Source organism: Dermochelys coriacea, chromosome 16, assembly GCF_009764565.3.
Source record: "Dermochelys coriacea isolate rDerCor1 chromosome 16, rDerCor1.pri.v4, whole genome shotgun sequence".
NCBI lineage: Eukaryota > Metazoa > Chordata > Testudines > Dermochelyidae > Dermochelys > Dermochelys coriacea.
Window position 1 is genome coordinate 20,047,857 of NC_050083.1, and position 72,089 is coordinate 20,119,945.

At 44.7% G+C, this 72,089-nt stretch overlaps 1 protein-coding gene across 2 annotated transcripts; it reads left to right on the top strand.

The window, feature by feature from the left end:
• Positions 1–10,223: 10,223 nt before the first annotated feature.
• On the top strand, positions 10,224–34,739 carry LHX3 (LIM homeobox 3). Of its 2 annotated transcripts, none has more exons than XM_038374859.2 (6): positions 10,224–10,293; positions 25,134–25,305; positions 27,485–27,687; positions 30,690–30,841; positions 31,779–31,950; positions 34,192–34,739. In XM_038374859.2, exons 1-6 carry the CDS (start codon positions 10,224–10,226, stop codon positions 34,608–34,610), a joined length of 1,188 nt encoding a protein of 395 aa, XP_038230787.1. In that variant the 3' UTR covers positions 34,611–34,739. The 2 variants fall into 2 exon arrangements, with proteins under 2 accessions (XP_038230787.1, XP_038230786.1); XM_038374858.2 differs by lacking the exon at positions 10,224–10,293 and adding an exon at positions 18,376–18,469.
• The last annotated feature ends 37,350 nt before the right edge of the window (positions 34,740–72,089 follow it).

The window sequence follows — 72,089 nt, forward strand, 5'->3', positions numbered from 1 at the left end:
CTGGTGATGTCAAGGAATTATGACGTGATTGGAATAACAGAGACTTGGTGGGATAACTCACATGACTGGAGTACAGTCATGGATGGTTATAAACTGTTCAGGAAGGACAGGCAGGGCAGAAAAGGTGGGGGAGTAGCACTGTATGTAAGGGAGCAGTATGACTGCTCAGAGCTCCGGTACGAAACTGTGGAAAAACCTGAGTGTCTCTGGATTAAGTTTAGAAGTGTGTGCAACAAGAGTGATGTCATGGTGGGAGTCTGCTATAGACCACCGGACCAGGGGGATGAGGTGGATGAGGCTTTCTTCCGGCAACTCACGGAAGCTACTAGATCGCATGCCCTGATTCTCATGGGTGACTTTAATTTTCCTGATATCTGCTGGGAGAGCAATACAGCGGTGCATAGACAATCCAGGAAGTTTTTGGAAAGCGTAGGGGACAATTTCCTGGTGCAAGTGCTAGGGGAGCCAACTAGGGGGAGCGCTTTTCTTGACCTGCTGCTCACAAACCGGGTAGAATTAGTGGGGGAAGCAAAAGTGGATGGGAATCTGGGAGGCAGTGACCATGAGTTGGTTGAGTTCAGGATCCTGACGCAGGGAAGAAAGGTAAGCAGCAGGATACGGACCCTGGACTTCAGGAAAGCAGACTTTGACTCCCTCAGGGAACAGATGGCCAGGATCCCCTGGGGGACTAACATGAAAGGGAAGGGAGTCCAGGAGAGCTGGCTGTATTTCAAGGAATCCCTGTTGAGGTTACAGGGACAAACCATCCCGATGAGTCGAAAGAATAGTAAATATGGCAGGCGACCAGCTTGGCTTAATGGTGAAATCCTAGCGGATCTTAAACATAAAAAAGAAGCTTACAAGAAGTGGAAGGTTGGACATATGACCAGGGAAGAGTATAAAAATATTGCTCGGGCATGTAGGAAAGATATCAGGAGGGCCAAATCGCACCTGGAGCTGCAGCTAGCAAGAGATGTCAAGAGTAACAAGAAGGGTTTCTTCAGGTATGTTGGCAACAAGAAGAAAGCCAAGGAAAGTGTGGGCCCCTTACTGAATGAGGGAGGCAAGCTAGTGACAGAGGATGTGGAAAAAGCTAATGTACTCAATGCTTTTTTTGCCTCTGTTTTCACTAACAAGGTCAGCTCCCAGACTGCTGTGCTGGGCAACACAAAATGGGGAAGAGATGGCCAGCCCTCTGTAGAGATAGAGGTGGTTAGGGACTATTTAGAAAAGCTGGACGTGCACAAGTCCATGGGGCCGGACGAATTGCATCCGAGAGTGCTGAGGGAATTGGCGGCTGTGATTGCAGAGCCCTTGGCCATTATCTTTGAAAACTCGTGGCGAACGGGGGAAGTCCCGGATGACTGGAAAAAGGCTAATGTAGTGCCCATCTTTAAAAAAGGGAAGAAGGAGGATCCTGGGAACTACAGGCCGGTCAGCCTCACCTCAGTCCCTGGAAAAATCATGGAGCAGGTCCTCAAAGAATCAATCCTGAAGCACTTAGAGGAGAGGAAAGTGATCAGGAACAGTCAGCATGGATTCACCAAGGGAAGGTCATGCCTGACTAATCTAATCGCCTTTTATGATGAGATTACTGGTTCTGTGGATGAAGGGAAAGCAGTGGATGTATTGTTTCTTGACTTTAGCAAAGCTTTTGACACTGTCTCCCACAGCATTCTTGTCAGCAAGTTAAGGAAGTATGGGCTGGATGAATGCACTATAAGGTGGGTAGAAAGCTGGCTAGATTGTCGGGCTCAACGGGTAGTGATCAATGGCTCCATGTCTAGTTGGCAGCCGGTGTCAAGTGGAGTGCCCCAGGGGTCGGTCCTGGGGCCCGTTTTGTTCAATATCTTCATAAATGATCTGGAGGATGGTGTGGATTGCACTCTCAGCAAATTTGCGGATGATACTAAACTGGGAGGAGTGGTAGATACGCTGGAGGGGAGGGATAGGATACAGAAGGACCTAGACAAATTGGAAGATTGGGCCAAAAGAAATCTAATGAGGTTCAATAAGGATAAATGCAGGGTCCTGCACTTAGGATGGAAGAATCCAATGCACCGCTACAGACTAGGGACCGAATGGCTCGGCAGCAGTTCTGCGGAAAAGGACCTAGGGGTGACAGTGGACGAGAAGCTGGATATGAGTCAGCAGTGTGCCCTTGTTGCCAAGAAGGCCAATGGCATTTTGGGTTGTATAAGTAGGGGCATAGCGAGCAGATCGAGGGACGTGATCGTTCCCCTCTATTCGACACTGGTGAGGCCTCATCTGGAGTACTGTGTCCAGTTTTGGGCCCCACACTACAGGAAGGATGTGGATAAATTGGAAAGAGTACAACGAAGGGCAACAAAAATGATTAGGGGTCTAGAGCACATGACTTATGAGGAGAGGCTGAGGGAGCTGGGATTGTTTAGTCTGCAGAAGAGAAGAATGAGGGGGGATTTGATAGCTGCTTTCAACTACCTGAAAGGGGGTTTCAAAGAGGATGGCTCTAGACTGTTCTCAATGGTAGCAGATGACAGAACGAGGAGTAATGGTCTCAAGTTGCAATGGGGGAGGTTTAGATTGGATATTAGGAAAAACTTTTTCACTAAGAGGGTGGTGAAACACTGGAATGCGTTACCTAGGGAGGTGGTAGAATCTCCTTCCTTAGAGGTTTTTAAGGTCAGGCTTGACAAAGCCCTGGCTGGGATGATTTAACTGGGACTTGGTCCTGCTTTGAGCAGGGGGTTGGACTAGATGACCTTCTGGGGTCCCTTCCAACCCTGATATTCTATGATTCTATGATTCTAAGAGATGGTGGCAGGGGTTTAATGGACAAATGTAGGCCACTGGTGATGATGCTGTCAGTGCATCATGCCCTGGTTTGGTTGCCTTCTCTAAGAGAAGTAAGAACCTAAAGGACTTCACTGGCAAACCGTTGCAAAGAAATTGGCACCCAGTTCCCCAAGCCTGGCGTACAGCATGAGCGAAGTGGGAGGGAGGGCACCGAACTAAGTAGTTCTTCCACATATGACTGTTCTCAAAGCTGCACATGTGCTTGGGGCATTTCCCCGTGGCCACTTGCAGGGGCTCTAGCCTGCGGGACAGCTGGGCACACCACACTGCTCTTGCAAAGCCCCCTCGCACCAATCCAAGCTGGACCCCCGCCACCAGTCCCTGAAGAGAAGCGGGTGCTTGTTACCTTTGGCATCTGCCCTTTGGGTCCTGCTACCTCCAGTCTCCTCCTCACCCCTGAGAAGAAGAGGAGAGCAGCGATCCACAGGATCCCCAAGAGAGACAAAGCCAGCTGGCGACTCGGCCATTTCATCGCTCAAAAGTCCCACCTGGCAGCAAGGCATGGGGCACAGGGGCTGGCACCCCTGTGGTGGGGGGAGCACTACCAGCAGGCTGCTTCCCCTGCGCGGGGCATGGCTGGAGCGGGGGCTGCTCCAAGCCTGGGCAGAGACAGAGAGCGGCGAGTCCCTGGCTGGGTGCTGCGCAGGGCGAGGGATGGGGAGGAACTGGAGGTGGCCAGGGCTGGGGATCAGGGAGGGAGAGGCTGGCTCAAAGCAGGAGCTGCAGCACCAGATGGTGTCATACTCTCCGGGAGGCAGGAAGGTGTCAGTGTGTGTCTGGCTCTGTCACGCTGGCTATTTCCTCTGCTGCTGCCAGCCACGGCACCCCCTTGCCGGGAGCAACAGTGTAAAAAAATTTGGGGGGGCACTGCTTTTTGGCTCCCCCAAATCTTGGCCCCCTAGGCAGTCGCCTAGTGGTTACACCAACCCTGGATTTTGGTGAGGAAATCTCAAAGTGCAAGATGGTAGCACTGCAACACAAACCCCTTGGGGCAAGGAGGGAACTAAGCTGAAATGAAACCAGATTAAAGTAGGGGAAGTTAAGGGGAAGTGCAGCAAAGAAGTTTGTGCAGTCAACACAGGATAAGTGCCTGAAAACAGATTTGGCACTGACTGAAGCGGAGTGCCACCACCTCAAAAGAATAGGGACTGTAGTGACAGAAGAGATTTGTGGATGATGCAGGTAGGAAAAAACAAGTGAAAGAGAGAAGTGGTGGAGCAGTGACAAAGTGCAAGAGTGATCCGAACCAAGAAAATGGCATGCAGAGAAAAAGAATCCAAGTGTAAATGAAAACGAATACGAAGAATCCAAGCGAGCTGCCAAGCAGGCAGTGAAGAAGGCCAAAGAGAGCCCGATATGCCGAGCTTGTAAATGACCCACTGCTGGCTGGCAGAAAGATTTATAGCCCTGCAAAAACAAGAGGCACTAGACATGAGGATGGAAATGTAACACCATTTGTAAATGATGGTTGGGGAGACCAAGACTTGAAAAGATAGAAAAGAAAACCACCAGTTATCAAACTTGAAGCCAAAATTACTGGTAAAAAAATAACCTCTGGGACTCACTGCCTCAGGATATTGCTGAGGGCAAGAAAGGATCAGACATTGATATGGGCAAGGAGAGAAGCCACAATTTCACTAAACAGCCATGCCTGTGGTGCCTCAGATGCGACTCCCCCTTCCCTTCGCCCCATCGCTATTTCTGCTCACACCTTGCGCCTTTTCTTACCCTGCACCTTGGAGAGTTAAAGAGCAGGTATGCTGGGCCCTTCACTCACAAACTCAGCTAAGAGCCCTGGATGGATGCACAGTTGGTAGAAATCCACTTTTACTTGAGCAGCCAGCCTCCTTTCATAAGTGCAGGAGGCCCAGTCTCCTTGTGTGTCTTTCAGGGTAAGCTGCTAAAGATGGGCAGGATTGAGGCCTTATCACCCAAAGGTATGTCAAGGGCCATCCTTAGAGCCCTCTGATTTCTGCCCTGGGCACAAGAGCAGCATAGAACATGTATCATTTCCATCTTGTGAAGCTATTTACCAGGCAGTAATTTAATCAGCAAACATTTCCACCCCCAAGAGTGACGGCTGGACTTGAAGCATCTTTTCTGCTCAGCTCCTCACCTGCCTCATTACTAATCATTAATTTACTTACTAGGCTTCTGACTTCCTAAACAGCTAATGTTCTTTAGCTGCCCAGGTTGTGTTCCTTAAATGGTGACATGCTGTACCACCGCTAAGGGCTGGGTTCCTTCCACCTGACAGCAGCAGAGCAGTTACCCACTCAGATGCCCTCTAAATCTTCTAGCCACCCTGAAAAGGCAGAGAGCCTTGCACTTGCCCGGCGGAGCGTGTTCTGCAATGACTGGCAGCCCAGTACTCAAAGCCACAATACACATTTAAGACTGGGTTAATGGAGGAGACAGCTGGAGTCAAAGTCAATGCAACCCTGACTTACTTTTGCAAGGGGATGGGGAGAGGAGGAAAATGAATCTTCCTTAAGGTTGGGGCCTTCCCGGATTTGATATTTATCTGTGATCGTCCCAGGCACAAAAGCAGGTTGTTACTTAAAAAAAAAATATCTGATGTTTTCTTGGGGAAAAAATCAACAAACAGATGCAATGGAGATGTCCAAATTAAATCCAACCGTCATGATTCCTGGCCTCAGGACAAAGGCATGCAAACATACAAGTCAATTAGCTTTATGTTTCTGTTAGCTGTAATTTACCAATGAATTATCACACTACCGTTGCCTTTACATAGGTGCTGGAACTAGGGGTGTTGCTGCATCCTCTGGCTTGAAGTGGTTTTCATCATACGCAGGGTTTACAGTTTTGTTCAGTGGCTCTCAGCCCCCCTGTGCCTTTACCTGACAAATTGTGTGCTAGCCTCCCCATTATCTGGAGAAACACCTTCTCTTTGCTAGTCCTAGGTATCACCCTCAGAGCTTGTCTCTCTTTTATTCCCCCCTCCCCTCCAACACCCAGGTTACCCACCGCATCTGTGCATGACTCATTCATGTGACTAGAGCACTACTTGAGCACAGCTGTTAGCTAGTGAATATTAACTCGGTATTGGCTGCTCGAAAAAAATTCTGACCTTGATTTTTTTCTCTCCCCTATTAGCCTCTTTTCACTGGAAATCTAAACTGACCTGCCTCGTCTATAATCTGTTTTCCGTGGGAATTATATTCACTATTTATTAATTTATGTAGCGGGATGGAAAAATGGAAGAAATTTGAGTCCTGCTCAGAGGAAGGCTGGATAGGCTGTTTAAAATGGAAAGTTGCCTACAGAAAAGCAGGCTGCAAACAAAGCAAGTGTCTGGTTTCATAATTAATAATGAATGCTAAAGGCCGGGAATGTCTTTTATCCACTGAAATATGCACAGGGAGGGAAGCACGTCACCGAAGGAGCTTTACCTGGTGAATTCCATCCAAGATGGAAGAGCCTCCGTGCAAAACTAGCCCTCTACTGTGTGAACCTGCAAAAAGACCCTTGCCTCAGCCACAGGGCTCGCTGGGGAGCGTTTTCCATCGGCGAATGCAGATTGGTCAAACCCCAAACCTCGCGGGAAAGGGTCAGGTTTGATTAATTTCCCATTTTTAAAAAAATGTGACTACTTGGAAGCGGTAAGAACACCCCTGGAGGAGAGACACTTCCTCAGCAGACAGACAGGGGCATTTCTTCAGTTCAGGGCGACACGGTAACGGGTTTTCACTATAAATTGGCAAATGCGGAAAAGCTGGAATAGAAACTAAACGGGTTTTCATTAGGGACCGTTCGAATGCAGCCTTTTGAGTGACCTGCTCTGCTTCGATTTCGTTTCCCGCACATGACAATGTTCAAGATTTCGGGTTTTTCTTCACGCTTTGGGAAACAGTAAAAGGCCAAAAAGTCTCCAGGACGGGAAACCTGTTTTTAACTAGCGGCCTGGCAGGTTCCTAGAGTTCGTGGGATTCCTGTCCTGGGGCATCATGAAAAATGCCGAGACGTCCCTAACTAGCCCCTTTCTCTTTAAAAAAATCTTGCTTTCCTGGGGGTTGGTTTGGTGAGGAAAAGCACCATTAGCAGGGAAATGACCCCTGCCCATCAGCCTTTTGGGGAACAAACTATTAATTTTAACTAGATTTGAGCACAACAGGGAGAGCTCTCGCTAGACTATCCCCTGCCACCTGGAACTTAAAACCCAGGGGCCGGCGCTGGGCCAGCAGCGGGTTCACATTCTTTGGGGCAGGTCTGAGGTTTGTCTACACAGCGCACAGAGCAGACCTGGCTGGGGTGGGGGGGCTTTTCCCAGGGCAGTGCCCCTCTCTCTCGCTCAGGGACTGGCGCCCCCCCCCCCCACGGCGGTTGATCCCTGATTCCCTGAGAACAAATGTATCCACCTTTTTGGCCTTCCTAACTGTGGGCAACTTCTGTGCCGTGAAACCCGGGCAGCCCCGCAGAGCCGCTCCCTTTGTCAAGGTGAATTCAGTTCGATCCCTGTCTGTTTCCTTCGCTCTCCCCCGCTAATTAAAGCAGAACCCCGGGGGGTGTTGATTTGCTGAGGCTCGCAGGGCTCGGTGGATGGGTTACAGCAACAGGGAAACTGGCGGCTTTGTCCCAGAAGATGAACTCGGGGGCTTTTTCGACTGGATTTTCGCCACCCGTTGGATGGTCGCGACCACAGAGCGAGACAGCGACAGTTCCTCCGCCTTTCGAGTAATGGTCATTGCGCAGCTGGGGAGCGGGCTGCGGGTCCTGCAAAGCTTCTTCCCTCCTTACAGCGGCCCAGCAGACCGCGAGCCCTCACCCAGCTCCGGACCTGGGGTTGTCATTTCCCCTCTGCCTGGGGGCACGTCGGAGAAAGGAGATTCCTCGCGCGGGGGGGGGGGCATGGCAGCGTGGTGCATCCTCGCCGACGTACTTCGTGGGGGGAAATCTCTGGTGTTGGCCCCGCTCTTGTCCCCGGGTGTGGCTTTGGAAAAGCAACGCGAACATTTGGGGAGGGATAGCTCAGTGGTTTGCGCATTGGCCTGCTAAACCCACGGTTGTGAATTCAATCCTTGAGGTGGTCATTTAGGGATTTGGTGCAAAAATGGGGGATTGTTCCTGCTTTGAGCAGTGGGTTAGACTAGATGACCTCCTGAGGTCCCTTCCAACCCTGATATTCTATATGTGCTTGCAGGCTGCCTGCCTTAAGCCGCGGTTATTAATTTGTAATCCTCTCAAAGCAGGAGGTAAAGGGATTCATTCAGATTAACTGGCTCACAGTAACAACCATAATTATCAGCCCCGATGCTAGGGAGGCAACACACACACACACAGCAGGTGTTTGTGCTGCTTGTATTTTGGTTGAACATGGACCGTGCAAGCGGAGAGGTGTGAAACACACCACGCCACGTGCCTGGGAAACCAGGGGAGATTCCCGAACAGAAGAGCACGGGGCAGGGGGGTCCCCATCGGTCCTGACCAGGCTCAGAGGAGCAGGAGAAATGCTTGTGACCTATATCCGCGGGGCGAGCAGAGTGACCCAGCTCCAGGCTGATGATGGAAAACGAAACAAAACACCCTCGAATGAGCAGCGAGAGTCTCCTCGACCAAACCAAGCAAAGGGCGAGTCCCCGGGGCTGCAGAATCGCCAGAAGAGCCATTTGCCCTGGGACCGATTTGCCTCGGACCCTTTGCAGCGTTTCCTTCCCGGATCTGTCCCCAGGGCCTACGCCTCTGCCGGCCATCCCTGCTCACTTTCCTTCCCCGGTCCCTTCGGCTTTTCCTTCCCCGGGCCTCCGCTGAAATGAAGCTAATTAAAGGGCCCCCAGCTCGAAAGCCCGGAGGGGGACTCAGGAGGGCCAGGCGCGAGTCTTCACACCAGCACTTGGCTAAATCAGCTTTTCAAAGCGCATTAGCTTCCCAAATTCATTAACTAATTAGAGAAACAAACCGTTCACATTTAACCAGCAAAGCTGCCGGGGACTGGGGGGCGGGGGGAGATGGATGGATTCCAGCTTCCGAGAGGGAAGGTTCTTCCAGGGAAATGGGAAAAGCAACTTTCCTTGGAGGAGGGGCAGATATTTTTAAATCAACCTTCGGAAAAGTAAGGAGTTTGGGGAGGCTGGGGGTAAATAGCAGCTGGTCTGCGCTACTTAACGCGCGAAGCTGGATTTTCTCTCGGTTTATAGATTCCTCCCGGCAAAGCCAGAGAAGGTCAGAAAGCGGGAAACTCCTGAAGAGTGGGAGAAAACAGTCTCTTTGATTTCTGCAGCCCAGTCAACCAAAAAAAAACGAGCATTTGCCCGCTCCTTACCCGCGCTACTTTTTGGCCTGGATTGTTACTGATGGCTCTTCCTTGAATGAATGTGGCTATTAACTTTGTCAAGGGATTATTTAGCCTCTTAATTTAAAAGCAACATTTGCTTTTAATCTGTTTGCCTTTAAAAATGCATCTTTGATGGCCAGCGCGGAGGCCTGGCCCTGTAGCTGTCTCCGGGTGTCGATGGGGAACAGAAGGAAATTGCACCCGAGCAAGTTTGAAGTTCCAAGGTGTGTTTTTAAAATGCAGCAAAGTGGGGTTTTGAAACCAACCAAATAACGTTTTGTATTTATGTGGCGTCGCGTTTCTGCTCGGGAAATGATTTATTTCGGGCGCACGTGGGTGACAATACAATAGATTCCCTCGGGTCGGGTTTCTTGGGTAGGAATCAATTCGGAGAACCAGCCCCCCCCCCACCCCTTTAAAACACGCTCGGATGCTGACATCTGACAACCAGCTCCCACCACAAACCCAGAGGAAGGAATCGCTCCTCCACCGTGCCCCTGTGATCCGAGCAGGGGCGGAAACACCCGCAACTCGACAAATTCATGGCATGACGGACCGAGGGGGAGGCTTTTGTGGCGGGACAAAGGCGATGCGCCTTAACGAAAAGGGAAATCTGCATAAAGACAATGAGCCGACGCTGGGGTCCGCCCAGCCCCTATTGTGTGGGCTGAAAGCTAGACACGTGTATGGGTATGTGGCGGGGGGGAGACCACACGCCTGGCTGGCTGGGCGTCCTGTGTCAGCACCACGGACAGCTCCCACTCCCTAGACAGTCACTCGCTGGGCTTTGTTATGCTAAGCAGCACACCGGTGGCAACGGAGGGTCAACTGACGCCAGCCACTGCGCGGTGGGAAGCCGGCGCTGAGCCGGGCCCCCTTTCCCGAAGCCACTAGATTAAAACGTTGCAGCATCTCCTAAGTGCGGGGAGGTGGCCGCCGGGCGCAGCGCTCCGGGGCAGGGCTCCCGCAGGGAGGGAAGGCAGCTCGGTGCCGGGGGGTGAGAGAGGGTTGGTCTGTTTCTACCCAGGCGATCCTAGCCCACCAAGTTCTGCTGAAGTTAGCCCGGGTCGCTCCTCCTTCGCCCAGCCCCGAGATGCTGCTGGAAAGAGTCCGAGCTAGTTCAGAGAAGGCAGCTGAGATCTGCCCCTTCAGCAGGAGCCCAGGTAAGAGTCTCTCTCTGTTTTTTTTTTTCTCTTCCCAATGCTGGACAGCAGCAACATCCCCCCCCCCTCCCCGGGGGGCTGTTCAGCTGTTCGTGGCGCTGGCGTGGTGGTCAGGAATTCCCACCCCACTCCGCATGAAATGGGGTCCCCTGGCCCAGAAAATGTCACCTTGTTCTCAGGAGGATCTAGTTAAGGTACATTGCAGAGGAGAGGTCTCAGCTTGAACTAACAGAGTGCTGGGGGAGGGGGTGAACCACCCCCTTTATATGTAACCGGGAAAACAGGTGTCTGTAACATGTGGCTCGTCGATCTCTGGGGTGGCTACACCCCACTGTCAGTGGCTTTCGGGGCTTGGGTCCCCGGCGCCTGGCTGCTTTAGGGTGGTAACATTTGGTGTGGCGTTTACATCATCTAGTTAGCAGATTTTTCCGTGCCTAGAGCTGTGTTCCCACGCGTTACTGTCCGAGCTGGGGAGGGGCTCGATCCCTGGCAGGAGGCCTCTCCTGCTGGCTTTCTGCAAACAACGTTTAAAAAGGAAACAAAACGAAAAGAAAAGGAAACGTGTGTTGGGGGGCCGCGGGGGGGGAGCCTCGCTCGCTGTGTGGGGCTTTGCCTGCCACAGACGTTAGGATCGGCTAATGAGCGGTATTGTTAGTGGCTGTTCTGGACAGCTGTAGAGAGCGTGTCTGACCTGGGCTGTCCCAGCTCCTCCATCACTCGCTGCTGTCATCCCGCTCCCCTCCCGCAGCCCCCCACGTCTCGCCTAAGCCTCAGGCCATTCTCCAGCCGGGCTCTTCCGGAGGGGTGCACAGGTGAGCTACCTGTGCCCGCTCCTCTGGGATGTCAGCGCACTCAGAACAGCATCGTGTGTGTTGTTCCCCAGTCCCTGCCCCAAGCTGCGGGCAATCCACCAGCCCTGCCGGGATGCTCCAGCACGAGGGGGCTATTTTCGGGTACACTCCCCATCCGGGATAGGCTGGATCCCACCTCATTGCAGTCCGCAGGAGAGCTCTGATATTGACTCACACGGGAGCCGGATCGGACCTTTCCACTCCAAGAGCAGCGCTGGCGAGAAAGAGCCGCGTGTTAAGAAAAACTCGATTTATTAACACATCTTGCTTTGATAATAGGGCTTCTCATCCGCTTGTTGTGACCCAGCTGATGCTGTTAGTCAGGTGGCAGCTCTGCCCTGGGATGACTCGAATATCTATTCACTGGGGGAGGGGGTGGGAAACCCTATTCTTCTGGAGTGAGAGAAATCAGACCACATTTGCCTTTAAATTAACTAGCCTGCCCGCTCTGAACAAGCAGCACACGGTTCGAGATACCGGATGCAGTGAATTATTATTCATTATTATTGACATTTTAGCTGCGGGAGAATTTAATATAATAAGTAAGCAGCTAAAATTATAAAACAAGCAGCGAAACTCTGTCTAGTTAGATCTCTCTTCTCCCCTCCTTACACGTATCCAGCACAACAGCAGCGGATATGGCCTTCAATCTATTTCACATGCTTCAATTATTTATCTATTCGATTAAAAACTGTCTCATCCTTTAATAAATACCCAGCCCAGCTCCGAGGCGTCCCGCTGCAGCCATCTCCCTTTTAATGGATTATCATCACCAGGGCACCGAGACAGAAGTCTCGCAGAGCCCCAACCGCTTAGCTCATTCAAAGGCACATTGGCTCTAAGTTTTAACGAAAGGGTTTGGATATTTGTTCTGGTCCGTTTCTGTTGGAAGAAGGGTTCCCCAATGGGAGAAGTGGAATTCGAAGGGAAATCTTGTCAGACCCAAGGACTGGGTTTTTTTCACTTCAATACATCCCTGTCCCTGGACATGTTTGGACAAGAAGAAATCCTGCCTGATTGAGGAGTAAATAATCCAGGGAAATCCAGTTGTTTTTTTGCCGATTCCTCATCTGTTCATTTGTGTGATTAACTCTTAGGCTCGGGGGGATCTATCTAGTTTTGTAACCTTCAAAACTCCTTCTTCCACTGAGTCTAACGGCTATTTGACTCCAAATAGCCTGATAGCTGCAATGTCCTTCCTGAAGAAGTGAATGTACGTTAGCTAGCCTGGATGGTTAGGGACTGAAAGGGAAGCTGGGGTGAAATCCAGCAGGAATGTACTTGTTTAAAGGAACAGACTAAGATCTCGATATTACTTTCGTTTCTGCTTTCAGGGAATATACTTGGCTGTCTCCCGCCACCCTGGACTCTTTAGTCTGTTTCAACAAGGAAAGAAAAATAATCTGGAATTTTAATCCTAAAAATGTACTTTACTTTATTATTTAGGGGTAGAAAAAAATCACAGCTGCACAGGAGAATGGAGATGTTAAGAAATCCATTGCTCAAACGTTCCTTGATGGTGCTTTATTAATAGCGAAGCCCTTTTAGACAAGAAATAAAATAGGGGATTCCTGTATAAACAGAGACAAATAATGTAGCGGTTCAGGAGAGCATCTAGAGCTAACGGATTAAAATAGCATTTGCAGTCCTTCCGAACAGCTGTCACCCTGCAAAACCACTCGACTGGGTTTGGTTATTTGGTGTAAATCAAGCTGATGCCGCGGATCGAAAGCGCGAAGCAGCATTCATGGATGCCGGGTGATTGTCTGGGCTGGAGCCCGGCTGCCCTCACCCGCGGAAGAGCAATGGAATTCCCGGGCTGGGCCTTTGTCGGATGCTAGAAAATCAGAGACCCTGGGCAAAAAAGAATCTGATCCTTCCCTTCCAGAGTAACCCATAAACCAGGAGCACAGGATGCCCTCCCTGCGACAATTCCAGACCCCTGCAGTGGTAGGAGATGTTAGTGCAACGTAAGATCCTAACAATAAAAAGTACAGCCCTCATCCTTCCCAGGTAACCCCCACGCCTGGGAGACAGAAAGCCCAACGAATACAGTTCCAGAGCCTGCAGTTAGCCGAAGGGGAAATGCTGCTCATGCAATACCAGATGTTCCAGACCTAAAGTCTGTCCCTTCCAGCACAGCTAAACCCACATGCCTTGGCTCCACGATGGTGAATATAATTCCACACCAGTGTCCCTAGTTTAGGCATGAAAAGAATCACAACGCACTGCTTTGTGTGGATGTGAATTGTGCTTTAGAAGCTGGGGGGTACAAAAGCAGATCACACCCACCCACACCTTATACTCCTGCTCTTTGATAAAAAGCCAAGCCTATCTATAGCTATAGAGCGTATCACATGCCCTTTCTATCACTCCTCGGTCATAAGTGTTTCTCATTTGATACCATTAGTGTCGCCTGGCTCCTTCAGAGAAGGCGATCAATAGGACATAAAATTATTATTAAAGCTTAAAAGTTGGAAATAACATTGAAGCATCGCACACCTTTCACCAAAATGCGTTTCATATCCTCAGAAAATGCAGGCAAATGGGGCATTGATTTTGACTTCATCTGCAGGGTACAGCAGGAGCACTACGCCTGATTTCCCCAGACACCTTTTGCCTCTAAAGATCAGTGTCAATAAAATTTATCAGGGTGTTGCCGCACTTAACATTTGATTGAGCTGCCGATCTCGCCCAAAGTAAATCGTTGTCTTAAAAAAAACTAAGACGGGGGAGGGGAGACTGGACACCCTTATTAGAAAGGCTTCTTCTGTTCCAAACGCCCGGGAAATGTTAGACTGGCTTGGCCAAGTCCTGCGATCCTGTGACCCGGCGGGAAGTGGGAGGCGAAAGAGACAGGTTTCTCCAACAAGTCTGCCTCCAGCTGCTTCCAAAATTCCGAGCGTGGCAGGCAACTTTGCAAGCTCAGAGTCAAGGGAGCTGTTCCGTGCAATTCCTGAAGAGCTTGGTTTGCCACGGAAGCCAATGCGTGCCTTTCCATAGGGCTTTGGAAAAGGCTCGGATTTAAAGGGGGGGAGGGAATAGATGCATAGAAATAATGCTAAAAATCCGATTCCCATTGACTCAACTCCCTCCCTCGCCCCATCCCCACTTGTCTCTCTGAGACCAACGTGGTCCAAAAGAAGAGGCTATTTAATCCTCCCAATAGATCTTTTGTCATTTTGCAGGTAGTTCCTATGAATTAATTATCTGGCCCATTTACTTTCAACCTTGGGACTTGATTCTCTCCCCCACCCCCCCGCGCCTTCCTGGGCAAAACCCTCTTCCTTAAAAAGAGAGGTTGTTTCACAGAGAGGGAGGGCGGTGGATGCTCATGGATAAGAAGCTTTCCCAATATGTCGGCATTATTAAGGACAGTCCATCCAAACACGACCCTGCCCTTGGTTCTAGGACTGATTGAAGAGTCCAACCCAGTTTGCAGCGCGTGTTGATCTGACTTTCCTAACCCCTGCGTGGACGCGAAGACTGCAGGAGTCCATGTGCTCCAGCGTGGGCTCTGCAGCAGAGTTTGCGCGCTGTGCTAGGGTATGATCCTTCCCGGGGGAAATGTGAGCTTTTCGATCGGACAAGTAGACATTTAGTTCTCCCCCATCAAACAATGCGGTTTCCTTTGCCGGTTTCCTCCGCTGAGGACTGTAGAAATATCTTCCACCTGTGGCCACAATGAGACAGGAGAGGAACTCAGGAGGGTGTCACTAGTGTATTTGCCAAATGAGCGGGGGGTAAATACATAAAATGCAACGCATTTTCGTAGGGGTCTTAATTTTATACTACCAGATTCGATGGGACCCCTCCCCCCACCCTAAAACCCAGCTTCACCTGGAAAGTAGGCCCCGGGCTTTGCTTTCACTAGTTATTTTGCAAGGAAAGTGATGCCCGTTGTGCTAACAAACTGCAGGACGCTGAAAATTACTTTCTGAAAAATAAAAGGAGTACTTGTGGCACCTTAAAGACTAACAAATTTATTAGAGCATAAGCTTTCGTGAGCTACAGCTCACTTCATCGGATGCATTTGGTGGAAAAAACAGAGGAGAGATTTATATACACACACACAGAGAACATGAAACAATGGGTTTATCATACACACTGTAAGGAGAGTGATCACTTAAGATAAGCCATCACCAACAGCAGGCGGGGGAAAGGAGGAAAACCTTTCATGGTGACAAGCAAGGTAGGCTAATTCCAGCAGTTAACAAGAATATCAGAGGAACAGTGGGGGGTGGGGTGGGAGGGAGAAATACCATGGGGAAATAGTTTTACTTTGTGTAATGACTCATCCATTCCCAGTCTCTATTCAAGCCTAAGTTAATTGTATCCAGTTTGCAAATTAATTCCAATTCAGCAGTCTCTCGTTGGAGTCTGTTTTTGAAGCTTTTTTGTTGAAGTATAGCCACTCTTAGGTCTGTGATCGAGTGACCAGAGAGATTGAAGTGTTCTCCAACTGGTTTTTGAATGTTATAATTCTTGACGTCTGATTTGTGTCCATTCATTCTTTTACGTAGAGACTGTCCAGTTTGGCCAATGTACATGGCAGAGGGGCATTGCTGGCACATGATGGCATATATCACATTGGTAGATGCGCAGGTGAACGAGCCTTTGATAGTGTGGCTGATGTGATTAGGCCCTATGATGGTATCCCCTGAATAGATATGTGGACAGAGTTGGCAACGGGCTTTGTTGCAAGGATAGGTTCCTGGGTTAGTGGTTCTGTTGTGTGGTGTGTGGTTGCTGGTGAGTATTTGCTTCAGATTGGGGGGCTGTCTGTAAGCAAGGACTGGTCTGTCTCCCAAGATCTGAGAGAGCGATGGCTCGTCCTTCAGGATAGGTTGTAGATCCTTGATGATGCGTTGGAGGGGTTTTAGTTGGGGGCTGAAGGTGATGGCTAGTGGCGTTCTGTTGTTTTCTTTGTTGGGCCTGTCCTGTAGTAGGTGACTTCTGGGTACTCTTCTGGCTCTGTCAATCTGTTTCTTCACTTCAGCAGGTGGGTACTGTAGTTGTAGGAATGCATGATAGAGATCTTGTAGGTGTTTGTCTCTGTCTGAGGGGTTGGAGCAAATGCGGTTATATCGTAGCGCTTGGCTGTAGACAATGGATCGAGTGGTATGATCTGGATGAAAGCTAGAGGCATGTAGGTAGGAATAGCGGTCAGTAGGTTTCCGATATAGGGTGGTGTTAATGTGACCATCGCTTATTAGCACCGTAGTGTCCAGGAAGTGGATCTCTTGTGTGGACTGGTCCAGGCTGAGGTTGATGGTGGGATGGAAATTGTTGAAATCATGGTGGAATTCCTCAAGAGCTTCTTTTCCATGGGTCCAGATGATGAAGATGTCATCAATGTAGCGCAAGTAGAGTAGGGGCATTAGGGAACGAGAGCTGAGGAAGCGTTGTTCTAAGTCAGCCATAAAAATGTTGGCATACTGTGGGGCCATGCGGGTACCCATCGCAGTGCCGCTGATTTGAAGGTATACATTGTCACCAAATGTGAAATAGTTATGGGTCAGGACAAAGTCACAAAGTTCTGCCACCAGGTTAGCCGTGACAGTATCGGGGATACTGTTCCTGACGGCTTGTAGTCCATCTTTGTGTGGAATGTTGGTGTAGAGGGCTTCTACATCCATAGTGGCTAGGATGGTGTTTTTAGGAAGATCACCAATGGACTGTAGTTTCCTCAGGAAATCGGTGGTGTCTCGAAGATAGCTGGGAGTGCTGGTAACGAAGGGCCTGAGGAGGGAGTCTACATAGCCAGACAATCCTGCTGTCAGGGTGCCAATGCCTGAGATGATGGGGCGTCCAGGATTTCCAGGTTTATGGATCTTGGGTAGCAGATAGAATACCCCAGGTCCTGGCTCCAGGGGTGTGTCTGTGCGGATTTGCGCATCTACCAATGTGATATATGCCATCATGTGCCAGCAATGCCCCTCTGCCATGTACATTGGCCAAACTGGACAGTCTCTACGTAAAAGAATGAATGGACACAAATCAGACATCAAGAATTATAACATTCAAAAACCAGTTGGAGAACACTTCAATCTCTCTGGTCACTCGATCACAGACCTAAGAGTGGCTATACTTCAACAAAAAAGCTTCAAAAACAGACTCCAACGAGAGACTGCTGAATTGGAATTAATTTGCAAACTGGATACAATTAACTTAGGCTTGAATAGAGACTGGGAATGGATGAGTCATTACACAAAGTAAAACTATTTCCCCATGGTATTTCTCCCTCCCATCCCACCCCCCACCGTTCCTCTGATATTCTTGTTAACTGCTGGAATTAGCCTACCTGCTTGTCACCATGAAAGGTTTTCCTCCTTCCCCCCCCTGCTGTTGGTGATGGCTTATCTTAAGTGATCACTCTCCTTACAGTGTGTATGATAAACCCATTGTTTCATGTTCTCTGTGTGTGTGTATATAAATCTCTCCTCTGTTTTTTCCACCAAATGCATCCGATGAAGTGAGCTGTAGCTCACGAAAGCTTATGCTCTAATAAATTTGTTAGTCTTTAAGGTGCCACAAGTACTCCTTTTCTTTTTGCGAATACAGACTAACACGGCTGCTACTCTGAAACCTGTGTTTCTGAAAAATAGAATCAAACAGTCTCAGCGCCGCTCCCCCCTTCTCCAGCTGCTCTCCTCCTCCTTCTTCCGCCTGGCCTCCCTCTGCCCGCAAATCCACTGAGACAACCACAGGGCCCAGCAAAGCCAGCGTCAGATAAAACAATCACTAGGAAGCCCCATTAAAGTATTTTCAGCGACGATCAGGCCGTATTCATTATTTTCCCCCCTCCACACATAAAAGTGACGAATGGTTCCCTTTGCCTCCACCGGCCCCCCGAGCCCAGTTGAGACCTGCAGCCTCCCATTAGCTGGCGGTGATGATATTCCATCCTCCTTTGCATGGGATGAACTTTAAGGCAGCAGGGTTACTGCTCAGCCCTGTTTGCTCCTGTGTGCAACTCCCTCTTCTGCACTGCAAGCGCACGACACCTCCAGCGGGGTGTGGGTGTGTGTTGTGTGGACCCTGCATGGACTGGGGGGGGGGGGTTCTGTGTCGAGCAGGCGTGTGGTCCGCTGCTTCGGGCTTGCTTGGGGAGGCCAGGGAGCGCCGGAGGGGAGAGGGCGGGCAGACCCGGGCCACGTTTGGCTCTGAGACCCCGGAGCGGGCTGCAGCGCCCCATTTGTGCAGAGTTTGTGGCGGAAGGCGATGCAAGATGGATGCTCTTAAGGAACTGAGCGCGGGCAAGGACTGCTCCAATACAGAGATGCTCTTCGCTTTGCTGGCGCAGAATGAGGACGTGCGCAAAGGTACCGGGCTTTTTTGGGGTGGGGGTGGGGGGAAGCCGGCTTCTCAGTGGGTTTGCAGACAGGGGATTGTTCTGGGGGATCTTAGAACAGGTGCAGCTGGCAAGATCTCAGAGCATTGCGCAGTGTAGGAAGAGGAGTCAGGGCAAATGCGCACCCCTGGATTTGTACGATTAATTATTACAAATTACCTCGTTTATTTGAATGCACTTTTTTTTTGAGCCTCTGAACTTCTGACAACTGTAGGAGCCGGAGAAATGGAGAGCAGCCCCTCCACTATTTATTTATTACAGATCGAGTTAATTGTACATCTGTCGTCATAAATCAGGGGAGACTTTTGCTGAAAAACGCAAAACAGCCTAAGGCGAATTAATGATAGAAAGAACTGCATGAAAATGTCATTTATCTGAAGTACCGGGCGACCATAAATAATATTTCGGCTGCTCTGGACCAGCTCCTTGCAAATGACTCCGGCGCCCTCGGTAGACATATGTCCCTTGCCTCTCTTGATCATCGTTCCTCCCGGCAGGGATCGGTCTGAAACTTCTCGGGGTGCTCTGCTGGGAGGTGGGCATCTAAAGCGGAGCTCTGCAAAATCCAGCCCCGGGAGGCAAACGAAATCTTCCCCTGCGAGTTCACCCCAAATGAGGCGCAATCGGCCCGGCTGTAATCAGTCAGGTGGCTGGGGGATCATACTGTCCCCCTCAGAGAGGGGAGTTCCTGCTCCCTGAAATGGTTTGATCGTTTCTCTCGGGTGCCCTGTGGTTTCTTATCGCAGTAATGCACTGGCTTATCGCTCAGAGGGCAAGGGATTAGGCGGGGCAGGAGAAGGGACAGGGAGGCATCGCCGACATATGTTTTAGCTGCTGCTTCTTTATAAAAGCAAGACATGTGTGAGGCCTTCCCTACCGCCTAGAGACTGGTCTATTTCCTTATCTGTTTCACCAGCTATTCGGAGTCACCGCGCCCCCGCTCCGATAGCCCAGCTCATCTTTTATGTCTGAACAGGCCCGATCTTCCCTCCCGTCCTTCTCTAGGCAAAAATTTCCAGGAAGCTTGACTGAGGGTTTTGCCTGAGAAAAGATGGCAGGATCGGGTCCAAAATCTTGGGTCCTTGAAATTAACTACCCCTGAGACGGTGAACTCATTGGGTCCGTGTTTTCAGTCTGCGTTGCAGCTTTGATAGGTTTTTCTGCTTGATTGTAAAATAGCAACGAACCTTTTACTCGCTGGATGTTGAAGTTTCGTGCACTTTATTCAAAGTCTTATTGACACCATGAGGGGAAAAGACGAGAATTGGGTACCAGGTCCTGGGACACAAGTACAGTGAGTAGTGGTCGCCACACCAGCACTTTGAAGAGGGGGCTTAAAATAAATCGGAGCGAGAAGCCCCAGATTTAAATATTTTTTTTTTTAAAAAAGAAGTCAGGTCTCAAGATTGAATTGTGCCTTTCCCAGCAACAGATCAGAGAAGTATTTTGTCCCTGAACAAATTCAGAATTTATGACACCTGCCTGCCCAGAGCACTGAGAAGAGGGCCCTGCGTTATTTTTGAGCTTGGACTAGATGACCTCCTGAGGGCTCTTCCAACCCTAATCTTCCATGATTCTATGATTGCCTAAAACAGTTGATTTTAAAGGTATAATTCGGTTCCTGGCCAGAAGGCTGCTGGCTGAGATCAGGGGAGTACAAGAAGCAGGATCAGAATAAAACGGCTCCGCTTGCAGGCTTGTTTCACTAAGGGGGTTGTTCGCATAACCTATGCAATTCTGTCCCTTACCCAAATCGTTTTTGAAACACCCTTTAAAAGCACTGCAGGGCACCGGGTGCTTTGCGTTAGAGTCCTAACTCTAATGGACATTGTGAAGGGAAAACAGCACCTCTGGTCTTTTCAGGATTCGGGCTAAACAGTGTTTTATTCCCCGGGCTAATGATAGCTAGGTAAAGGAAGGTCTTTCTGTGCCACCCGTGTTTCCTTCATTTGACCCTCTTCCGAATTAAAACACACATTGGCACAGATGTATAAAGTTAGATCACTGGTTATTAGAGGCAACAGCTCAGGACTGGATTGTGCAGCTCAGACAAGAAAAGGAGAAATCTCGGTGTTAATACAGCCCCAGAATAAAAGGGGGTGGGAACACAAAAAGGCAGCTGACCCCCACCCGACCCCCTTTACTCCTGCACTTACTCAGGTCTAAACCAGAGGAACCCCTTTTCTCTCTGCCGCCGCTGAGGAGAGGCTCAGTATCAAAGCAGGACATTAAAGTTTTAGTAGAGGCTCACAATGCAAACAAAAGCTGAATACCGCTTCAAGCTCAGGGCTGGGGCGTGGGGCGAGGCTGGCGGATAAATAATTGAGCAGAGAGCTCTCTATCCGGGCTCCCTGAACAGCCGGCTGGGCTAGCGCAGCGCTCAGCCCACCCCAGCTCCTTGCCGGGTTCGCCCGGGGACCTGCCTTGTTCATCGAGAAGGAGCGAAAATCTTCTCTTCGCGATCAAGTCCCTTGGGTACCACCTTGGGGAGGCCTTGCTAATTCTTCAAATGTCACCCCCCCCCCCCCCCGCGTAGGTTCCAGGTGCCCACCCCGAGTGCAGCCACACTCTCAGAGCTAAGCTAACCGGAAAGAGTCCGCGCAGAAACCCATAGTCACAACCCCGCCCCCCCACTCCCCGCTCCTGTCTCGTTAGACTTTGAGCAAACGGCCCTGAACCGGCCCCAGAGCCAGCGGCAGGGGGTTTGCAACTGCGCTTTATTTTCCCACCAAATTTATTCCCCGATTAATGTTTTAATGCCCAGCCTGGCTCTTGTCTGAGACTAAAGGAAAGACACCGACTTCCTCGCCCTGGGTTCTGGGCAATAATGGCCGGGAGAGGGGACACACTGTAAACCGGATCGAGCAACAGCCCAGCGCCCTGGGCCGCCCGGCTAGCACCAGGGAGCGTCGGCTGCGCCCAGCCCCGGGTGCAGGTCTGTACAATACACCCAGGGTATGGCCTACGGGCAGCGTTCGCCACGAGCCAGCGCCTGCTCGCGGCGCGTGGCCCTGCTGGAAAGCGGCTCGGGGGATGCCTCGCTGGTTTCGGGCCGCCGGGCACGTTCACCCCAGGAGCAGAACCTGTCCGAAGCAGTAGGGGTCGCTGCACCCTGGCGGGGGAGAGATTTGCATACAGTGAATTATCCTTCTGGTCAGAAGACAAAGGTTTAATTGCCATTTTCAAGACGTGGGGCGGTGATTGTGGAGACCAAACTGCCCCTGGCTGCCAAACTGCCCCAGGTACGAGAGATCTTCCCCGGTGCAGGATCACTGGACGGACCGTGAAAACACGCGGTTACCGATGGCAAACACAGCGCGACCTTTGCTCACCCTGTCTGTAAAAAAGGGATAACATGTCACAGAGCCATTGCACTGAATCTCGCATAAAAACAGACCCCCCCCCCTTCCCCAACCATTGGGAAGAAGTCGTTTTAATAAACAACGTGTGTTGCTTTCCCTGTGTGTATTTAGTGCACAGGCTGTTCTGTGACTTGGGCGGCAGGCACGCGTGCACACACAAACACTGCATGCATCCGATGCACTGAGCGGAAGCTCACAAAGCTTGTGCTCAAAGAAATGTGTTAGGCTCTAAGGTGCCACAAGTCCTCCTGTTCTTTTTACACAAATACTTGTTTCTCTGGAATACGCGCAACACTTTACAGACAAATATTGGTCTGTGCAGGAGGTCAGACGAGATGGTGGTCAGTTCTGGCCTTCAGTCTCAGACTCTGGCACGTACATGCCCATGGCTGAGGTATTTGTACTTCGGTGTTTGTACAAAGGCCCGGCAGCCCAGCTTTCAGTGCACTGGATCTTTACTGAGAACGGGTTGCCAGCCTGTGAATTAATCTATTTCTTTTGACGAAGTACTTCAGATTCCCCAAGAAAATTAAGAGCCGAGATAAATACAGAATAAAACCCAAAGCTGGGGACACGGACTAGGGCCGGCGGTCTCAAGAACCCCGGGGATTTTTCATTGAGGCGGCTGCCTGGCCCGTTTGTTCCTAAAAAGTTCAAGCAGCAGCATCCCTCCTGCGTGAAGCCTTGTAGCTAGTCACTGGGCTCCAGCAATTTCCTGGGGCTGAAATGAACCACAGTGCCCACGTGATCGCCCCACCAGGCTCTTAAAACTGACACCAATGAGAGAAGCTGAAGTGACCCAGGTCTAAAAATAAACTGATTTAGTGAATTAAATCTCTCTCCCCCCGCTTAGTTTACAGCGGCCTTTACCGTTTTAATTGTCAGGTGTGATTTGGAGAGAGATCCAGGGTGGAGGGGGATTCCTGATTGGTTCGGGGGAAGGCTGTGACCAGGAATATTTGACTCAGGCCTAATTATAGAATTGGTAGCAGTGGGAGGGAGAGAGACAGGAGATGTGTGTAAAGATGGCAATCCTAGGGCTCCCGGGGTCAAAAGCAGTTTAGATATTTTTTGGAGGGGGGAGGGAAGGAAGGGTTGACCAGAAGGGCTACAAAGAACAATAAAAATGGGGGATCTGCTCCCACATGTAAACCCAGGGAGGATGCTGAACCCTGAAGACACGTTTTAAGGACGTTTCCTCTCTCTGCTGGACTCACAATGCAACGTAAGGGTTTAGTCATTTAATAGGGGTGTATGTGTGTGTGTGTATATGTGTGTACACCCTGCAAGGCAGGAAATTAATTTCCATGAGGGTTTATATTAATTTAAGAGATTGTATTTTGTTTTAGAAAATCAGATTAGACGGCAAGGAGCAGAAGGAAGCAATATTCTTTGGTTATGAGACGGTGATTTGGGAGTCTTAAGCTTCCCCCCTCATCCCTCCCCCCCAGCTTGGGTCTTGGGGGTTAGACAGCAGCACCTTCTGTCTGACCTGAGCGTCCATCGGCAGCGTGTGCGGAGGAGCTTAATTGGGGCTGGACAGTTGCTAAGACTATGGGATGCCAACCTTGGAGTCTAACGTTAGCTGGCAAGTTGTTTCTCTCTACTTGCAATGTCTTTGCGGTATTTTTTTTGGGAGGGGGGTCAGATGATCAATAACTGTTTGTTTCAGGACATTTTAGCACATGGCTTGTTTTGCAGGGGGGCGATATATTAGACAACACAACGAGCCTGTCAAATTATTGTTGTTGTTACTGTGAATATTTCCCTGGGAATTTATACAAAAAAAACAACAACCCAGAACTTTTTTTTGGCCAGTGTAATTTGTACTGGTCAGTTTTGTGGATGCTGGAAACCGTATTCTCTGGGCAGAAACAGAATACAAAATCTAATGAAGATAAAACTGTCTTTGCGGCTCTTCTGTTTAAAGGACCAGGAGAGGACTCCTCCAGCTCCAGTCCGGCCAGAGCGCCAACAATTGGTTTCGGTTGCGGTAACATTTGTTTGTATGTTTGTTTGCTGACAATCCACGAGCCTCCAAAAGCTAGCAGCAATGGGGATTCAAACAAGCGATGAAATCGGGCTCCGGCGCGAACCGTTTGCCCTGAAAATGTTTCTCTTTTTCGACTGGCATCTGTGAGTGTGTTCGGCTCCCACGAGATGCGCCTGGGCGGGCTGGAGAAATCCACTTCGGGCGCGTTTGCGTCCAACCCGCAGATTTGCAATTTAACGGCATTTCTTTTCTGCAATTTTGCAATGGACACGCTTCGGGGGCTGGCTGGTTTTTAATTATTTTACCGGATCCGGAAAGTATACCTCCAAAATACGTCTTCTCCAGCTGAGATCTAAAGCAACTGTTCATTCGAGGACATCACTAGAAATAATCCGGCGCCTCTTTTCCCCTCCTGAAATAGGAAATCAGAATCAATTGCAGCTCCCCAGAGGCATTTGAACCGGTTTCTTTTCTGACCCCCGCCCCCGGTATTTATTCTTAAAAGGCACTTTCAGCATCTTTGATTCTTGAATAATAAATCCCAGAATTTTACACACATCCCCACACACATGTGTTGCATTTGCAATTTTAAAAAAAACAGCGTGGGAGATCACGTGATCTAATGTGGAGGCTTCCCCCTATCTATTTTTAATATTGATGACCTGTGATGTGCTTCTGTGATTTATCGTTTCAATGTGTGACCGGCACGAAATTGTTGCCGTAGTTCTGGGCCCCAGGATGCTAGAGAGACAAGGAGGGTGAGGTGTTATCTGTTATTGCACCAGCCTGAAGAACAGCTCGGGGTACGCTCCAAAGCTCGTCTAGTTCCCAAGCAGAAATTGGTCCTTGTCTCACTCACATCGGGCAGTTGCACTGTGGGCTCTGGACCTGCCGTGGCTCTTGCTATGTAGGCGTATCCAAGCCTGCACACGCTGTGAAGTGTTTCCCATCGAGCCAGTTTGTGCCTGCGTCTGAGAGAGCTGAATTCCTGCTCGCTAACATGAGCCCGATTTGTAAGCCCAAGCCCGAGCCCGAGCTCCAGCAACCGATCCAGGAAACGTGTGTGGACACAGAACGTGTGTGCACATAGAACGATTAGTCGGAGCTCCTTCCACCAACTGGAGCTTCATCTATGTGCAGACCTTACCCCCAGATCTGATCCAATCCTGTTCCAACTGAAGTCTTCCCATTGCAAGGGTGGGATCGGGCCCCTACTTGCTTTAGAAGTGAGAAATTAAACCGCATAATTATGTCCTTTATCCCTCTCTCCCCCGTCCCAGAAATCCCTCTCTGTGCAGGCTGCAACCAACACATTGTGGACAGGTTCATCTTGAAGGTGCTGGACAGACACTGGCACAGCAAATGCCTGAAATGCAGCGATTGCCAGACCCAGCTGGCTGAGAAATGCTTCAGCAGAGGGGACAGCGTGTATTGCAAAGAGGACTTTTTCAAGTGAGTAAAACCAAACCAAACCAAGCACCCTTGGAGGAAGGGGACGGGGACGGGGCAGAGATTTTAGGGCAAAGATATGGGGGGGAGGAGGGAAATGACTAGTCACCGGGATTCTATCCATTCTAAAAAAATAACTGGGCAATGATTAATCTTAGCAGGGCCCTACATGGAGGGTGAATGGAGAAGTAGGGTGAGGGGGTTGTGGCGCCGGGCCATTGTTCTGCCCTTTTAGAGCTGCTCTGATTTGAACAGGGCTCCAGCCCGTCCGCACATCCCACCGACTTGCGCTGGAAGCAGGCTCTCTCCCCTCAAAACATATGGCTTCCTCAGAAATAATTAAAGGTTTCAGAGTAGCAGCCGTGTTAGTCTGTATTCGCAAAAAGAAAAGGAGTACTTGTGGCACCTTAGAGACTAACAAATTTATTAGAGCATAAGCTTTCGTGAGCTACAGCTGTTAGTCTCTAAGGTGCCACAAGTACTCCTTTTCTTTTTTCAGAAATAATTGTTGCATCTGATAACTATCTGCATGCAGAAAAGGACCATGAGAATAAAGAGGCTGATAAAAAAAATAGTTCAGTAAAGGGGGGGGGGGTGAGACGGATTTGCCTTTCTGTACCTCACACCCGCAAATGGCTTTCGGTACAGTTGATTAAGTAGCAGGGGAAATCTGCATCTCCGCCTGAGCTCAAAGCGGAGCTTTGCTTGGCCAGGAGCCTCCTGGACACACACGCCTGATGCTGACACGCGACCTCCGCACCAAAGCTTAAACCATCCCCACAGACAGAAAGGGGTCAGTCTCCAAATAGCCCGGGGAGAAACCCGCACCAATAGAAGGCTAAGTCCTCAACTTGGATGTTTACATTTTGATTCCAGCCACGATTTTATGTATTTGGTAGCAGTAAAAGCAACCCCCTCCCCCCCCCCAGCTCTCTTTCCGGTCTTATCTCGGTGGCAATAGGTAAATCAGGGCTTGCAAATGTAGGAGTCACGAGCGCTTCCCGAGGGCAGAGCTCACCCAGCGTTTGGGACCGCGCTGGTTTTTCTTCCAGATTTTGCATCCACGGCAAAAAAAGAAAGCGAGCCCTTTCCCTTGTGACCCTGCCATAGAAACCACCCGCAGTAAAACCAAACAGGGAGTGACCGGCGAGGCTGGAAAGCCCCCTGCTCGATACAGAATTCAACTCCCTGGACACTTGGGCGGTAGACAGGACTGAAGGTGTATTTGGGGCCATTCGTTAAAATGGTGTTGATCTAAAAGTGTGTGTGTGTGTGGGGGGGAAGAATCCAACGCTAGTGTCCCCAGACAGGGCCCTTGCAGGATCGGGCCGAAGTTGGCGGGGATGCTGGGCTCTGGGAGGGGCGGGCGCTCAGCACCTCGGAAGAACCAGGCCCTCAGCCTTCTGCCTGGTCTGCCGGGGTTAGGAATAAACAGAAACCCAGAGCAGGCGAATGCTCTGGCCGCTTCTCTGCGGCGGGGCTGGACCGGCTGGGACCCCCAGCGCTGGCGAGCAGCAAGGGGGGCGTTCAGACCCGCTTCCACGGACGATCTATTGAGCCAGCGCGTCCCCGGGGACCAGGGGCTGGAACGCGTGGGGGGCGGTGGTGCCCCCCCCGGGATCTTTCCTGGGCCCAGATCTGTGTCTTGCTAAACGCCAATGATCCAGCCCCCCATTTGAACTTAACCCTGCTGGGCTTCCCCGCCCCAGCAAATCCGGTCAGTCGCTTCTCGCACCGCACAAGTTCCACTGGAGCTCAGGCAAGGCGCTGAGATGCACCATCCGCACCAGGGGCGATGCAGACCCGTCTCAACGGCGGGCAGCGGCCTGGCAGGCTCTGGTTCAGGCATCTCCCTTCCTCCAAGCGGATGCCTTGCTTCAAGCACCTTAGGAGGCCTCGGCGATTCCTGCCCTTAATGCCGGCTACACCTCACATGCGTAGCGTCCTTCCCGGGCCAGCCACTGGGATTCCGGTGAGCGGGCCCGCCCAGCGGGAGGGCAGGAGTTGGCTGTGATGCGATCAAGGATTCACTCAAAGAAGGTGAACACGGTAGGAATCGAGCAGGTCCCAACCCTCCCGTGACACAGAACCAGCAGCAGCATCTGCCCCTGCCCTAGGGAATCTTTCTTTGCAGTTCAATAAATAGCAGCTTTCTGTTGGATTTTTTTTTTTTAAAAAATAGGAGGTTTGGGACAAAATGTGCCGCCTGTCAACAGGGGATCCCCCCGACCCAGGTGGTGAGAAGGGCCCAAGATTTTGTCTACCACCTGCACTGCTTCTCTTGCATCGTGTGTAAACGGCAGCTGGCCACGGGGGACGAGTTCTACCTCATGGAGGACAGCCGGCTGGTCTGTAAAGGAGACTATGAGACCGCCAAGCAGAGAGGTAACGGGGCAAGTCAGCCTGGGGTCGCCCTAGCTAGCACAGTGCTCCGGGGAAGCTAGAGAGATGGGGGATTGCTCCTGGCCACCCACCGACCCACCCCCATTCCTTCCCATACAAGCTGGTGTATCAAGCAAGATTCCGTAACAGAGATGAGGGGAACTAGATAAAACTGAGTGATCTGCAGCTTAGGGTGTCTCCTTCAAAACATAGGCTCAAGAAGACAAAGGGTTCCACCCTTGCACTGCTCTGAGAGATTTATTTTATTTTCCAAAATATAAAATCAGTGAGAGAACTAAAAACATAAGAACAGCCACACTGGGTCAGACCAAAGACCCACCTCGCCCAGTGTCCTGTCCTCCGACAGTGGCCAATGCCAGGTGCCTCCGAGGGAATGAACAGAACCGGTAATCACCAAGTGATCCATCCCTTCTCGCTCATTCCCAGCTTCTGGCAAACAGAGGCTAGGGACACCATCCCTGCCCATCCTGGCTAACAGCCATTGATGGACCTATCCTCCATGAATTTATCTAGTTCTTTTCTGAACCCTGTTTTATCCTGGCCTTCACAACATCCTCGGGCAAGGAGTTCCACAGCTTGACTGTGCCTTGTGTGAAAAAAATACTTCCTTTTAGTTGTTTTAAACCTGCTGCCTACTAATTTCATTTGGTGACTCTGAGTTCTTGTGTTATGAGAACGAGGGGCCACCAAATTAGGGGTCACTATTAGCCAATTATTAATTACTTTCGTCCCTCTCCTACCATATAGCAAGTAAAACCTACTTGAGAATGCCCAGCAGCGAAATAACTTCAAACCCATATTTCAGCTTGAAAGGGGTCTGTATTTTTGTATCTGGGCTTAGGATAGTTTTTTTGGAGGGCCCCATCTTGAGGCAAAACTTCTATTGACTTCATTGAGTTTTGTCCGAGTACGCGCTGCAGGCTGATGCTTTGACATGGAAGCTTGTGTTGCCATTGACTCCAATGGGGCAGCAAGAGGATTGAGAAATTGTACTTCTAGGGGTCTCCTTCCGAGTTGGGAGCTCTCGGGGTCTCTAAGGACCATACGCTAAAGCGATATCTTGATTTTGAAATTCATACTAAGCACCAACCTATTCCAGACACGTGAAAAGTCAGGTGAATTCATAGGACAATCGTGGAAAGCGCCTAAAATCTTCCCAACTTAGTAGTGTTCCAGATTTCCAGCGGGAAAGGATAGCCAGATATTTCAGCCTTCACTGCTTTAAAGTAAGCAAGGTTCCATTTTCTGTACAAGTGTAAATTGGACAACTCGCTGCTGTGGTAACTATCCATCTATATATCCCTCCACGCGTCCAAAATTCAAACCCCATTCAAATGCAGACATTTCTAAGTATTAGCTATTTATAGAGCGTACATCATTGCTGAGAGAGAACATACAGTGGGAACACACACACACACACATACACACACAAACAAACACACACAGAGAGAGTTTTGAGGTGGTTATTAGAGTTTCAGGTGCAGATTTAAGACCGGATGGTTGCTGATGCCCTAGACAAGCAGTTTGGCAGAGATCTGGGTGGCACAAAGCAACGTTAAAAATCTCTCCCTTTCTAAGTATAGTTGAGACTAATTGTGAACACTTTGGTTCTAGAGGGTTTATTTAGCCACCGAGTTAACGCTTCAGCCGTGTGTTCTACACACACAGCTTGGGTCGAGGGCCCAAGATAATGTGATCCCAACTAATGTGACAGACCCCAAGCTGTTCGATAGGTGTTTTTCCATTCAGTCCTCCCTAGCCTTGACTAGCAGATTAACCCGCTGGACTTTTCTCCCATTGCCCCAGGCTGGGTGTCTTCTGTGAGCCACGGAGGTCCTGGGTCTCGCACCCATCCTCCAGCAGGGAGGTTGAATGAACGGCACCGCAGCTACTTACAGGGGTTTGATCGGATGTTGACTGGAATTTGGGATTTCCGGGGGAAAGCATTGCCCTTGTGTTCGGGTCGGCGCCCCGTAGTGGTGCCCGCTGGTCTGGGCGTCAGCACAATCAGAACACACGCAATTTTGCACTGTGAACTCCAGCGCCACTTTGTTTTTGCGTACCACAGACACACTCCCCAGGCTCACCTTTGGGGGCCCTATTCATAGCTCCTGTCAGTCGAGGGGCTAGAGGCGAAGAAAGCAGAACAGTGGGGGTGGGGGATCGGTAGGAATAATTCTCACGCGGGGAGCGGACCACAGTGGAGCCTTCGAGAATTCTTGTGCATTTCCACTCTCACTTTTGGAACATGCATCCATTCAGTCTAATCAAAGGCCCAATATTTGTACCCCATCTAAGTAGGTCAGAGTTGCTGCTCAGGGGATATTTCATAGCCTTGCTCATTCAAAAAAACAAAAAAAACAAACAAACAAATAAAAAAACCCAAACCCAGAGCACACATCTATTATTTTGTATCCCAGGAGAAGTTTTAATACTAATGAAGATTTGCTTCAACACAGGAGCAATGAGGTGAAAAACGGGCTTTCTATTTATAGCACTCCGCGCACGATTGCATACCCAAGTCAAAACTTTCTTTATTCAATAATTGTGTCTCGGCTTAATCGGTATCACTTGCAGCTCCTTTCTTTAGGGTTGTCTTTTATTTGTGTAATTTGAAGAAGATCTATTTAAATATCTCTAGATCGACTTTATTGCTTATTAAATGGCTACTTTCCCCTCCCTAGCTAAATTAACCCAGGAGAATAACGGTATTATTACCCCATGAAACCATAGTGATTTTCGTTCTCATTTTATACATTTCTTGTCCCTTAAATGTCGGCAAAGTGAGCATAGGTTTGTTTTCCCCTGGATTCTCCCCACCTCCCGTTCCGGACTAGTTTTAACGCGATCAGAGCCAACCAGCGCATGAAACCCCAGGTCCAGATTTTCACTCCTCGTCCCGAGCCAGTCTTCAGGCGACTGTGACTCAAACTGGGCTCTCTGCTTGGGCAATAACGCGCGTTATTTCTTGCCAACGTTTGCAGAGGCGGAGTCCACGGCGAAAAGACCCCGCACCACGATCACAGCCAAGCAGCTGGAAACCCTGAAAAACGCGTATAACAACTCCCCCAAACCTGCCAGGCACGTGAGAGAGCAGCTGTCCTCAGAGACCGGGCTGGATATGAGAGTCGTACAGGTGAGATGGGGCAGCGCAAGCATCGCTCGCAGGGATCCCTGCCTCCTTAGAAAGCCAAGGGAGTCCACGCCCCGGTGAATCGCTCTTATTTCTGAGGGTTCGTTTTGCATACAGGTATTGACTCAACGATGCATTTTAGTTGGTCAGATTGGATCAAGGAAACAGTCTTTTTTAATTATTAAACATCTATCTTGTGGTGGTCATCTCTGTACAGACCCAGAGTAATGGCCAGTCCTTGTGCTTTCACAATGGTTTCTCTCTCTCTCTCTCACACACACACACACACACACACACACTCACAGACTTGCCAGAGCATATTCGCTACAGCTGGGTGAAATGCTCCGAATCTGGATTTTTAGAGTGTTGGTCAAAATTTGAAATATTGACCAAAAAACGGTGGGGGGGGGGAAGAGGACATCACAATTTTCGCAGATCCGCGCCCTCCACCCCCTTCCCTCTCGTTTTCTTAAAAAGACCGGTTTTAAAGCTGGCAAGAAAAATCACTCAGGTTATGCAGCGTAAACAACACACACATCAACGGTTTGAATTTTGACAAAGAAAAACAAACCTTGAAATATTTGTTCAGTGAAAGTGTCGCAATTTCCTTCCATTTTTGGTGCGGACCTAATATTTGTGCCTGATCTCTGTGCTCCCATTTCGCCAAAGGCTCTGGTCCTCCAATGCACCCTTCTCACGGGGCTCCCTTGACTCCAGTGGGACTCTGGGCAGGTGCAGTGGTACCCCCGTGCGCAATGAAAAGCTCGCAGAGAGGGCTGAAAGTTTTTGTCATTGAAAAAAGTCATTTCCTTGAAAACCAATTTTTATATGAAAACATTTCATTTGATGCAAATATTAAAATTGTTAGCCCCCCCCCCGCTTTTAGAAAACTAGAAACTTCCCAAGTTGTTCCTTTAACCCCCTTTGTTTCCTTGGGCAGGTGTGGTTCCAGAACCGAAGGGCTAAGGAAAAAAGACTAAAGAAAGATGCTGGGAGGCAGAGATGGGGCCAGTACTTTAGGAATATGAAAAGATCCCGGGGGAATTCAAAATCGGACAAGGACAGTATCCAGGAGGAAGGCCCAGATAGTGATGCTGAGGTCTCCTTTACAGGTAAGAGGAAGAAGGTGCATGTTCTGGTTGGCAGGACTGGTATGCTGCGGAGATCACAAGGTTGTAATCAAGGCTTGAGCGAGATTTCAGGGTGCAAGGGCCTCATGCTAACCCAGTGGACAGGGGTCAATTTCACCCCAAGTGCATTTTTCACCCAGCCTTCTTCCAAACACAGCTGCTGCTTTTGCATCACAGTTTCATTTCGTTCTTTAAATACCATTTGCTTGCTCAGCATTTCCTGCCATAAAATAATCAAAGAAAACAAATGCCCAATATAGGTGAATTAAACTGGGAACATAAACACAAATATGTGTGGGCAAGAACTGGAGCAAGCCATGACTAAGACTGCCTTCTCCTAAGTAACTTATCTCCACTGTGACCACAGTGAGTGATTTGATCTCCTCGGGGCAGGAGACAATTTGGACTCAATTGCATTTGAGAAACTAAAGGTGGAAGCTATATTTTTTTTAAATGGTGTCACATTTGAAACCATCAAAGGAAAAAACATGAAGAATGTCACTCGGGATTTGTCTGGGCAAGTGACCTCTGACATTAGAGGAATACTTTTCTTTGAGGAACTTTATAAATGACAAAGATTTAAAAGCAAAAAAGTCCAGAACGATTGATCAGAATGTTTATATTGCAAATATTGATAGGAGAGTCTCTGAAACCCATTGGATTGTTTCTGGGGTGTTCATAGTCCATGAGTTATGTTCTGGAAGTGTTTTTATTTCAACGATTTTTGGGGAATGGGGGTTATTCCACTGAATTATTATGGGGGTATTTTTTATTTTATCTCCTTGTTTTGGGCTGTTGCTCTCATAGGATTTCAAGCTTCTTTGGAGGAGAGATGTCACTCAGTCATCTGTTTTGACAGACCTTCCCTCAAGCTTTGATGCAATAGAGCACTTAACCACATGCTTAACTTTAAGCAAGAGTAGTTGCCCTTGACTTCAAAAGTGTTCTCCTGTTGCTCAGTGCTTGCTCAGTGCCACAGACACCTCGTCTTCATGGCATTTCTTAGCACAGACATCAGTTAACTGCTCCTTCCTGTGATCTAGTACCTTCTGCCAATATAAGGCATCGATATGGGCCCATTACCATAGTGTTCAAGAACCTCGCAATGCCAAAAGTAGTTTGAGCCAAAAACATCAAGACTTTCCATTCTGAAAATGTTGAAACATAAAATTTTGACATTTTCAAAATGTTTTTTCCAATTTTTCAAAATTAAATTTTGTTGAAGTCTATGTAGTTTTGGGGAAAATTTTAGTTTTGTCAAAACAGCATTTTCCAATGGAAAAAACTCTTTAGATGAAAAATGTTCATGCAGCTTTATGTATAAATCTATTTTAAATTTCAGCTTGTCTGTTGATTCCCTAACATTGTATTAAATTTTCATGCCTGGTCCCACATGATCTTATGCAGCATCATTATTCTATATGAATATCCCATTACACAGTAACTAAAAGTATTAAACACAATTATTGATAAGTTTAAGATATGCACCAGGTTGATATCCTAGATAAGAGAGTCATTCTCAGTTTTTATGAAGGGTCCAATAAATGCAGATATAATTTTGCTGGTAGCTAGAAAATATATTTCATTTTCAAAAATGTTTTTAAGTGATCCAAATATACTCCATTAACTATTTATAATCACCCCAAAACCATTGCAATTTTAATTCTTTTTCCTAAGTAATGGATGGTGTTCCTTTAGATCATTCCCTTCTATCAGTGAGTATCACGGTAGCTCCTGAAATGATAGTGAAAATAGAGATAAATATAACTAATGAGGCCATAATAATAATTAATAAAAGGAGACCAGAACAATAGAAAGAGGCAGATCTCAAGAGCCTAGACTCACTTCTCCCTTAAAAGATACTTTTTTTTTAAAATAAGGTTATTTCTTAGTATCTACATTTCATACATGTTTTTAAAAGCCCAAGTGAATTAGACTCCTGCCCCCAGGATTAAAAACAAAATCCCATTGACTTGGCTGAGATCCAGCCAGAGATAGAAAACAGAGGTAATAAGGAATTAAGAAATGGCAAGACCAACATAGCATCGAAAAGTTGTGAAAAACATGCAAGTCCTCTCTCTCTCTCTCTCTCTCTCACATACACACCGGTCTAATCTATCTGTCCATCCATGGATTTTATAGTTCCACAGCTTTCAAGGTTTCTGATCAGATTGTCTCCAGCTAGTTTGCTTTCCCAATAAATCAAGCCCATTTCCCTTTCAGATGAGCCCTCTATGTCAGAAATGAGTCACTCCAATGGAATTTACAGCAACCTAAATGAAGCTTCTCCTGCTTTGGGGAGACAAGCTGGGACCAACGGGAGCTTCTCTTTGGAACACAGTGGCATTCCCGCTCAGGACCAGTACCACGACCTCAGATCCAACAGCCCCTATGGGATACCCCAATCACCAGCTTCTTTGCAGGCATTGCCAGGCCACCAGCCTTTAATCTCAAGCTTGGTTTATCCAGACAATGGTTTAGGCATCATAGCTCAAGGTGGACAAGGCGTGCCCCAGCCAATGAGAGTCTTAGGTGGGAATGGACCCAGTTCTGATCTCTCCACAGGGAGCAGTGGAGGGTATCCAGACTTCCCTGCAAGTCCTGCCTCTTGGCTAGATGAAGTTGACCATGGCCAGTTTTGATACAGGACCCACCACAATGTGGGGAAAAGACTTCAGGCTACTAAGCATCATCTACTGTTGAGAATATAATATGGGGTAAAAAATAACTTCTGAGAAAAAAGTAAGATAGTTACATGGAGAAAGAAAGGCAAATGTGCTCAAGAGACTGGCCAGCTGTGGGTTAGCAAAAGACAATTGACCAAGGAATCACGTCAGAGTGACTGGCTTAAGAAAAGTCCAAGTGAAACTGCTCATTGTGTCTTTACAGAACAGTACTGACCACCAAGACATGTGCTTTACAGAGCTGATAACATATTTTGTTTTCTGTTGTCAGTTCATTCTCCAAAGCAATGACTTGCTTCATCACTTACTTACCCCTCAAGCTTTTTTAAAAATAAAAATCTCATCCATTGTAAAAGAAGCAACAATGTCTATATTTCTACAGGAGAAATGTGAACAATGAATAATCTCTTCACAGATTCACGGTAGAAAACCATGTACCTATTTCTCTGTTCTTCCAAAAGGTTAAAAAAAAAAAAGCAGCTACAGAGTAAGGCTTTTTTGTTTTATTTTTGAATTTATATTAGCTTTTCTAAATTTAAATGGGCTTTAATATGCCAATCATTTATTAATCATCACATTTTCCTTTATACTATGAGGACCATATGTTAACTTTGCTTTTCACCTTTTTAATTTGTAGATGCTAGCTTTATTCTTTCCACATCAATGTTAAACTGTGAATAGATGTATTTATTATCAAATAACCACTATTTTCCAACAGGGTCAAGAAAACTCTTGACCCAAGAATATTGGTCTTTCTGGATTGTTAAACTAATGTTTTTCTTTACTGATTCTTCTATGACAACTTTATTGCAAAGCTTTTTAAAGTTGCACCTAATGTCTTGTTGCCAAATACCGTCTCAATATTTTGTTAGGCTTGGTTTAGTTACAACTGTTCTTCATATGTTGTTGGGGAGGCATTCCAATGAGCATACTTATGTTCACCACCACTACACTTTCTCCATTCTATGCATTTGTGTATTTCACAGCAGATATAGTGAAAACTGATTGTGAAGAAAGGCAAAACAATATGTATACTGTTACCTGTAAAATTGAATATTGAATTAACTGTAGATTGTGTATGTCCAGTGTCTTATTTATATTCTCTCTCTCTCTCTCTCTCTCTCTCTCTCTCTCTGATGATCAAATACTTTATGACTTCAAATAAATTTGTCAGTTAAAGTTTAAATAAGTCTTTTGCTAAATTCACACTAAAAGCACCAATATGGGTAAATACCATCTTTAAAATAAATAAAAAAGCCCCTCAAGACTTGAGGCCCTGATTCAGCAAAGCACTTAAACACATGCTTCACTTTAAGGATATGAGAAGTCCCATTAACTTCAAAGTACTTTGCTGAACTGAGGGGAAAAAAAGATGGTCTCCCTGGTAACCTTTGGGAGCTATAAGTAATATAGTTAAATGATTGCATAGTCTTTGATGACTGACAGCCTTTTTCGATCACCTAGGATTATTTCTTAGCACTTGAAATATGGGAAGAAATACCCAATAACGCAGATGGTTTCCAGTTAGTCTGTGGCAACACATTCTGCATCTTGAGACTGTAAAGTCCATACATTAAACAATGGAGGCCACAGGAAGATGTTTAATGGAGTGAACTGGAAAAAGGGGAAGGAGAGTTAACCTGTTTTTCCCTCCCCTAGGCCACAGTTTTCAAAGGTACCTGACTAAATGCAGATCCAGGCACCTTTTATTTAGGTTTCTACATAAAGATTTAAGGCCCAAAGAGGGGAGATTTTCAAAGGGGAAAATGGGATTTGAGTGCCCATCTCCCATTGAAAGTCAGCAAGAACTGGCTGCCCTTTGTGCCATTGCCCTAACTGCCCTTTGTGCCATTGCCAATTTCCCCCAAAGTGTTCAGACTTGAATGTCTAAAGTTTGGGCATCCACGTCTGCCTGTAGGCAAGTAAATAAGACTCGCAGTTTAGAGATTCTGCAGAGATGGTCTTCAGCAAGTGCTGTATGCTCGGCCCTCTACGATCAGACCCTGCATCCAGGAAAGCACCTGAACACACGCTTACCTTTATGCTTGAGGTGAATCCCATTGACATCGCAAGCTTTTAAGTGCTTTTCTCAACAGGGTTGGGCAACTGCCCTGGAGGCTAAGGTCCCAGTCCTACCTAGATGTGTACACCTGTCTAACTTTATTCATGGAGAGTAGTTGCATTGACATCAGCATGCAAATCACCAGAGGATCAGGGCTCATGGGCCTCACTATAGGTGACTACATTTAAAAAAAATCTAGGCCTTAATTTTTACCTGGGATCAACTATTTAAACGTACACGTTCCTGTTACTAGCATATGGGTGAGTATTTTCTTCTGGATTCTCTGGCCTAGGAGCAGCATTGTTAACTTGTGAGTTAAGACAAAAGCATGAATGTTAAAATGTTCAAGGCTATTTACTTCTGGCCTTCCAGTACACATTTCTTTCACATGGGGGTGGGAACAATGGCTATTCAGAAAGGGGGCATCTTTTATCAATAGGTACTGGTAATACTTGGGACTCTGTCAAATGACTTCTCTTGAACTCAACACCTCACACTGGAGTCAGTTCTACACACAGAGTAGTTGCAGGATTGGGGCTTTGGGGAATAAAATTAAAGAAAGGAGGCCAATAACTGCTCATGTTTCTGGAGTCAGAAAAGCTTTTAGGTTCTATTCTCTGCTGCAAGAGGCATCAGCTGATGGTTTCAACATGATCCAGGAGCCAAGTTTTCCTGAATTCTAATTCTGACTGAAAGAGTCCTGCTGTGAACACAACTGCTTTTCCTCAGTTTCCCCATGTGTAAAATGGGACTAGTACTCATTTCCCCCACACGGATGTTGCAAGGGTTAGTTAATGTTAGTAAAGCAGCTTGGAGATGGAAAAAAATTCCAAAATGTGATTAGCGAAACCTTTGTGTATCCTTCCTGCTGGGGAAGTGGGGGACGGGATGCTATATCACAGGCCAGCCCTAAATTGAACGGGTGCCCTCACATCAATTCTGTAAAGAAAGTACATGAGGATGCATCCACCATGAAGTCTCCTTCATGACCAATCCATAAAGGAAAGGGAAGAATAATACATAGTGACACCCCGGGAGCACATGCAGATAGTGCATATAGAAGTACTAGGCTGGACCAGTTAGAGGTGTACATCTGCCTTAGGTACTTATATGCCCCCCATTACTGGTGTATCGGAGTACTCCCAATCTTTTTAATGTATTTATCCCCCCCAACACCCCAGTGAGGGCAGGGCACTGTTATTATCTCCATTGTACAGATGGGGAACTGAGGCACAGAGAGGCTAAGTGAGTTTCCCAAAGTCACACAGGAAGTCTGTGGCAGAGCAGAAACTTGATCCCAGGTCTCAGGCCAGCACACTGCCTCTGGGGCCATCTATCCTTGCTCTTCAGAGCCCTACATCTACAAATGCATGTGGAAATGCAGGATTAAAGACAGCAGCACATTTTAACCTCCCTTTTAAAATCACATGCAACTCGTTAAGACTTGCTCATTGCTGGCATAAACAGGCAGAACCCTACTGAAGGCCACGTGCCAGTGAGCTCCAGTCCTGAAGCTCTTACTCAAGCAAGATACTCAAGCTAGACTTCAGCACTCAAAGGCCTGGATGCAAAGCCCATTGAAGTGAATAGAATGACATGCTAGATATTGTAAAACGGGGTCTTCCAGCCATCACTAAAAAGACTGATAGGAAATCTACCATGATGCAAATATTTCAAGTATTTCTTGGTTTCCTGGACATGTAGCACTTCAACTCTTTAAGGGTTTACTTCCACTGTGAAATCGGCAGGGCCAGCCAGGAAAGAAGTATTTCATTCCTCATGAAAAGTTTCACGGTTTCAAAACTTGTTTTCATTTGAGTGTGGAAGGAAACAACACCTTTATTTTTTATGAAAAAACAACCAGCCATGCACACACTCACTCTCTCTCCCAGGATAGCAGATAGCTTGGTGGCTAGGGCCTACACGTGGGGTATAGGAGTCTCAGCTTCAAGTCTCTGCTCTGGAGTGCTGTAACTGCCAGGCTATCGAGTTATAGATCTGATGTCTCCCGTTGGTGCTCAGCCACTTTGTATAAATAATTAAATGTTCATTAAGCCAGAGAGAGAAGCAAAAAGTTTGTTGAAAATTTTGACCAGCTCTAGAAATCAGTTCTAAGAGCCACCTCTAATAAGCAACCTACTATCATAAAATTCTACTGTAAAGTACGCCTAATTTTCTCAGTTCACCCTAGAGTAAATGTATTGACCAGGAGACAGGAAGTATTTTCAATGGGGAAAACCTTATTTTAAAAGATATCACACACTCACCTTTGTGGCCTTATGCTGTGCTTCTTGCACAACTCGGGAGTCGCTGGGAGTTCTGGATGTGTAAAATAGCAGGAGTGCCCCCCCCAATCTGTTTCTCTCCCCCCCTTTTCAAAATCTAAAGTCACATTTTCTGCTCCAAGATCTATGAGGGAAATACACTTGTGCTATTAAAAATTATAAACAGATTACAGACCTTAGCTGACTCCAGTTTAGGAACTAACCAGAAACTGTTTAACAGTAAGACTATTTATTCCAGCCGAAAGAGCTGGAATGGCATGACCCTGCGTCTCCAAGGAGCAGGTGGGTAACCTGATGCACGTGGAAAACTACTGAAGAAAACTGGTGACTGATGTGTCAGAAATGCTGCTAATCCCCCCCAGATCTCCCATCAGGTAGTTTCTAAGGGAGGTAAATCTTGACAACCCAACCGAATGTAAACAAAGCAACAGAAACAGTTCCATGTGGACATGCAGATTCTGCGGGAAACAACAGGCAAGAGCATAAGTGCTGGAACTAGGGGTGCTGCCGCACACTCTGGATTGAAATGGTTTCCATCATACACAGGATTTACAGGTTTGGGTTCAATGGATCTCAGCACCCCTGCTATACAAATTGTTCCAGCACCCCTGGGCAAGGGGGTGGTTTCATGTCATACAATGCAGACCTTTAAGTGAACTCCAGAGCTCATCAGCTAGTGCTGATAGAATCCTAGGTTTGTACCCTGAATAGCCAGTTTCTTCTCTAGGGGCTGGATTTCAGGACATTCATTACTCTTTATGTTTGGAATACGCATATGGTCAACACCCTGATCTCCTCTGCACCCCATGAACATTGAGGTGCCATTCCATTGTGCAAGGGGGGAGGCAGAATTTGGGAATCTGTGCAGGAAGTGCACTGTGTGGTGTGGACTGTCCTCCCATGGGACCATCGCAAAGGGATGCCAGGAGAGAGCCATCCCATGGATGCTCTGATCCTCCACCCAGTGTGTGGGGGCTACTTTAACAGCAAAGCTAAAGAAGCCCCCACAGATCAGCACTTCGGCCACTCAGTGGCCTGCAGGGGGAGAATTTCCTCCATTGCCCTGGACAGGCACAAGCGTTGGCCATTGTCACAGGGATTTTGTCCATAGGGCCCAGCCCTGCTGGATTTACTCATTCAAAACCACCACTAGCAAGAGTGGAGTCCAGGACATTTTGGTCTGAGAAAGTAGCACAGGATGGGACCTATCATTTGGATTTTAATCTAATCCCCAAATTCTGGAGATGAATGTATTCTGCATGTAGCATGTGTGTGCACACACATTTGTATGCATATTAATATTATATAGAGAGGAGGAAGTATGGTCCTATATATCTCAATATAGGACCATACATCCTCCCCTCTATATAATATTAACTGTGCATACAAACACACGTGTGTATGTATATGTGTGTGTGCGCATTATATGCAGAATACATTAATCTCTGTATAAACAGATACTCTTCATTTTTATAATGTTTTTAAATCCTTTGTTTTTCTCTGAAGAATCCCTCGTGCCTTTTGTTAGCTTGTTAATCAGTCAAACGAAAGATTGCCTCGATTTCAATATATAAGTAAACTCTGAGGATTGCCACTCTGCCATTCCATTCTCTTCCTTACATGCGCAGATATTGATCTGGATGGGATTTCTCTGCCTGCAGGGAAAGGAACATTTTAGCCTGCAGCGAGAGAGAGAGAGAGAGAGAACGAGCGCGTGTGTCTATATATACACACCTATAGAGAGGCGGGAGAATGGATAACACACTGAATTAGGATACAGGAAGACCTGTCTCTGTCACTGACCTATGTTAATCAGCACTTTGTGATCTATGGATGAAAAGTACTTTATAAGAGCCAAGTATAGCTCTTTATATATAAATATATATATATAATACATGTACATCTGTGTCTGTGTACATATTACACACACACACACACACACACACACACACAGAGTTGCGTAGACATAGTGTACAAATATGTATTCTGTCCCACCATGAAATAGTTAATTTAAGAACTTGAACCATGCAAACCTCACAGAACTTGCTATTTAAATGGTCCTTATTGGATTCTAACCAGAAAGGCATTTAGACTGTTTATCGACATTCTTGTTTTAATTTCCTTTTTAAAATGGAACCACTTTCAAAGGAACAGAAAAATAAAGACCAATTTAGCCTGGCTTGGCACTTACATAGGAATGGATTCTGATGGTGGCATACATCACTGAGCTGGCAAGCTAGCAATACGAAAGCACAAGCTTTAAATTAACTCCAAAACTCTGAAAATAATGGGGTTTCTACGAAGGATAGGTAATACAATAATGTGGAAAAGGGATCTGGCAATTTTTTGTTATCACTGGTGGTTTGAACAATTTGATGTGTTTGTGGCATTAAAATCTTTGCTCTCTCTCTCTAAAGCTTCACCCTGCAGCAACAATCAACTAAAAAGACATTTTGGAGAAAATACATTTGAGAACTAACAAATTGCCCCCTTAATCATGGCTAACCCAGGATGTTTTCTCACACTTAAATTAAATGGATTCTCCTTCCCATGCAGCATCAGCAAAAAAATATTTGCCTCATACAGTGAAGATGGTGAGATCATGTGAAATTCAAGATGGACAGTTCACCAGGAGTTATAGAAAATAGTCTGTATTTTAACTGGCAGTTCTTATGGTGACTTGTAATACAGAGCCCACAATATAGATAAACTTTTATCTAAGCAGTTATTATTTTTCCCCTGCGGGCTAGAGAGTTCCCCATCTCTAAGGGGAGGTTAAAGCCACTTGCTCCTGTCACCAGACTGAATACTCTAATACAAATGACCACACCTGCCCATGCCATGGTCTCTTCCAGCTCGCACTGAGAAGCTTGTAAAAGTCTTCCAGTCAGCTGGAAGGGAGTAAATCATTCTTGACAGTTACATCTCTACAGAGCAGTTAGAATTAATGTAACAATTTGGTGCTTAATGAAGCAGCAACATGCTGAGCTGCAGAGAATGGCTGGGACCTGCTGCAGTCATGTTATAATCCCCACGGGCCCCAAATGGCAGAGATTTAATCAGATGGTGACTTGTTGGGTTGAGAGACTTGCCATGTGGAAAGAAACCCAGCAGAGAGTGTGTAGGAAAAAAACAACAACAGGCCCCAGCTAAGCCTGAAACAATCTCAATGGGCCAGATCATTGATTTCAGTAGGGGTTCAGTTTAAAAAGATCAATGGCATAATATGGTGTTTCCGAGACTATGGTGAGGTGTGTCAACCTAGAGAGATAGAATAGCCCAGCGGATGTAGACATATTTCAGTTACACATCCCCCTTTGAATGGTCTGATAACCTGATGCAATACAGATTAGATCCCCGACTGGTGCAAATCAGCAACACTCCATTGACTTCAATGGGATTTCTGAACTTGGAAGACTCACAAGATCAGATCCTTGCTTTTTGAAACCCTTTATTTTGGGGTTATCATCACTTTGTGGCTGTCTTTTGTTGCACACTCTTTGGGTATTTATTATTATTAATTTTAATCAGCTATTGTGCTATAAGTATTGATCCTATTCCCATCATTGTGCTTCGTGCTGGACAAACCTATTATCATTTTATTGTCTGTATTGCAGCAGCACCCAAATGTCCCAGTTACAGACCAGGGCCCCATTGTGCTAGACACCATCTAGACAATCACTTACAGTAGGTCTTCAAACATAATCACAGAACACTTCACAGCTGATTGCAGTCTGTATAGACAAGCAGTATGTGTGTGTGTGTGCATTGTACAGTCGGTTATAGAAGGGGTTTGTAGCAAAGCAGTTCTAATATATGATGAATCAGCATAATTCACATGAAAAATACGTTGTGAAAATAAATTAGCATTTCATACTTATGTGGGTGGGCAAAAAAAAATCATAAAAAAATCTGCCGAACAAAGTGTTTGGGGAATGAAAGACAACCTGATCAGGTGCCAAGCACTAGAGAGTCTCTGATTGTCACAGGAGTTGCTGGTACTCAGCACCTCTCCAGAGAAGAGCTTGTAAACATACTGAATGTTTTGGGTACGGAAAATATGCAGATGGGTTTAGAGACAATCCTCTGTTTACCATGCATACAAATATTTTTCCAAAGCACTGCAGTTTGCAGCAGCTTGGATGCTTTAAAATAAATCATGCAGAACAGGATTTTTTTTTTGTTCATAAATGAAACTGCAGCACAAAACAACACCCCCTCACTTGCAAAAAACACAAATGCTGGATTTTAGTGTGTGTGTGTGTGTGTGTGTGTGGGCACAAAACTAAAAGTGTTTGGTTGCAAAACCTCATGGTCATCAGCTTTAAGGTCCTGACAGGTTTATAAAGTGCTAAGTGTCCCTGTGGGACCCTAGAACTGTTCACAGATCAGATCAAGCTTGCCATATCCAGCTGGTATACAAGGCAGAGGGATGTCTAAATTAATTCAGGAATCACTTCTGTTTTTCTGATGGAGGATATCATCTTCAATCTATGAAAATAGCACATCAAGAGAATACATATTAAAACAGGGTTTAGGGTACACAAGGCCTGATTCTCCTCACTTATACTGGTGCAAATCAGGAGTGAATCCATGGAAGTAGGGTCACATTGCAATGAGGTAAAAGTGGCATAAATTATAGGAGAATCAGCCCATAGTCTTGTAAACCGCATTAAAGACTTTTCCCTGCTCTCAGTGTAGTCAAGAGGGAAAGGATCAGGCTCCTGTTAATATAAATTATATTATGGTATCTGAAAAGGACTAAATCAGGCCCCATTGTGCTAGGTGCTGTACAAACACAGATGAAGAGACAGTCCCTGTCGTGGTGAGCTGAATATGTTAAATTGTAAAAATACAGGGCAGATACTTAGGATCCAAAGGCAGGGTAACATTTTTAAAGGCATCTAACTAAGTCCCATTGACTTTCAATGAGATGTAGACTCCTAAATTGCACTGAATAGTGTGACCCTTAGTCTATTCACATTGATTTTAATCCAGTTTTAAATGCAATCATCCAACAAGAAACCTGGGAGTCCAAAAGTATACGTTTAAAAAGATGAACTTTGTGACAGTTGCATAAATTACAAATTTTGGGGACACTGTGGAGTCCTGCTCTAACATATTAAACTTATGAGTCTTGATCTTGCAATTCTTATGCACACGAAACTCCCACTGAAACCAATGTCGACAGCTAGTTTTTATAAAAGACTTACCATGAACTGAAAGCACTTTACAAATACAGGGTTGTTTTCTAATTAAATGCAGGTGCCTAAAGTTTGCTATCTAAAACCACATCTCACAGTCTGGATACAAGTTTTGGTGCTTAACTTCAGGGGATCACATATTAGGGCCTTTTATGAAAGGTTCACTTTACTCAGTGCATGCATCTCTGGGGTGGAGCCACTCCAGCAACGTTAAATATCTAGAAGCTTTTGGGGCCTGATTTTCAAAATTTTGCACCCAGTTATGTGCATAATTAATTTGCAGAATTATCACAAATTCACAACAATACTCACAGTTCAGTTGTGTGTTTAACTGGCCATGAGTTCATGCCAATATCCAACCAGCACGTGTAAATACCCCGTTTGGTACTTATTGGTGCATACATGTAGTTTTGAAAATCAGGCTGTTTGGGGTCTAAACTACTTGAGTGTGGTTTTAAAATGAATTCATGAGGTGCTGTAAGTACTGGAACTACCTGCTAGTATTGGAGTATTTATCTGCATCTGTAATCCAAATAAGATTACTGAATGTTGCTTATTCTGTGCATGAATTAGATTGAAAGGGACACACTCCATATTTTTCATGTGGTGGCTGATACCTTAAATAACAAGCCCCATTCTGCACCAAAAATCCCAGGGCACTTTTCCTAAGACCATTCACCTTCCTGCCCTTGACTTTGTATGTATTTGGCAAAGAACTTTGGGATTATTAGGTAAATCTAAGGCAACATTATTGTTTAACTGCCAAGGTGGATAACTGATTTGTATTTATTTATGGAATTTATTTTTGGTAAATTAACATTACAATAAAAACCTAACTACATCATATTCCAAGATGGGGACCATGCTAAGGTAGATTCAGACTTATTCCCTCCTCTGCCCAATGGAGCAGTGATTCAGTAAGATACATATGTATTTCAATGTGAACGAGCTGGGCTTTAGTGAGATTTCCATTCTAATTAAACTTTCTGGGTAGGCATCTCCCTCTGCCCCACATTCATACATACATTTTTCTCTTCTTTCCTGCCGAGGATTCTCCTTTTGCTCACACTCAACTCTGGCAGGTGAGGCAAATGGTAAATTAAACTGACAAGATTGTAAGGGTTATCCGGGCCTGCTCACCAACACACCACCACAAATAGAGGAAATTGCCAGTTAATGAAGACATCTGATATCCTGCCAATCTTCATTTCCTACAGCCTGGTGAAGATGGACTCATCAGCTGCAGCTGAATAGATGGGATTTGGATGCACCTTTTCCCAGGTTGCTGTTATTTACTGGCAGCTAGCCTCCTTTATGCAACAACGGCCTTATCCTACATCAGTAGAAAGACTCCCATTGAATTCAATGGGCTTTGGATGAACTTGAGTGTATGTTATATAAACTACGGCTGGAGGAGCTGAGGGTGATGCTTTTCCAAGACAAGACTGCGGTGATGAATTTTCTCAAATTATAAGGAGTACATTGATTTGACCCCCGCAAAATTTGATGCCTTGACTGCTCCAGGAGTTTGTCTTTACAGTTTATTTGGTTTCAATCTGTGTGAGACTTACATCCAAGCTTATGATTTTAGGTTCCCATGAACAAAACATCTTGGCATGTTCCATGGTGGGAACAGATTTGTTTCCAGCTGGTTGAGTTTGTTTGTTTATTGCAAAGCCATGTGAAACTGAATTCTTTCTGCTTGATTTTGACAGAAAACCACACTTTGATCCAAGGTCGTATTCAAAACTAAGCCAGGTTCATTCAGAAAGTTGTAATATTTTCAGCAATCATGTGGTCAAATCCTGCTCATGTTGCCCCCAGAAATAGTCCAAGTGACATCCCAACAGTAATGTATGTACTTACAGACATTATTCAGCTGACAGAAGTCTCTGTGGGCTGTATGCAGTTGCAGACGAGGCATGGTCTCTGGTAAACATGGGAAACAAAGCTGGAACTTGAGCTGTGTGGAAAGGCATATGCGTCTCTTAAATAAACCCCTCCTATTTAAGTAGGTCAGAGATGCCATATATCATGACACCAAAGGGACTTGTGTGAGTGAGCTGAGCAGCATGGGGTTCTATGTCCAACTTTCAAACTGTAATAAGATCTGAAACCAGGTGACTTCCAAATGTGTTTGATTTATGGCTAATTGAGCAGAACAGGGATATGTGCAATGAGAAGACTAAAGAATGCTTTGGCCAGAAAATGGGGGAAGAAGAAAAAGAAGGTAAGATAGTGGAATTTTTGCAACTGACCAATTAACTTAAATAAAATTCAATTGAATCCTTCCAGGACTTGCTTGGCTGCAAACATGTTGTACAGTTCTGATCCAAAGCCAAGGGGCGGTTTTGGCTAAACTAGGGAGGATTTAGAAAGCAGACCTTCCTGATTGGGGAAAAAGCTTCCAGCTGGTTGAGTTTATCCTTTTGAATTGGCTCCATATTTAATGGGGCATTTTGAGACTCATTTAGAAGGATTGGAGCCAGGGGTCTGCTACCGTTCTCTGCCACCAGAAGCACTTAATGCGGCCTTATCATTTTCATTTTCTGAACATGACCTGCTCACTGTGGTCTGATTCTAATGGGAGGCTGCCATGATCTCCCAAATGAATTACTGTCGATGCTTCTAATGATTCTAGTTAAAACATCCCCTTGTTATGCTACACATTGGGATTGGCTCCTGGGGATAACTGCTTGGTGATGAAGCTGTGGATGTGGGGAAGTTAGAAGTTACTCTGGTTTTAATTTGTACTAATCCAATTATCATCACACATTTAGAAATAAAGAATTGTTCCTCCAAGCACTTTTCTGGCTCATTTATTTACACATGGATTAAAATGCAGGACACTGATTGTGCGCCTGGAATGTTGATATTAGCCATTCCACAGCAAATAGTACTACTGTATAATAATGATGTTCTGCCCCATACACGTCCCAGTATTGAGACTTTTATCTTATTTGCCTTCAAAGAGTCATTCTTTCCAGTTTTTTTTTCTTATTGTTTTAAGCATCTTATTTTAAAGAGGCATTTGGGATTATTATATGCCTTTCCCCCAAAGATATGCTTTTTTTTTAATAAAAGGAAAAAAACGAATGGCCTGCACTCACGTACAACCCTATGTAAACAAACAAATATGCACAGCTCAGTGCTCCTAAACAACCCTACAATAACCAAACCAGTGTGCTCAAGTTTAGCTCTCGTGAGCAAAGTTATAACTAGGCTAGGAAGGATCAGAGGGATTTTGGTAAATGTTGGAAAATGTCAGTTTCACCATACACACAAACCAAAGCAAAAATAGTACCACAGCTGATGATAAAAATTTACAAAGAGTCAAAGTAAGAAAAATGCTCCTTGAGACATAGTGGCGTTTGATTTACTTTGTGTATTTTGACATGTGATACTGATTATTTGTGTTCTAACTGTTGTAAAGCTTTAACTTTTTGAATCTCAATGGCTATTGTCATGAAATCTTTATTGTCTGACCCACCTATTGTCTGACCCCTTTATAATTTCCCATAACTGAAAATTTAAACTGATACAAATAAAAAGCTTAAAAAGAAAACATTATCTGTTGAAATTATTGGGGAGAAAAATCAAATTCTTCTAAGCCTATGTCTAACAAACCACAGTACCAGCCACTTGTTTAAAAGCAATGCTACAAAAATAACAAGCCACCTCACCCAGCCCAGTGTCCATAAGCAACCCTAAAATAAAAGAGCTGTATGTGTGTATGGACACCTGGGGAAATATTTAAGTGAAAACACATTTAAGAGTTAAATGTAATGAACAAGGGTGAAGGCAGGAAAACAGCTTTGGACCAGACCTTGAACGGTATTATATTGAAGTGTCAAAAGCATCCAAATACCCTGGAAACTTGAAAGTCCTCTGTTTTCCTCTAGGACGAGTATGTGGCCAAGATCCCTACAACGATCTGAAAATGAGTCCCATTCAGCTGAACGGAATGACTCACTCCCTAAAACGTAAGCAAATATCTGTGTCTGTGTGGCATTGTGGTTGGAGGTGCAAAGGAGTGTGAGCTTCCCCAACACAAACATACACTTACTGCACCCATGTGCCTCAATCCTGAGCTAGAGGGATCCCTTTATAGTGATCAACTGAGGTTGGATTTGAACATTGGATCCAACTGATGGAAGGTTCTATTAATAATCCTGGTTCCAAAATTATTAATGATCCTCAATCCCAGTAGGCTTAATTATATTATCCCTTAACCTATTTGTATAAATAGATCCCTTCCTAATAGCATCACCAGCAAAGGGAGACGGTACAGGGGTATTGGCAAAACCCATGGAGTGGACTCTGCAGTATTGTGTGTGGCTTTATCATACAGATTCTTGGAGCTGTTGAGGTTCCTCCCAGCCCCAGACACAGGCTGATTCAGCCAGAGCAGAAAGCAGTTGGAATCGGATCTCTTTGTGGATATGCAGACAGGCACAATGTTTGCCATTAATATTATACTAAGCCAAATGCAGATCACATTTCAAGACATGGAGTCTAGCTGCAGCCCTGTGTTTTTATTACTGTGATATGATGATCCAAAAGTGGGGGAGGGGATGCACCGTGTAAATGAAGGTAGAATTTGGCTCTGCAGCTAGAATTTCTTTAGCAAATCTATTGATGATACATGAGCCAGAATGGAATCCAACGCCATCTCCTGAAGCTCTGCTGGCTGTGCAGGACACCAGAAGGTCCAGAGGAAGTCCAGAGAAGAACAACAAAAATGACTAAAGATCTAGAAAACATGACCTATAAGGGAAGACTGAAAAAATTGGAGTTGTTTAGTCTGGAGAAGAGACGACAGAGGGGACATGAGAACACTTTTCAAGTACGTAAAAAGTTGTTACAAGGAGGGAGAAAAATTATTCTCCTTAACCTCTGAGGATAGGATAAGAAGCAAGGGGCTTAAATTGCAGCAAGGGTGGTTTAGGTTGGACATTAGGAAAAACTTCCTGTTAGGGTGGTTAAGCACTGGATTAAATTGCCTAGGGAGGTGGTGGAATCTCCATCACTGGAGGCTTTTAAGAGCAAGTTGGGTAAACATCTGTCAGGGATGGTCTAGATCAGTGTTTCTCAAGCTATCTGATGTGGGGGACTGGCAATTTTTTTTCCCAATGTGTGCATGAACCGGCAGCCAATGGCTCGCAGTCCGGCACCAGTCCACAGATCACCACTTTGAGTAGCAATGATCTAGATAATACTTAGTCCTGCCATGAGTGCAGGGTACTGAACTAGATGACCTCTTGAGGTCCCTTCCAGTCCTATAATTCTATGAGGTGACCTATTAACACCTTTTCCCTGTAGTCAGCAGAAATTACTCTGAATGGCACACCGTGGGGGCCAGATTCTTAGCTGAGAATGGGGAGACTATAGTAGCCCACTTAATGGAGCTGGATCAATGCCAGCCCTGGTCCCACCATAGATTGGAGCAGCAGGGAGAGCTGGGGAATGAGAGTGCAGTGCACTCTCGTCACACCTCCTCCCCCTGACCATGTTTCTCCCCACTCTCCAAAGTGGCAAGGGATGGGAGCTGGGAGGCTAGAACAGGACTTGGCTATGACAGATCTACACCCACTAGGAGGTCCTAGTTCCTTTCTACACCCAGAGCAGGCAAGGGGAGTGGCTCAGAGAACCTGACATAGAACATATACATTATGCATATATTATATGTATTATATGATACCTGTATGTGTATACTATGGTACACTTATACAACTCTCCATTCTATCAATACAATGGCAGTGTTTATGCACTATAGAATAACAGGTAGTCATATAAATATGCCAGAAGCTTTATCAATATTTTTCTAACTTGATTTTTCATCTTCCACTGACTCATAGCTCCAGAACTTGAAGCTTCTGTCAGCTCTGAAAAGCAAAGGCAGAGATGCAAATGTTCAAGATGGAACATGTTCATAGTAAAAAATAACCGTAGCTTCCATTAGCTCCTTTTTGGGGGAGTTGTGTCACCTAACACAGATCATCGAGTCAAGCTAATGAGAACTCTCGGCATGAAGTCACCACTCTGCCATTAATTAAAACCCCTTTGCATGAAAAGATGAAGAAGAATTGAGGAAGAGCTTTTGATGCAGTTACATTTTCCAGAGATGTTGCTGAGTATCCATTACGAACAGTGAAAGCCTTGTCAACATTTTTCCAAGGAAGAATGAAAATGTAAATAACTTTAAAATTATTCAATGTCACTGTGGTATGGAAAAAGGTCATACTGCTGGATATCATTCATCTCTTTGCCAATTTAAAGAGCTTTTTTCCTATTACATTTCCTTAAATTAATGTTTTTTTAACATTACCCAAAGTAATGCTAACAATTATGGGGTTTAAGGAATTGATCATTATGCAGGCTAGGATTTAGATCTGAAAAGATTTGTTTTGGTTTTTTTAAATGCCTTTTGATTTTTACTTTACTATTTGTCAAAAAATATTTATATGATCTAATGAAAAGACAAAAAGTCCAACTACATTTCCAAGCACATTTTAAAAGTGGAAGCTGATTTGGGAAGGAGCTGAGATTGGAGATTCAAAGTTGATGTACGTCAGGTTAAGCATGAGTCTAAATGTTTGAAGGACAAGGGCCCTAGTATATAGGGTATTTACTCAGAGGAACCAATTTGGGGCAGAATTCCTGTCTATTTTCTTGATTTTGTTGTTTTTTTTTTAAATTAGGGTGTGGAAAACTGAAAATGGAAAGTGGCACATTATTTAATAGGGTGAAATTCACCCCAGTGAAGAGGGGCCAGCACAAGACCTTTGAAACCTCATTTAACACTTCTTAATGGAGTTTAGAGGGGACTCAGGAGTGAACATGGCTTTGTGCTCACCCTGCACAGGGCTGACTTTCACCCAGACCCAGAACATTAAATATAATAGACTATAATGCTGCTCTCCAAATACTGGCTTATAGGCAGAAAGAATTTACCAGTTCATAGGCTCAGTGGAGTCTATGTCTTCTAGAAGCACAATGCAATGACTCAGAATCCTTCCAGGTGGCCCAGGGTGATGGATAATTAATAATTCTGTTATTATTAAATCTAGCAAACAGATGCGCAAGTTGCTTTACTGGCATGTGGGAGACAAGGTTCCTGCTCCAAAGCACAAAAAGAGGAGAGAGAGATGGGGAGGAGTTAGGCCTTGAAAACAAGGACCAAGACTTTCAATCCAGACTTTGGCTTGTCACTCTCTCCTTGAAAGGCTTTTTTACACACCTGGGGCGGGGGGAAACAATTTCTCCTGCCAAGGGTAAAGATCTGGATGAGGGATTCAGTATCTTTCAACCACAGGTTTGAAAGAGTGATGAGTTTTAATTGGTCCTAACCCGCTCCCTGCATCAGAGCTGAATTCCTGGCAACACAGAGGTCAGTTCTTACAGTTGGATCCAGCCATACTGCAGGGTACAATCCTTACCCAAGTTAATGTGTATTACAATTGTTTGTGGTTATGAAGGAAAAGTTGGATTTTTTAATAGGCCTTCATCTGTTTTGCATAGAAGAGGACTCAGCATTTCAGTAATCCAAAACCTCAGTTCCAACATCAATTTGGAAAAAGGAGGTCTGTTCTTATCAGGAATGCTTGGCGTAGTGAAACATGCTTGCGTTTGTCATCTCCACGCCCCCTGCTATATCAAGTATAAGGTAGTGTAGTAGGGAATGCCACAGCTGGTGCTTTGCATGTAATTTTCACCCTCTTGTTAATGACCTTGTAGGGATTAGCATGGCCTTCTCCATATGCCAGTAGATTATGTCTGTTGGCAGCTGGTAGTGCTGGAGCAAAATGGGATAGTTTTCATTAGGAGTGCTTGACATTCGGTTGCCCTGGATGTCGTCAATCCTAAACTGTCAGGGCCTTTGAATAAAGCAGCGTACAGATGTGATTTATTAAATGTGCTGCTGGTTTGCTGAAACTGTGGCATTTTCAAGTCAGCAAGGTCTGGCAGAAGAAGTGTAAAGGAGAGCCTCCGAATGACAGTCTTGCCCCTTAAACATGCCAGATCTGTCCAGCAATGTCAGATAGAGACATAGCTCTGAAAGGAATGAACGGGGACTTTGTCTGAGAGATGCAAATTGTGCAAGGAACATGTTAAAATATAAAACATTGTGAGAAGTAGCTGCAATGACTCTGTGTGTGTGTGTGTGAATACACACTCGGGTGTGGATGTCCAGTGCAGCCATTCTCTAGCAAGCACTTGTGTGTGTATAGTTTAGGGCTGGTGACATGGTGGTAAAACCATGGTGGATTTGGTTATTCTTAGGGCTGGGATCTGGATGAATCCTGGAGCCTTTGCCTCAGAGTCTTGGGGACATTTTAAAAAGGGTCCCAAATATACATCTTGGTTACATTAGCCAGAACAGCTCTTCTCTCACACTGAAAATATAAGTCTCCTAGGAAATATATCCTTATTGAGAAATAATAACTATGACCCACATCCTTCCCCACAGATCCATTAACTGGGAGGGGAGGAAGAGGGTGCTGCATGGGTCAGGGATTCACATTGCAGGGGAGGGGTGGGGGAAGGATAGATACAATATCGTCTCACCCTCTAGCCCAGTGGAGGTTAACCAGGCGAGATAATACACCCAGAAGCTGCCATGAAGTCAGAGGTTCCCAGGGCAGCTGCGACCATGGGCAGTCTTGTTGCTGGGGCGATGGGTTGACGATGGGCCAGAGGCAGTGAAGCAGCAAGGCTGGGGGTGGAGGGGATATGCCAGTTCTGTGGTGGGGAGCAAACCCTGCCCCCTGCCACGGAACAAGTGGGTCAGACTCCATGAGGGGATCTCAAAGAGATTTCCTCCCCCCGCCCATGCTGAGTTTTGCTGTGGAGTGGAGAGAGGGAGGGGATGATCCCGGCCCCTGTAAGTAGATTCTCTGCTAATCCTGTTTTAAAGTAATCAGTTTAAAGATGATAGGCTCCAAATCTTTCTATATGTTACAGCACAACTAAAACGTCCAGTGCCTTTCCCTCTTGAAAAATAAGGGTCTCCCCCACTCACAAGTGCCCTCCGGTAACAAGCCAGCCTGCTGAATGACAGGGGATGCGTTCTGGGGAAAGGGACATTTCATTCTGAGGGGCCAAATTCTGCATCTCACTCATGCTGGTGAAAATCCATAGAGACCAGTGGACTTTGGATTGACACCAGTATGACTCAGAGCAAAATGGAGCCCCTATGGTTCCAGTGTGCAGCTGTGAAGCAAAACCAAGAAAGAAATGTTTTAAATACTCATTGGGCCTGATCCTCATCTACTCTAAGGCCACTGTGCAAGGTTCTGGCAGCGTGAAGGGATGGGAAAATGAGCGTAAAGTACATTTGGACACCTTTGAGACCCTGCTTCATTGCCAGAGTAGCATGAAGTGGCCTTAGGGTACATAAGAATCTGTGCCATTAAATAAATCTTATGGAATGCACATGTAACTCTGACTTCTCTGAGCAATCCTGATTGACTTCAATAGGGTTACTCATGTGAGTAAAGACTGGGTCCTTAATGGCCTTCTAAACAATACACAGCAGAGTAACTTCTATGCAAACTAACTATTCATATTTAATGGCACCTATTGCTAGTTCAATAACCACCAATTAATTATTTAAAACATGCCAGCAAAGGATTTACAGCTATGTAATACACTAGGTATGATTAATCCTCAATTAATATGTTCCTTATAGTCAATGGATAATTATTTCACATACAATAGCTCTTATTAAATCTAAATTAATTATATGTGTGGGGACTTTAATTTAAAGGGTTAATGTAACATTAAGTGAATTTGGTTAATCAAAACTGAGCATTTTTAACAAAGTCACACAGCCAGAACAGTGTTGGTGTGTGATACCAAACAGGCACTGCCAAACATGGAAAAATGAAAAAACTCTCAAGTTTTAATCAAGTTGATTTATTAGTCTGTGAAATTCTGAAGCTATCCATAAACACCCTCTATGGGCAAAGCTCCCCCTGCGTGCACCAATGCCTGACCAGGCCTTATATTCTGATTACCTGTACAAAATCAGACACTGGCAGCAAAGCTCACTGATCTGTGCCTTGCAGATACACAGATTCCCAGCAGGCCACCTGCCTAGCCCAGCTTTCAGTAAGGGCAGCAAGGTCAAGGCTTCTGATAGTTTTGTGGGCTTCTTAAGTGAAACTTGTCCTGACCCCATGTGTCCTAGTGATCTAGCTGAAAGAGGCCATTTAGAAGAGAAAAGGGGAGGAATGAGGAAGACGAAGAAAGAAGCAGAAAGAGGAGAATGCAAAAAGCAATGGGGGGCAGGTTCAGCCCTGGTTTCTCTCTGTTTCCTTCAGTGGAGTTACACCAGAGATGAATTTGACCCAACAGGTTCAGTCTTAGACATGGAACGGCCTCAAAGATAGAGGCAGAATGAATGTAGATGGATCTTGGAAGGAAGGTCAATTAGCAATACATTTTTTAAAAATGTAATGGGATAATTAAAAGTGTGCCTGCCAGATAGAAAACCAGCCTGCCTCGATTAGTTTTTCATAGAGCCAGTACATTTAAAAAAAAGCACATCTTACTCTCTGAGGATTCTCTTTGACTCATGTTTATACAGTAGCTAGTGCTTTGGGGCCCAACATGGATAAACCCTCTAGCCATTACCATCATATATATAGTGAATAATGCTAATAAGAATCCTAGCAAGAGAGCTTTAGGCTCTATGTAGCTGTGGAGTTTTTGGTCTGTAGGGGTTTGATAAAATTCTTACAAAATTTGTACCATTTCATAATTTATGTATGTTCAGTTACAAAAGGCAGTTCTAGGTTGGATGTAGCAGTGGCTGTCACCACTTGAATTCACAAGTCACTGTCCAATTACAAGTGTCTGCATAAAAATACACCACCGTGGCATCTGTACTGACAAGCCCACCAGTTGGGAGTCTTAGAGAGGCCAAGGACCGAATGGGCTATGTGGTTTAAACAACCATCAATTTCTTGAGATGGTCCTTCCCAGTCAGGGTGGAGGCACATTGAAAGGGGGTGGGGAGGGGGAAGGCTGCACTTTTACTGCCAGTCCTTTACTTGATCTGTGGCTCGCCTGACAACAGTCCCCAGGTCTGTCAATCTGAAATCTTCTCTGAATTAGATATCTAAATATTTTGGGCATATAGTCAGAATAGGGCCCTTTTGACAGTTTTATGAGGAATATTAGATTTATTCCCCCCCCCCCCAAGAGACACATTGCAAGAAATTCTGGGAACCAAAATCATGCAAATATGATAGTTAAATGCTGTGAAAATGACCTGTTTCACAAATGGCCATGCTGTTATCTGGATCAGATTCTCTTCCCCTGAGCTGGCTTCTTTGTACCAAAGGAGCTGGAATGTGGGCCCAGTTGGCCGGATGAGAATTCCCCAGGTAGAAGAGGAGGTGTAAAGTTGATCTACCTGGCTTCTACACTAACCCTTCCCAAGCCAGAGTGTGTTGGGGACCTGAAGTGCAATGCAGCTGCACTCCACAAATTCTCAGCTGGTTTATGATCCTCTGGGCTGCTCAGACTTGAAACTGGCACAGATCAGACCCCCCAACACACCTGCTTCTGCACACAGTAGATCTCAGGGCAGGAGAAAATCTGGCAAGGTAATTCTTGATCTTACTGTTTACACCTTGGGCTTGTTATGGATTTTCTAGGCATGTGAATGTTTCTCCTTTCTTCTCTTACGGATGTGCTGAGAAAGGAATTTCTGTATGCCTGGCATCAAGGTTGAAGCCTTTTTTTTTAAATGAAATGTACCACAGTTTTGTGTCAAGGCTTTCCCCACATAAATCCCAGGATTCCTAGCACAGTGAATGGGCAAATATTTAGAGAATCTGGAGGGTTTAAAAGTTCATTACATGGCTTCCTTTATTCAAACTTCTTTTTCATTAAACTAAGTGTCCTATTAGTTTAAATAAAGAGGATATTTATATATACATATAGATTTCTATATATACCTATATTGGTATTTGCAATTGCAATAAGACAATGCATAACCTTGATAGGGAAGTTTTATTGCTTGCTTTCCCCTCTTTCATTTTGTGCTTCCCATTAGAAATAGCTTGTTCCAAAGTTAGTTAATTATTTAGACTACAAAGTTAAGCCTTGCTGAAACCATTCACCTGACAACAGAAGTTTAAATTTGAAAGAAAACTGACATGAAAACAGCTTTGAAACATATTGGTTGTCATAGCCCATTAAATATATGATATGATTCTTTGCATATTTAATATTCGAAATACTAGGGCTACCATCTCATGTAATATAACGTCAGCCCCAAATAGAACTATTAGCAGGTCGACAAGATAGCTTCTACCAAAGAAAAAAATGGAAAGGAAAAATGATGCCCATGATCACAGTTTTTAAGCTACAGGATGCAAAGAGCATTTGAAACTTACCATGCAGCCAGTAACAAATGGGGACAGTGTGTTTTCTGAGATCAGTAGCTATAGGGAGTAGGATGTAGATCACTTTAGATTATAACAGGAAGGAGAGAACCACTTGGGTTATTAGAGGGTGTAAGTGACCAGAACCCTCAGCTCTTCTAACTATCTGATTCATGACCCCTGACAATCTACACCACTTACTGTTGTGAGTCTTGAGAATACAGACATTATTGTAAAACAACAATAAACTGGCATGCAGCTTGTCACATCCGTAGAACTAAAAGCAGGAGGGTGCTGAACATTGCATTCCCCAATTTACAGAGACTTAAGATACCCAGAGCTGAGATGATTTGCCCAAGATTACCCTGAAGGCTAGGGCAAAGCCACGCCTAGAACCGCACTTGCTTGGCTCCCAGTCCAGGACTCTGGTCCATGCTGCTTTCTCTTTAGCAAATGTTTCCCACAATTGATATTTCTGCAAAAATGATGGGGGTGGGGCTGGAAGATGAAATAAGGCTCAAACCATTACATTGACTCTGGATATCACAATTTCATACATTTTAAGGCTGGAAGGGACCATTACCATAATCTAGTTGGATTTTCTGTATAACTCAGGACCTATAATTTTCCCAGTGATTCCTGCATCACCCCCAGTATCTTGTGGCTGAATTAGAGCACGTCCATTAGAAAGACATCCAAACTCAATTTAAACACTTGGGATGATGAAAGAACTAGATCTGGCTCCTGATCTTCTAAACCAGAATGGATGTAAATTTAATGGGACTATTCTAATGGGAAAAGCTACCCACGTGGTAAGTGTTTTCAGGATCAATCCTTTGTACTCTGAACGCTCCAGTTATCTCTGTAATGGGCCAACCAAACCCCCAATCAAAGTTTGGGAAAGTTCAGCTCCAGGCCTGAATTTTGAGCCAGAAAGTCAGAGACAAAATAGAGATATGGGCCTGTTTACAGAGCAATTTGTGTTGGCCTTTCTTACCAAGCACCAAAATTTAGCCTCAAGTCTCCTGATTCCCAGTCCCCTGCCTGATCCATTAGATCATGTGACTTCCCACATTTGCTTTGATAGATCGTAACAATGTACTCAGACTGTACAGTATATCTATCCTCCCCCAGTACCTTTCCCCTTTGCAGTCAGTCTAAGCACAGTCACCCAACACAGAATTGGATTTAACAGCTTGTCTTGGGTCTACTTAATGGTGCCAAGCTTTGGATACCAGTCCTCTTCTGGGATGGAGGCGTCTGGCAGTTGGTCTGTACCCCCTCCTGTCATCTTTTGTCACCTCCATGTCTGGGCTGCTGTGCAAGTTCTGGAGTGCTCTATGGGGTCACAACCTTCTTTTTCTTTTTGCTAGCTTGCCCTTCTAGGACAGCATTTTGTCCTTTGTCTTATGTCACTGTGGAACTGGTCTCCTTCAGCAGCCTTTAGAAATAAAGCTCCAAACAATTGTGTTCCCCAAGGACCCTGTGCAAGATGCTTATGTTGCAACATTTAAAGGCATCCAGTTTTTTTTTGTTTGTTTGTTTGTTTTTTGCACGGGGCATTCTGTGCTGTAAGGGCTTGATGCTATTCCCAGTTAAAACAATGGTACTGGACCAGGAACTGGTGATGTACTAGAGAAAAAGCCTGACAATCAAACAATAGTCTCCATCCTAATGAACTTACAGTTTAAGGGCTGGATCCAAATTCCATGGAAATCAATGGAAAGACTTTTTTTTTACTTCAATGGGCTTTGAATCAGGCTCTAAAGTTCTGCTGATTAGCAAGAGCATTTTTTTATTTTTATTTTTCCAGTTGATGCCGTTATCTGTGTTTAATGGAATCTTTAAGAGTAGCGTCTTAATTAAGCTTAATCATGAATGAGCTGAGAAACACCTTTGTGAATGTTTAGAATCAGTGGTTGAAAGAGTTCTTGCAAAACAAGCTGAAAATGAATCAGAGAAGAGGAGTTTGATTCCTGAATTTTTAAAAAATAATTAAGGTGCATGTCTGCAACCAGAAGACACTAAAAAGCAATTGCATTAAATCAAGAAATACATTTGACTTTATGGATTCTTTATGGGGATCTTTCATTTATTAATTCTTTATCCTTTAATATTATAAGGGATTTGTGTCCACAATAAATAATGCTAAGTTAAATTACATCCTCTTTGGCTTAAAATTTTAATATTCCTATTGCCCATCTCTATAAAGAAATTGTATTTGAGGTTGTTGCATATGTACAGCTGTAGTCATAACCCTAATGGAATTACTATTCAAGTGCAGACAAGATTAGTATGAACACCGAGAAACTACCCGTCTATCAGGGGAAAAGGTAAAAGTTCAGAGTTCAGCTTGCATCAAATTATTTATCTCCTTAATAACTTAATAGATTGAATATATTACTTGTCAGTGACCTTGATGTACAACAATAAAGACCCTTTAGTTATGTCAGAAAATATATGAGACTATAATAAGTAGTACTTATGTAGTGGAATAAAAATGAATTATTTATGATAATGAAGACTCTGCCCACAAGGACATCACAAGGACATGTTGCCATGTAAATATAAACACAATGTAATATTCAACTGCAACCAGGTTATGGTTTCTATCCTGGAATCCATGAAAAGGTTATCATTTTAAGGGCCCAATCCAACAGACATGCATACACGTGAGTCTTTACTCATGAAAGTAGCCCATTTCCGTTCAACAAGACTGCTCGCGTGAGTAAAGGTACTCAGGCATGCAGGTGTGGGATCAACCCTTTCTCTGTTTGCTCAACCACACGCTGCGTCCCAGAAAAACAGATTCAGCACCCACTTCTACAAGTCCTTACTCAGAAGAGTCCCTTCCACATGCAAATAGCCCCACGATCCTGTGCTGTACTTTTGGTTGTTTCCACTCTGGATCTACTGGCATTTAAAGTAATCATTTCAATAAGTGTTTAAGATCAAATGTAATACTGTAAAGAGGCATGTTGTAAAAAGATTTTAAAAATAGGCAGATAATTTCCCTGAGTGCTTCAGTCTCTTAGCAGTGCAACAATGCTGCTATTTCTCTGTATTTAAAATGTCTATTTTTCAAGGCTTCACATTACCTTTAAACCCCCCCAGCTCCACAGGGATATAGTTCTTTAATCATGCCTGTGATTATGGACTTTCTTTTCTTTCTCAGCATGCAGAGTATCACCATTAATAAGCTCAAACGGAGTAAGGCTCTCCTCTTTAATAAACCATTGTAATCACATATGTGAAATTTCACTCAGTACAGCAGGGGAGGGAAGACAAAAAATAGGTACTTATTTTATTAAGCTAACATTTTCCAATTAATGTATGCTATGTGCAACCCCGCTGCGTATTAACCAAGTGGAGTAAAAGCAAAGTGGTTATTGAACTGTCTGGCTCTCCCCTGTGTGATGAGAATGATTCTCTTAATTTGCTGGGAATAAAGCAGGTGCTGGGTAGTGTTTAGATTTGAAGGAATCCAGTGTTCAGAAGCTGACAGGCATCTTTGAAAATGATCCAGCACTTTTGAGCTACCTTTGATATCCCTCTCTCACCTGCATGATCCTGTCTCCTCCCCTGTTGGCAACCCTAGTCTTGTGGCAAAATGAACCTACAGCCCCCCTCTTTAAAATCCAGGACCCATGTCAGCATGCTGAGGCTATGCCTATAGGCTACCCAAGCTTTCGGAATGCCTCCCCTCACCATCAGGTTCATTGTCACCTTCCTACTCCCCTCAACCACTTATCCTAGCAGCCTCATGGTTTTGATTGTATTTATGGCCACTTAATCTGTGCTAGCAGCCAGGATCAAATATATCTCCAAGTATTGATCAGTTTTAGGCTGATAGAAGTTCAAGCTCATGAGGTCTTGGTCTTTGACCCTCAAATAGGATATGAATCTCAATCCAATAGACTGATATTCACACACAGTGGCTGCCCAGAGTTGCAGACTGCAAGGGAAAAAAATCAATGAAGAGTGCTAATGATTCACAATTTATAGAGCAGCTGCCATTTTAATATTAGAATAAATGTTATATTGCAAAGGGATGGGAACATAGGTGGTGGCATGGAAAATATTTCTTTAGAGCCTTTTCTGCTCGAAAATGATGCACACAGAATTTTATTAAGTGTAATTTATTGGCCTCATTTAGACATATAATTTAAAACTCCTTATGAAAAAGATATTAACTAGAGTGGCTGGGATAAAGAAATGGCAAGGACAGTACGGGCTGTCAGAGCACTACAGCCATGTGCTGGCTGGGAGCAGGAAGAAATATCATAACACAGACGATTGTAAACTCCTTGAGGGCAAGGACAGTCTTTTTGCTTAAACATCTACACAGCACTTAGCACAATGGGGACCTGGTCTGACTGGGGCCTCTAGGCACTGGTGTAATCCACATCATAATATCCAGTATACATGGAGTACATTACAATTAAATGATACATGATGTAGGAGTTGAGGATTATAATGAGGAATTCTCCTCCAATGTCTTGTAACGTGATATAGAATTCTTAAGGCTAAAGACGGGATACATGCTGGTGGATGCATTTCAAACCCTGGGGCAATAAGTTGTCTCTGTATACTTAAAATTCACGTCTCTAAGTTTTATTACACCTTTAAAAAAAATCAAGTTATGGTTTCCTTTTGCTGAGGTCGCTATACATAGCTCACGTGGTATGTGACTTTTCTAACCAATAGCAGAGAAGCAGGAGTAACAGCACAGCCATCTTGGATGAATGGAAGCGAAACCGGCCCTTGACGATTGAAGTAACTGTCACTGAGATTTACCTGGAAATGTAGTTTTAAGTCTCTGCGTGTCCCCCTGGAGCCTTGGCCTTGGTCAAGGGCGATATTTATCTTCCTTGGCTTAGTTTTCTGCCATATAATTTGTAATTTACAGCAGAAGGAAAACATGCCCTAAATGGGCACAACATTTAGAATAAAGGTAATCCCAGCTCCAGGATGAATTTGGGCATAAGCTCTTCTATTTAAGTCAGGGGGCCACATGACTGGGGGGGGCGGGGAGAACAAAACCCGTCACCTGTTGACCAGCTAGCAGACCAAATACTGCAAAACCATTCACACAGCAGTCTCTCATCTGACTGATTGCCTTTAGCAAGCCAAGAGTCTAATAATTACATGCTTTATATAGCACCTTTGCACCTCAAAGATCCTGCATACATTACCAACCCTGGCCTTGATTCAGAAAAACACTTGAGGATGTTCTCAAATGTCTTCCAGAGAAGGGATAGATTTAAGCGCATATTTACCTTTAAGCATGTGCTTAATCATTCTTCCTGAATAGAGCTACCTGCATGAATCAGGACCTTATAAAGGAAAGCAATACTGAAATGCAGCCACTTCTGGAGTAGAGAGTGGCAACCAGCTAGCATCCTGCACTCCGCATAACAGTGTTAGAAGGGGAAGTTTTGACCAAGGACACTTCTGAAACATGGTATGGGAGTTTTAATGTCTATGCAGAAGAGACAGTTTATCCACAGTATTTTGAAGGTTGAAAGACTGAGTCAGCCCGACTAGGATTTGAACCTTCGGGATATGCATTTAAAAACTTAGGTTTAAAACAACTAAGCCATCCAGCTTTCAAATATACCTATGGACCTTCCTTCTTGCCCATGTTGGGTCTCAAACCACTTCCTAAAACACATGGTAGCACAGTGAAGCTGGCAAGGTTCTTGTCACAACAATACTTATTCCTACATGGATGCAAAGCATAAAAGACTATATATGCATGAAAATCTAGTCCTTTAGAACAGACATGAAGAAATTGAAACACTGCGTCGAAAATATAATTTTGATGCTTTCCTTTTGGCTGTCCTTACATATAGTTTTTGTAGAAATGAAAATAACTTAAATAATTCATCTGCTGAGAGCTCATAATTCTCTATCCCTTATAGAGTATCTTTCAAATATCTCATAACCTGGAGCCTATTGACAAACTGTATGAAAAATAATAGCCCTTTCAGTTGCAAAAGCAAAATTCAATTTATTGATTGTGATAGTCTAAATGATAGCATTTCTATTGACCAGACAGTATTGCCCAACCAGGATAAAGTTTATTTAACTCGGGGTATAAAGTGCCCCACGCATACAGTCATAAAACCAAAATGCACTTAATCCTTTTCCCATTTTGGTTACATGTACAACCGTGAGCAAAATACTTTACAGAGGAACATGCAATAGAGACTTACTTAATGAAATTAAATCCTGGATTTATGGGGAAGAATTCCTAGAGTTTTGTAAATATACATTTGCTTTAATCTGATGAGATACAGCAAAGGTTTATACATATTAATATCCAGTGTAGTAATCAATAGGTGCTTTGAAATCTCCAGATTAGACGTGCTAGGTGTAATTATAATCATTGTATTTCATGGCATTGGAAGCCTTCATCCATCTCAGAGCTGAAATAGATGGGGTGCAGATTGAGAGGAGGCAGCTGGAAACCCACCTGAGTCTGGGCTTCGAACTATTCCTTGGTGAGCAGTCCATCAAAATTCAGCTGTGTTGACCTTCTAAACATGCTACCGTCCCATCTGCTTTTGTAGGCAGAGAGTGGAGGAGGGGGAAAACTGGGTGGGGAGGTTGCCAGAGCGATTTGGCAGGGTTTGATAATTTTGAAGATCCTACCCATATAGTTTGGGTCCATCCCTCTCTAGCTATTTATACCATGCTCATCCCCATGGTATCCAAGTGCACTACAGACTGAGTTCCAGATGTTGATCTGAACTTCCCCAATGGCATCTCTTCAGACTGTATGCTCTTTGGGGGCCATCTTTTCTTTATGTCCAGCACATAAAACGGTGGGGTTTCAATACCATGGCACCTAGAGGCCCCAATCAGGTAATACAAACAAATCAACAACAACAACAGGGTTCAGAGTTGGTTTTCTGGTTCCATTATGGAGAAGTGAGAGCTATGACGTTTAGGATAGTTTGGTTCTGGGGTTCTAAGTTTGGGCTCATCGCTTTCTGCTACTCTTGGTAGCTTTCTTCCTTTCTCCCACTCTTCTCTTGATTGTCTCCCCTGATTTGGCAAAAGGGACTTTTTCCAACCCCAAATCACAGAGCCCTCCCCCATCAATTGTTCCCATTTTAAAGTGCCACTCTCGGTTCCCACTGTTTCATCCATTTTATCATTTAAATCATAAACATTAAACTAGTGGCCTAAAAGGTCCCAACTGTGTCTTTTTACATAATGAAATTAGAAGGAGTCATATGTTACTACCATCCATAACCTTATTGCACACTTTACATAAAATTCAGATTGGGGTAGCTCTGCATGCATGCATACATATTTTACATTTTCAGCTTTATTAAAGAAATGAGCAGAGTGCTGGAAAGGTTGCATTGCCTGGTCGGGCAATTCAGATCCTGTGGGCTATAAATCTAAAAGCCTATGATTTGTTATTCTTTGCTCACAATAAATTAAGCCTTTGTTGATGGAAAGGCTGGCTGCATCCATTCCAGCTTAGGTCACTGTATTTGGACAGATATGTGGGCTGGGAGTGCAGAGAAGTGGGCCTGTACTGGGTCCAGGAAACCAGAAAGAATAGCCTCCATTTTATCAAACCATTGGAGTTGAGTTGGAACCCATAGCCAGTTTCATGAGGCTAGATTTCAAATCTGAGTAGAGCTGATCATTTAAAGATACAGGCTGATTGCATTTTAAAGACATTTGATGTACTTCCCTGGAGTTTATCCCAGAGGGTGGAGCGAAGGTTCAACCAATAGAGGAGAAATCAGTTAGTGCAGGTGCAAGGGAACTTGGGTTTATAGCACTTGCCAAAGGGATGCTGGAAACTGTGCTGACTAGTTCCGGGTTATTTATGGGGGCAGAACTAGTTGGGTCAGTGGGAAGTAAAATGTACTGAAAGCACATGGAGAAGGGAGACTTCAGACACCAATGCACACAGCATATATTGTCCCGATCATTTACTATGAATTTGTACAGTGCCTAGAACAATAGGACCCTGACCTGGCTGAGGCCTGTAGGTACTATGGCAATACAAATATTGATAATTAACAATAAATAATAATAATGTGTCCATAATCCGATGAAGTGAGCTGTAGCTCACGAAAGCTTATGCTCAAATAAATTTGTTAGTCTCTAAGGTGCCACAAGTACTCCTTTTCTTTTTTTCACTTCTTAAGAACATTTACTCTATCTTAGCCTGTAGGATAAATGCATAGAAAATATAATTTTAATCATTCAAAGATTATAATATATAATTTAATGACACATTATTTTAAGGAAAAGTGAAAGTCTACCGGCCTTGACACCAGCAATGAATTTGGTCCAATTTCACAGAGAGAAGAACTGGGGGTTTTGGTCAAATAGTAATTTTTTTTCAAAAAGTAATTTCAGAGTGACCAAAATTATTTGTGAATGTGTATCAAATGTGTCAAGTAGTTTTGGACAAATAAAAATAAAAAAGTCAAAATGGCTAGTTTCAATATTTCTGAAATTAAACTTTCTGACTTTTTGTTTCAAATCATTTCATTTCAAAGTTTATCTAGATTTGTTTCATTTTTTAAAACAAATGGGAAAAAAAACCACCTGGAAACAAAACAAAAAAATGGGGAAAAAATTAAAACAAAAAAATTGTGGGGTTTTTTGTTTGTTTCAGTAAGAAAAATAAAAAACCACCCAGTTTTGGTTCAAAAATGAACCAATTTCCCCCCCCAGATATTTTGGCTCAGCCATCAAACTTGAAAAATCAACTAGTCCTCAGCTCTAATAGTGTCCCATTAAAAATAAAGTTAACAATTATCATGGCTAAAAAACAAAATTTCACCTCCTCATCTTGGTAAAAACTTTGCAATCAGGAGGAAAATATCCTTGCCTCTAATAAGGCAATGGCTGTTTTATTGAAATATCATCTTATCGAAACAGTCTCAAGTGCAGCTGCAAAGTGGAACCCCAGAACAACACCTGAGCTCTTCATACTACAAATGTATTTTGGAACAAAACTCTTTTTTTCCAAAACTGTGATAAGTGCATAATAAACCAGGCTGATTAGAGCAATTGTAAAAATACAGCAGAAGTGGAGAATTGTCTGCAAGCAGCAGCAGAAGTTACAATACAGTAAAGTATTTGAGGTGATTTTTTTGTTTCTAAATTGTAACAAAATCAAATTTGGAAGAGGTTCAACTCCTATACAAAACAATCTTTCCTCTGCTTAGTAGGCTGCAAAAGTAACCAAGCATACATAAAGCCAAACAAATCAACTGATGAATTTGCACGTATTTTGTCTCCCAAAGATATATTATTTGGAAGCAAAATAATGCAGGTAAATACAATGATAATTACATAAATACTCTAAAGTAATTTAGTAGCTAATATTCCAACATCATTATACTTATTAGTGCATCACAAATAAGTCATTAGTTAACCAAACATAACAGATGTTTGATATTGTACAAACAAGCTATTTATGGGTTGACTGTGGTTTTATTTCAGGGCTAGTACCTGTACATTTTCATATGCTGTAGCAAAAATAATGCAATAAATGTTTTTTTTTAAACCAAACACATTCTTCCTCTGAGCACAACCTTGTAGTGACAATGAAATGTATGTTTCTTTACCCCCAAGATGGAAACTAAATTAAAGAAGATCAGAAGGCTTATAGTAGTTTTAGGGGAAAGGATTATCGTGTTTATTATTAGGAAGATAAATTCTCCATGCATTGTGAGAACCCCTCAACTCGCAATGTACTAGTAAGATGACAGTGATCAGCATGAAGACAGGTTTCAGAGTAGCAGCCGTGTTAGTCTGTATCCGCAAAAAGAAAAGGAGCACTTGTGGCACCTTAGAGACTAGCAAATTTATTTGAGCATAAACTTTTGTGATGAAGTAAGCATCCGATAAAGTGAGCTGTAGCTCATGAAAGCTTATGCTCAAATAAATTTGTTAGTCTCTAAGGTGCTACAAGTCCTCCTTTTCTTTTAGCATTAAGACAAAAGGTAAAACTCCTTGCTGAACAGAATTCATTCTGCAGAGGTATTACGCTGATGCATCAAATACTTCCAAAAGCGCACAGGGCATATCTGCTGATTGCAAGGATATATCATTTAACTCCCACAATTGCTCTGTTGAGAATCCACTTTTTTTTGCATGTGCCTGCTTTCACTTTATTAAATCTCTGCATACATCAAATTCTCACTTCCATAGCTGTTTTGCAAAGCAGTATTTTGAATGACCTGTGCACCGTGGTTGGTGATTCCTCAAATCTAGTGATCCAAAAATGTTCCTCAGCAAATTGTCAGTGTTCTCCTTAAAGATAGAAAGGATGGACCGGTGGTTACAGCACAGGGCTAGGAATCACGGGGCCTGATCCTGCCTCTCCCTGAAGTCAAAGGGACCTCTTCCACTAACTGAGAAGGATTGGGACTCAGAAGAGTTGGGTTCTATTGCCAGCTCCACCACAGTCTCTGTGTGACCTTCAGCTTAGTAATCACCTAATTTTGGGTGCCTAACTTGCGGCACCTTGGACCCGATTTTCAGAGATGCTGAGCAGTTACAGCTAGGGCTGGTTGAAAGTTTACCATTGAAACTGTTGTTCAGGTGTACTTCCATGATGAATCTCCTCTCCTTGCCAAGAAGTGACTTCAGTGTGCATCATGGGAGATGTAGTCTGACCAAGGAGACTGACCTATAGAGTAGAATGGGAGCATGAGGCACCCAAACTATAACTCCCATTAGGCACCTTTGTGGCATTTATGAACTTAAATATTTCAGGCTTTGGCCAAAATAATTTGACTTTCCACCCTCACTCTACCGCCCCAAAAGTTGCCATTTTCCATGGGGAAAAAATCATTTTCCAATCAGCTCTACTCAGAGCACCTATTGACTTTACCTGGAGTTGTGAATTCTCAGCAACTGCAAATCAGGCCCTGGTATCTTGAGTTGAACACCGAGAGAATGAGGCACCTGCAGTTAGAAGACATCCTTGAAAACATGGAATATGAAGCTTTCTGGGTCTCATTCTTTTCAGCAATAAAATGGGGATACCACCACTATGGGCTGTGCTGAAATGTAATTCGTACCTTACTTGGAAGATGCTAGAGAAGTGTAAAGTATTATTGCTAGTGTATTATGATGTAATTGCCTTATGCTATTCTATTATGCACTCTAATACTTGAAGTTATTTAAGCACCACTAAAAGAGCTCAGTGACCGTGCTAATTTGAACACAGTAAAACATAAGCACCTTACTTTTAATGTTTTGTCATAATTCTAAAATATAAGAGTGGGAAGTGCAGTGGCTCTTGTCCAAGTCAGCTCTGACTCAGTGTTGAGTAAATAAAATGCATTTTGTTAAAGCGAAGATCATTCCAGATTAATATTAAAGCTGCTAGAAAACATCCACCCTAGAGAGCTGAAATATCTCTGCCAAAATAGCAGTACTGTCAAGTGTTAAACTGGATTAGCTCAAACCTGCATTTCTTTTGCAAGTGGAAGTTGAGGAAAATCCTGAAAATAAAATCAGATGTTTCCCACCAGAGTAAAAGCAGAGTAATGATACTTGCCTCCTTTGTAAAGTATTTTGAGATTGAGGGATGAAAAGTGGTAAAGAAGAGCCAAGGTATTAGTAATATTGTTCTCCTGTATCTTTACCTAGTTAGGGCAAGACTGTGATGCCTTTACTCTCACTGAATAGTTCCTTACACCTTGACTACTAGTGGAATAAGGAACTGCTTGAGGTGTGAGAAGATATCACAATCTGGCTTTTAGATTGGAAACTCTTCAGGGCAGGGACTCTCTCTTACTATGTATCTGAACAGCACCCAGTGCAACTGGGCCCTGGTTTCATTTAGGGACTCTAGGTGTAAAAGTGAAACGACTCCTAATATTTGAAAAGTTAAATTGATTCCCACCTAAGCCAATGCTAAAATGAGGGAGAAAAAAAACCAAACAAATTCAACTCTGCCAAAGCCGAAAAGGTTGCAAATTGGAAAGACTAACACATGCACAGATCACAGCCTCGTTGTGTGTCGTGACAACATTTCACAACAATAAGGAAAAAACATCTCTCCTCCTCATGTAGTTGGAATGAAATAATGATGGGATCATTAGGGGTTATTTGCAAGATCTCCCCAAGACAAGATCAAGAAAGAGGACTATATAAAGGCTATAGGCAGGCAAAACTGATGTGTCCAAAATGACATGTAAACTACTGTCAAGGCTGCGCAAGTGAGTATGGTGCTGAACTGGAATCAAACCTAGGGTTTCTTTCCCAACTCTGCCACTGGGCCTTGGCAAATTACTTCAACTCTGTGCCTCCATCTCCAGACCCTCTCTCTTTCTGCCTTGTCTATGTCGATTGTAAGCTCTTTACTATGTATTTGTAGAGTGCCTGGCACAATGGGTTGGTGGCCTCTAAGTGTTAATGTTATGCAAATAATAAATATTAGACCCTCTTTGGAAGTTAAGGGATAGATCAATGGACTGAAGTTTAGTAAATCCTGGCAATCAAGGAAGGGAGTTAGAGAAGGCTCCATAAATCTATCAACCTCCAAGCTTGACGTTAGCAGTGTAGAGTACATAGTCAACATTGTTCATGAATCTGGGAAGATTTACTTCCAGTCAGGATGGCTCCACCAAAGGGAGATTGAGCTTTATAAATGTGGTCCCTGCTTAGACATTCAGTTCTTACATTTGTTTTAAAGAACTAAAATATAGATATGGACAGGGCAGAAGTTATAAGGTAGGTTGCCCTCTTCTGCTCTGAGACTTCAGGAAACAACCAACTGAAACCACTGGCAGACTGAAAATGCTGGAGTGTGTGAGGCTTCAGGACACTGAGTATTGATTAAAGAAGGTGTTTTCTGATTTAGAATCAAGCTGCTAAACAGTAGGAACTGGTGTTTCTGCCAATTCTTTCCTTTCCTTCTGGTTGCTCAGAGCCTTTAATAAGACAGAAATAATAATCCTACACATGTGCATACCATATTAAATCTTCAAAGAGCTGTAAGGACATTAATCCTCACACTTCATTCTGAGGTAGGGACTATTACCCACTACAAATGGGGAAACTGAGGCAGGTAGAAGTGATGTGATATGTCCAAACTGCACAGTAACTAGCAGACTGGGGACTTAAATGTAGATGGCTCCTGATTCTTGGTCCTACATTCATTCTCGGCAATGCAGCTTTTCCGGACAAAAGCCCAATTGTTTCAAAAGGATTCTGAAAGTTGCACTGTATACTCATTCCCTGCTTAGGGTCTGAAGTGCCGGGTGTGTAAAATTCTAGCCTGCAAGGATTTAGCTCATTCTCACACATTTGTTTCCCTTCCTTCCCTCTTGCAATGAACATCCAGACCAGAACAAACTTGGGGAAAAGCATGGGCTGATGTATACTTGAGAATAGGTCTGATGCAGTGATCGGTGTAGCTGCAACGGAGCTGGCTGCTAAGTGGGCCTCATACAGCTTCATTGATGCAAACCCCTGATGGAACTGATGCAACTCTAGATTGGTTGGAACAATGGTCCAGTGTTTCGAGTGCTAGCCTGTGTCATAGAAGATCTAGGTTCAAAGTCCCTGCTCTACCACAGACTTTTGGTGTGACCTTGGGCTAATCATTTAGGCTCAGAGCCTCAAAGGGATTTCAGTGTCTAAATCCCACTGATTTCTGTGCCTCAGTTCCCTATCAGCAAAATGACGGTAGTAACACCTCCCTACCTCACAGCAGTGTGGAGGAAAAATACATTAAAATTTGAGCCTGTTATGCCCAATAAATCTGTTAGTCTTTAAGGTGCCACCAGACTCCTCGTTGCGTTTGTGGATACGGACTAACACGGCTATCCCTCCGATTAAAGTTTGAGTTACACTCAGATGCTGTGGTATGAGAAGCCATATAAGCACCAGACATAGATTGATAGTAACTAATTGCTGAATTGGGGTACTCCTAAGCACAGGTAAAGTGTGCAAGCATCCCAAATTGATAAGGATCTTTCTAAAGGCCTTAACCAATGGTGCCCAACTGGGATGGTAGGATATAGACAAATGCCAGTTCTTTAGAGAACGAGTGATTTCACAACCCTGATCTGAACCCCATGCTAAGGGCCTAAGTTAATGTTGCCCATTCTTTGTAGGATGCTAATTATCCAGACAGGTGTGATCCTGTCTGCCACAGCAGATGTTACTGTTAACATTGCAAGAAGAATGGTGAAAAACAAAGAGGAGGAAAATGGGAAACCTGAGATGCTACCTGCAAAATGCCTGCACACATTATTGTATCCCGGTTCGACGGAAACCTTCCCTGACCTTCGCTAACTGCATACCAGAGGTATTAGCATTTAAGCACTTGACAAACTCTTCCAAACATTGGCCTGAAGTATAGACGAATTGCTTTTGCTGAACAGAGATTATAATTCCCTCTGCAGATCCAGATTTTGACAAGTAAATCTCATATTTTAAACACAGGATTAAAAATTTTTATTACTACAGTGGGGATTAAGTAGAAAAGCCTCAAAATGTAAATCTGCAAAGTAGGAAACACAGGAGAATAAAGTGAAATCTATTGTTCAAAATAACTCACATTTAACCTCTTGTCACCTGGCACGGAAGCAGATCACAATCAGCATTGGCCCAAATTATAATCAACCAGCATTTCTTGTTTTAAACTTTCACAGGGGTAGCAGGCTTGGAATTTTTCCTTCTTATTTTTGAAATCCCTCCAGTTCTAGATGTGGCTGTATTGCCACATCTCGGAATAATAGCAGCATTGAATGTCATCTGAACAAGAAATCCAAGCCAACCAAGCCCTTTTGCAGCACTAATTTTGTCTGATTGCTGTGCCATTCATTTCCTTGGCTCGTTCTTTTTGAAAACAAGCCACTTTATTAAAAATTTTCACTGAAGAAGAATGGTAAGTATAACAGTTTATCAATGACACTTACACAGAGACAACGTTCCAAGCCTGAGGGTTTGTGCTAAGGGGGGAAATCTTGGCCTCAGTTAAGTCAGTGGGTGTCTTGGCCTTGACCTCAGTGCAGTTAGGACTTCACCCAAGCAGTGATGCCGATTCAGATATTTATTGGGGAGCAAATTCTGGTCCCCAGGCCCTGGACTGAAGCACAGCAGGGCCAAATTTGAGCGTTGTTGTGACCACACAGCCAAGCGCCGTCCACACCACTTGGACAGCAGCTGTACTGATTTAGTATGGGACTACTATTTAAAAGTGGATAGGCCACGGCCCTGCTGTCTACAGGGCCTATGGAACTTTGAGCAAGTGCAAAATCCTTGGGGGACAGGAAGAGGGGTGATGGCCCTAATTGGAGCCACTGCATTCAAGGTGCCTAATTATGAACCTGGGCTAAAACTAATAAAAGGGAAGGATGAGCTTGTGAATAAAGCACAGGCCTGGAGTCAGGAAGCCTGGGTTTCTATTCCCAGAGGGACCATGGACTTCCTATGCAGTCCCGAGCCAGTGGCTTGTGCTCTGCCTATGAGACCCC

Coding starts and splice junctions, on each gene's coding strand:
- LHX3 (XM_038374858.2), top strand. CDS start 18,376: ATGGATGCTCTTAAGGAACTGAGCGCGGGCAAGGACTGCTCCAATACA. Junction 18,470..25,133: donor GAATGAGGACGTGCGCAAAG/GTACCGGGCTTT, acceptor CCCCCGTCCCAG/AAATCCCTCTCTGTGCAGGC. Junction 25,306..27,484: donor TGCAAAGAGGACTTTTTCAA/GTGAGTAAAACC, acceptor TTTAAAAAATAG/GAGGTTTGGGACAAAATGTG.